The sequence below is a fragment of the Dipodomys merriami genome, unplaced genomic scaffold (assembly GCF_024711535.1).
Source record: "Dipodomys merriami isolate MVZ:Mamm:240054 unplaced genomic scaffold, mDipMer1.0.p SCAF_565, whole genome shotgun sequence".
In the NCBI taxonomy this organism is placed as follows: domain Eukaryota; kingdom Metazoa; phylum Chordata; class Mammalia; order Rodentia; family Heteromyidae; genus Dipodomys; species Dipodomys merriami.
Genome location: NW_027206141.1, coordinates 315108 through 387196, shown reverse-complemented (window position 1 = coordinate 387196; position 72089 = coordinate 315108). Strand labels below are relative to the sequence as shown.

General features: G+C 44.2%; 1 protein-coding gene and 1 non-coding gene across 2 annotated transcripts; both read right to left on the bottom strand.

Annotated features, from left to right (window-relative positions):
* Positions 1-33487: 33487 nt before the first annotated feature.
* On the bottom strand, positions 33488-33594 carry LOC138812352 (U6 spliceosomal RNA). Its single transcript, XR_011367599.1, has one exon. It is a non-coding gene; the product is annotated as a U6 spliceosomal RNA (small nuclear RNA).
* A 22603-nt stretch (positions 33595-56197) lies between these two features.
* On the bottom strand, positions 56198-66333 carry LOC138812348 (arylsulfatase L-like). Its single transcript, XM_070000327.1, has 11 exons — positions 66233-66333; positions 65936-65982; positions 65163-65326; positions 63113-63234; positions 62113-62235; positions 61310-61736; positions 60252-60388; positions 59313-59447; positions 59061-59223; positions 57847-57968; positions 56198-57362 (listed from the first exon to the last, which is right to left on the bottom strand). Exons 2-11 carry the CDS (start codon positions 65939-65941, stop codon positions 56908-56910), a joined length of 1854 nt encoding a protein of 617 aa, XP_069856428.1. The 5' UTR covers positions 65942-65982; positions 66233-66333; the 3' UTR covers positions 56198-56907.
* Between the last annotated feature and the right edge of the window lie 5756 nt (positions 66334-72089).

Sequence of the window (72089 nt, the reverse complement as noted above, 5' to 3'; positions counted from 1 at the left end):
TAAATCCCCAAGATTATTATCTTCAATTTAGTAGAAAAAGCCAGAAGTGGATATGTGGTTTGAGTGGCACAGTGACATCATTGTGGTAAACAATCTAAACTGGAGTTCCAGACCCTCAGTTCAAGCCTGAGTACAGGCCCACTAGCACTCCAAAAGCCACCCCCAAACACCAAACCAAAAATATGTCAGAATATTTTGTAACTTTTGAAGCAAAATCCAATGAGGCAACATAGTTGCTAGTTTGTTGAAGATTTGGTGGGGAAACCCCAAATTCAACATGTGTTAAAATGACATAACAAACAAGCAACCAAATAAAATTTCCCACTAAAGAAACTTCCTTAGTATACACTGGGACCCCTGGCAAAGATATTTTTTCTATGCTTTTTGAAAATCAGTGTTTTTTTCAGTAAGGTAATTAGTATAAATCTTTGCTGTAAGTTATAGGAGTCATTGAAAACTCCAAGTGAAGTGAATGTACAACAAAAAGCACACAATATTTCAAGTTTCTATGTTTCTGTTGAGACACTAGAAACCTGTAATAGCGTGGCCTCTTGGAAAGAGAAGGGGGATGCTCACCATCACTGGTCATAAAAGAAATGTAAATTAAAACCAAAACCATATTTAGATTCCACTCACCCCAATTAGAATGGCCATTATCAAGAGAACAAATAATAACAGATGCTGGGGTGGATATGGCTAAATAGGAACACTACTACACTGATGGTAGGAATGTAAGCTGGTTCAACCACTCTAGAAAGCAGAATGAAGGTTTCTCAAAAGACTAAACATAGAACTTCCCTAAGATCTAACCACCCCACTCCTCAGAATTTATCCAAATGATCTCAAACTGGGGTATAATAAGCTACCAGCACAACTATGTTCATTACAGCATTGTTACACATAGCTAAGATATAGAGACAACCCATTTACCCCTCAATAGATGAATGGATCAAGAAAATGTGGTATATTTACTCAATGGAATTTTATGCTTCTATCAGAAAGAATGACATCGTCCCTTTTGTAAGAAAATGAAAAGACTTGGAAAAAATCATACTATACTAATCAAGCCAGGCCCAAACAAACAGGAGCTCTATGATTTCCCTCATTTGCAATGATTAGCATTAGCCTGTTACTCCTGAAAGTGGATCATAATAGCTGAGGAGTTATGAATATATATATGACCAGAGAAAATGATGCTAACTGAAATGAACACCAAGACATAGAAACAGCAGGTCTTCTTTCGTTTAGTTGTCAAGCTTGATGTAGCCAATGTACTGCAGATAGTTCTTTCTTCTTACTTTATGTCATTTTTCTTTTCCTATTGTTTTTATTGCAATTCCAGTCTTTGATTCTGGTACCCTGTATCCTGTATATGCCTTTATCTGATTGGGGGAAGGGAAGGGAAATAACAAAATGCTGAAAGAAGTACAAATGGTGATCCATTGCAACAATGATACTCACAGGACACTATGGCAGAAATTAACGTTACAATGTAATGGGGGTGGGAAGGAGAGGAGCGAAGGGACAGGGAGAAAAACACTAAGTGGGTAATAATGTTCAATGAGAAATGTAACTTACTCATGTAAATGTAACCCCTCTGTACAGCATCTTTATAATAAAATAGATTTTTAAAAATATAAAAAGTAATTTTTTCCATAAACTCTCAAGCTAATACCAATGGAACTTCTGAGTTTGTGTCAAAGAGTTTTTTAGGACTTTCAAGAGCTAGTGCTGAGTACATACAACCACAATTAAGTGATAATGAGAAAAGTAGTGCTTTTTATTGTATTATATGAAAAAAGGAAAATTTCTTTTCATTTCTGTTAACATAGAATTCGTGTTTGTGATCTTCACTGTTCCCAGGTTAGACTAATCTCTTGTTCTTAGTTTTCTTTGGTATGTATAGCTTGGACATGTAATCTGAGATATTCTTTGTTTAATTTGGAGGCACTCCTCCCTGGGCAAAAAGTTAGTCTGGAGGCCCCCTGAAACTTGCTCTGGTTTCTCTCGCACAGCTCACTGAGGAACTTAGGAGTTTGTGAGAGTGACTGCTAATTAAGTGCCTCTTACTAATAAGAATTATTGGTAGGATATGAAAACATATTTGGATAATAAATATACTAGAAAAAATTTTAGTTTGCTATTTTTTATCACTACATTTCTTTTTGTCTAAGTATAAAAGCCAGATTTACCCTAAGGACCTAGAATAAGCAAAATGGCTTATAGAGCTCAGATCATTTTTTTCCACAGAAGATGACAGCAGCAGAAGAAATACAGGTCCACAACTGGCACAAGGAAGAGAGAGTTTGATTTCTCCTTAATTCTTAGGTTCGAATGTTCAAGGAAGAACTCTCGGGACTTATGACACCTTAAGGACCTAACATTTCCTGTGTAGTTCCATCATAGGAAGCAGTAGGTGCCAAGCCTGACTGGTGACCTTGACTGTGTCCTAAGAACGCCCAGCAGGGCTCTGTCATGGTCACTGGAGAGGCAGGATTGCACTCTAAGAGGACCTACAGGAAGGTGGTAACAAGGCCTGTGTCAGGGTTTTGCCAGATCTAGATGATTTATAACAGGCACTATTGTCTTCTAGCTAAGAATGTGGATATATCATCGGGGTCCTGCAAACAAATATATCACAAGTGTTAGCTTGCACCATTTCCTTATGAAAACCAGCAAAAGGTCATTAATGCCCTCTGGACATATTCTCATCAATATTTAGTAGGTAAAAAGCTATAAAATCAAGTTCATTATGAGGAAAAAACCCAGATGAAAACCAAATTGTAGGAACATTTACAAACAATGTTTTTCTGTACATATCAAATGTGACAAAGTTTTAAAAGTTAATGAAGCTGGGAAAGTTAAATGGATTTCTTTTTAATTATAGTTACAACTGTCTTTTACATTTCAACTACTTAACAAAAAGAAAGTAGACCAAGCATCACCAGTGGCTCACACCTATAACTCTAGCTATTTATAAAGCTGAGATCTGAGGAAAGTGGATTATAGCTAGAACAGGTGGGAAAAATCTGTGAAATTTTGATCTCCAATTAACCATTCAAAATCAAGAAGTGAAAGTTTGGTTCAAGTGATAGACTGTTACCCTTGAGTTAAAAAGCTAAAAATCAGCTCTCTGAGTTCAAGCCCCAGTATGTGCGCGTGCACACACACACACACACATACACACACACACACACACACACACACACACACACATTTTATCTCAAAAAGAACCAGTGACTAGGAAACAGAAACAAGATAATTTTCTTTATTTTATTTCATTTTTGTCATGTTTCATCTTTATCTCTCTTTGCGAGGTTAAAGGGGCATTCAAAAGGAGAGACAAATGATGAACATGTGTATCAGTGATATTCAATTGGTACTATGCTGAAAATGACCTATGCAACTTGTTTGTGGGGAAGGATGGGAAAACTGGAAGAGATGAAGGGAAAGGTTAACATTGTCCAAAAAGAAATGCACTCAGGGAAGTAGAACTGTGGCTCAATATGAGTGCCATTCTTCAGCAAAAGAGCTCAGAGACAGTATTCAGGCCCTGGGTTCAAGCCTTATTACTTACTGAAACAAAAACAAAGACAAAAGAAATGTAGTCATTGCCACAATATATAACTATTCCTTCTAGATCTCGAAGAAGAAGAAGAAGAAGAAGAAGAAGAAGAAGAAGAAGAAGAAGAAGAAGAAGAAGAAGAAGAAGAAGAAGAAGAAGAAGAAGAAGAAGAAAGAAGAAGAAGAAAGAAGAAGAAGAAGAAGAAGAAGAAGAAGAAGAAGAAGAAGAAGAAGAAGAAGAAGAAGAAGAAGAAGAAGAAGAAGAAGAAGAAGAAGAAAGAAGAAGAAAGAAGAAGAAGAAGAAGAAGAAGAAGAAGAAGAAGAAGAAGAAGAAGAAGAAGAAGAAGAAGAAGAAGAAGAAGAAGAAGAAGAAGAAGAAGAAAGAAGAAGGAGGAGGAGGAGGAGGAGGAGGAGGAGGAGGAGGAGGAGGAGGAGGAGGAGGAGGAGGAGAAGGAGAAGGAGGAGGAGGAGGAGGAGGAGGAGGAGGAGGAGGAGGAGGAGGAGGAGGAGGAGGAGGAGGAGGAGCAGGAGCAGGAGCAGGAGGAGGAGGAGGAGGAATTTAATAAAACCAAACCAGTGAGAGAGAAAAATTGAGAGAGCAAGGGAAGGGGTGACATTTTAAAAAAGAAATATATCCAGACCTGACTTATGACTATAACCTCTGTATAACTCACCTTTGTAATAATAATACAAAAAATAAAACAGAAATAGAGTGCTGGAGGCATAACTCAAATGGAAGATCTGACTAATATGTATGTGATATCAAGTTCAAACCCCACTATCAATTTCCCCTTCAAAAATGGCTCTTCTCATCACTTGTGCTTCCCTAGCTTATGAAAGGCGGTGCAAACAGTTAAAGAGAGAGAAAGGTAATCTGTCAGGCACAGAACTGTACTTGCAATGAGCAGTACTTGCTAGAACACATGCTGACTAGAACAGATGATGACTCCGTGTTTTCTGAAATAGACAGATCTAGTTGAGCTTGAATACAGGCTCCACTGTATACTAGATGGGAACTCAAACTTAACCTAACTCTCTGGAGCTCAAATTCTTCATAGGTAAAGTCAGCATAACAATATGTATCTCACGGGATTATGGAGTGGGTTTTATCTTAGGTGTGTATGCAACACTCAAGCACTGCTGGAAGGAGTATAAACTGGCATGTTTACTATATTACTTAACAGTAATACAACAACTACTACAGACTCACGCCTGTAATCTTACTTAGAAAAGAGGTTGAGAAAGAGGATCAAGGTTCTAAGCCTGAACAGAAAACTGGATCAGACTCATCTCCAATGACTTCTAAAAAAGCTTGAGGTGGAGGTTGGTCCAAGTGGTAGAGTGCTAGACTTGAGCATAAACCTCAGGAACAGTGCCCAGGTCCTGAGTTCAAGCCCTAGGTCCAGCACAACCACACACACACACACACACACACACACACACACACACACACATACAAACACACACTACATTTTGTAAGTTCCTCTCACCCCACTTAGCAAAACTTTCCTTCTTCCAAGCTCAACAGTTGTTGTTTTGGTTTAAAAGGGACTTACTGTGTAGCTCAGGCTTCTCTTAAGTTTACAATCCTCCTGGAAACTAGGATTACAGTCATGTCTACCATAATTAGCTTCACTCAGTAATTCTATTTATAACATTTTCTGCAAGAAATTCATTCATGCTCATGAATATATGTGGCTTAAAGCTGTTCACATTAATATTCTACTGTACAAAATGTAAATAATATAGCTGGACATGATACTATGCTACCATATGGTAATGCAATCATTACTCAGGAACCTGACACAGGAGAATTAGGAGTTGAAGAAATCCTGGTCTACACTGCAGAACATTGTCTCCAAAGGAAAGAAATTCTATAAGTATTAATCTACTATGAAACATACAATATGTTAAATTTATAAAATGGAACAAATAGATCATTGTTAATGGAAATAAAATCTTGTCAGAAATTTTAAATACATACATATGCATATATATTTAAATTTGGAGAAATAAAATTTCAAGTGGTATTATCTGCATCTTTCAGTCTGTCACTATCTATTTACTGACACATTGATTTCTGTTTAGTCTTCACAAAACACTGTTCTCTCACATAAGTAACAAAAAAAAGTGAAAAAGAAAAAGTACAAAAATGCATTATCAGACCTTTTCCGCTTGACTCATACATATACTAGATATTGTCAGGAAAATGAACCCTTAAATATGTATTTTAATGTTTTTTTCTTTCATGCATGTGTTTCTAACGCATTTATAAGATTATCTCTTTGTTGCTTTGTATGTCCCTCCCCCACAGTATAACCCCTGCTTTCACTATATTTGATGTCAGTATAACTTGTGGAGGAGATGGGGAAAAACCAGTTGTTTAAGGATACAGGCGGACCTGTTGCAACAATGAGAAGTACAAGTTGTCATGTCCAAAACGAGCTTTACAACGTCTGTGCGGGGGTGGGGGGGAAGGGGGGGAAAGGAGAAGGATTGGGATTGGGGGGAGGGGGGAGGCCGGGAAGGGATGTGAAGGGTAAACCAAAGGAGGAGGCTGCAATGCTTGGTAGGAAATGTACTCATTATCCTGCCCATGTAATTGTAACCCCTCTGTACAGTATGTTCACAAATAAAATTAAATTAAATTAAAAAAAAGAAAAAAAATGCATTATCATAAATACAAATGTAGATTAATCCCTACCATAATAATTTGGAAAGCATGCATTAGGTTAATGACATTGAATATTGCTCAAGAAGGGTTGTCTAGGAGAATGTACAGTGTGTGTATGTGTGTGTGTGTGTGTCTGTGTGTCTGTGTGTGTGTGTCCGTGTGTGTGTGTGTGCGCGCGCGCTCCATGAGTGAGTCTGAAGTAGACCAATTATACTTGGTTAGTCTTTTTGCTCAAAGCTGACACTCTAGCACTTGAGCCACATCTCCGCTTCTGAATTTTGGTTTCTGAATTGGAGAAATATCTCAGATTTTTCTGCCTGGGCTGCTTTAAACCAAGATACTCAGTTTTTGACCTCTAAAGTAGATAGATTTTAAAACATGAACCACTAGTGGACAGCAACTATGTTAACATTTTTGCATGTTTGAATAAATTTTAAAGTAAGACATACATGTTACGTTTGAGAATGGTGGGAAATAGTAATTAATGTTTAACAGAATTTAAAGCATACAAAGCTGAGAATGGCAAGTCTCTGAGAATAGGATGGAATATATCAAACTTACCTATGACAGTTTTCAGTCTGTGCACAGAAATGACTGCATTGTTGGAGGCCAAGGCCATAAGACAGCTGAGCTCTAGCTGGCTGCTATGCTCATGAGGCCAGTTAGTGCTACTCACAAGATTGTGATGTCGTTGGATGGCAGGGATCAGCTTCAAGTTCAGAGGCTGGAATGTTTCTATTCATCTAGAAGGCGAAATATACCAGGACCGAATGACTGGGAATGTGGTTAGTGGTAGAGTGCTGGCCTCGCATGCATGACACACTTGATTTGATTCCTCAGTATGATGTAAGCAGAAAAACTGGAAGTGGTGCTGTGGCTCAATTGGTAATGTGCTAACCTTGAGCAAAATAAACTCAGGGAGAGTGCCCAGGCCCTCATTTCAAGCCCCAGCACTGGAAAAAAAATTTTTTAAGTGCAAAATGCTGTTTGTTGAAATAAATATTCTGAATAATTCTTTTTACTCACTAGAAAATTGTGCTGTTGAGAATTCATAATGAACTTTGTTAGGAAAAAGTAAATTAATGAAATATTATCTGGCATTGGACAGGACATAGTGAGATCTAAAAATGATTGCTGACTATGGTTACTTGATACAACTAACGTTACAGATACACTTGCCAGATTGTAATCGTTTAAGAATAGAATCATGGGATTTTTCTTTTTCAAAATAATTTTACTGCCAGGCCCCAGTGGCTCACACCTGTAATCCTAGCTACTAAGGAGGCTGAGAACTGAAGGTCTCTATTCAAAGCCAGCCTGGGCAATAAAGTCTGTGAGACCCTTATCTCCAACTAAAGGTTCAGAAAATGTAAAGTGGCACTGTTGCTCAAGTAGTAGAGTGCTAGCCTTGAGCTGAAATGCTGAGGGACAATGCCCAGACACAGAATTCAAGCCCCACAACTGACAAAAATAATAATAGTAATGATATTAATTTTGTTACAATTAAGGTATTATAGATAAAGGCTGCCATTACATATTTTGTTTATTTGCTCAAAGAAACACGTATCCATCTTCATTGCCAACAGCCAGGATTTGACCATCTGCTTTCCAGCTGATCTCTGTGTGTAGAGGCAATGCCTAATACAACACAATACAAACCAGTTCTGACTTTAATTTTTCTCTGCACATCTTAAAAATCAATGCTGACAACATAAAATAAAACATCCCTAAGTTTAAAACATTCTTCTAGACAAGTTAATGAAATCCTGAGAACAAGTATTTTAAGAATAATTTCAGAGAACTTGAACTCACAACTTGGGTTCTGTATCTGAAATTTATTGCTCGAGGCTAGTGCTGCCACTTTGAGCCACAATGCCACTTCCAGTTTTCTCATGGTTATTTGAACAGAAAAGTCTCACCAACTCTCCTCTCCAACCTGGCTTTGAACTAGGATCTAGAGACCTCAGCCCTCGGAGTAGCTAGGATTATAGGCATGAACCCCTGGCACCTGGTTAGAATAATTGCTCACCTGAGACAGAAGCTAGTAAGTATTAAATGCCAATCATGTTTAACTTTGTAAAATAAAGTTAACTGAAATGCCTTACACTAGAAATTTTAAGAAATAAAATGTTAGGTGTGTTACAAAGTTCTTACCAAAATCTACATATATTCATTGTCTTTTTATCTTCCAAAATTGTGTGCTTTCCAGAATCATACCTTACCTTTCCTTGCTGATTTCTTTATTTTATTTCATACAGAACCACAGATTCTTCAACTATAACATATTTATGTGAAGAGCTTGCACATATCTATTTTCAGTCCAAACTCCTTGTAAGCATCTCTCATCCATATATTCAACTGCCATAAAAACTTGTGAAACACTAATCATCTCTTTCCATTACTGGATATTAATGTGTAAGTAAAATTTAGGAAAATAAAGAAAAACATCAATAAATATAACATAATTTTGATAGTAATACTAAACATAAATTCAATGTTGAGTATTTTCTGAGCAACTTAATAAAAACCTCAAGGAAAAGAAATCAACTTTTTTGAGTGCTGATGTTTAAACTCAGGACATTACCTTCTCACTTAAGCTTTTTCCCTAAAGGGTGGTGCTCAATAATTGAACCATAGCTCTCCTTCCAACTTTCTCTGGGGGATTATATAGAGATAAGAATCTCATGGAATCATTTGTGTCCCTCTCTTGGGGTTCATGTCACTTAACATCATCTTATATGGTCATATGATACCATGTACTAATGTACTCGTTACTGCAAGTAAGGGAAACTACGGAATCTATGGTTATATAAATATATATACATATATATATATATACATCTCTATATATGTATGTATATACACATATACATATATAAATATATACAATGTGATACACACACACACACAAACACACACACACACACACACACACACACACACACACGACATTTTCTCTTTTTTAGTGGGAAAATACCATACAGAGGGTTTGCAATTACATGGGCAATGTAATGAGTATATTTCTTATCAAGAATTGCCTCCTCCTTTGTTTCCCCTTCCCATCCACCCCCCGCACCTACGCACCCCAATCCAAAGTTGTAAAGTTCCTTTTTCAACATAACGTCTTGTACATCTCGTTGTTGTGATGAGTCCACCTGTACCCCTATTTAAACAATTTGTTTTTTCCCTTCCCTTCTACAAATTATACCAACATCAAATACAGTGAAAACAAGGGTTGTACCGTGTGGGAGGGACATGCAAAGCAACAAAAAAATCATCTTATAAATATGTTAGAAATAATCACAAGAAAGAAAAATCAGTTGAATCCTTATCTTGGGGTTCATTTTGCCAACATCTACTTATCTGACTGTTTCTACCTGTCTCAGACATATACTACTTATTGCAAATATGGGAAACCATGAGACCTATGTTTCTTTGGGCCTGGCTTACTTCACTTAATATAATTTTTCCAAGTCTTTCCATTTCCTAACAAATGGAGCCATGGCATTCTTTCTGTTGAGGTATAGGATTTCATTGTGTATATATACCACATTTTCTTGATCCATTCATCTACTGAGGGGCCTCTGGGTTGGTTCCATATCTTAGCTATGGTAAATAATGCTGCAATAAACATCGTTGTGCTGGTAGCTTAGTATGGTCTTGTTTGTGATGATTTGGTAAATGCCTAAAAGTGGGATTGTTGGGTCATAGGAGAGCTCTAAGTGGAGTCTTGGAAAAAAATTATATTAAGTAAGCCAGATCCAAAGAAACATAGATCCTATGGTTTCCCTTGTCTGCAATAACTAGTATATGTCTGGGACAAGTATAAAAGTTCAAAAGCTATGTATATATGATCAGATAAGATGATGTGAAGTGAAATAACCCTCAAGATAGGGGTTTATCATCTATATTGTGATTTTTTTTGTTTCCTTGTGTGTTCCTCCCACAGAGTATGACCCCTGTTTTCACTGTATTTGATGTCGGTGCCCTGCATCTTGTATACACACTTCTCTAGCTTGGGGAGGGGAAGGGAGAAAACAAAATGTTTAAACAAGGATACAGGCTGACCCATTGTAACAATGAGATACACAAGACACTATGTTGAGAAAGGAAGTTTACAATTTAGGCAGGGAAGTGGGGAAAGGGGGAAGAGGGAGTGTAGTTGTGAAGGTGGGAGGGAAGGGAGGGTAGGGGAAAAACAAAGGAGGAGGTAGCAATGCTTGATAGAAAATGCACTCATTACCTTGCTCATGTAACTATAACCCCTCTATACAGTATTTTTACAATAAAAACCTCTCAAAAAAAGGAAGGTGTCATGTACACCAAGTATAGTAGCCCACATCTGTAATCCTAGCTGATTGAAAAGCAGAAATGTCTGAGGCCAGGCCAGAGAAATAACTGCCAAGACAGCCATCTCAACAAATGATCTGGTCATCCTGGTTCACATCTGTAATCCTACCTAATTATGTGGGAGGCATAGGTAGCAAAGTCTCAGTCAATCTAAGATCAGACCTGGGCAAAAACTTAAAGAACTCAAGCAAATAAAAGGGACTAGAACTATGGCAACAGTAGTTGAGCTGCTTGGTGCTATACAACCAAAGTCCTGAATAAAACCCTAGTAATACTCTTCTCTTCCACCAAAAAGCCTAAGTAATTTTGATTTATTGGAACATCTAATTTCAAGGGCACTGACAGATTAGAGATGATGACACTCTCTTTAAAATTAGGTATTCAAAAGAGACAAAGTTATTTAGGCTTTGAAAGAATTGAAAAGGAAGGAAAATGCATATGATTTTTGTTAGCTCCATAATTCTTGAAATCATAAAATGCATATATCCATGTATGTATGTATATACATGTATGTATATACATGTATATATACGTACAAGTGGTTCATCTCTTTTATGTGTAGCAAATGGTACAAATGAATCTGTACAATCACTACTCAAAGGCATGAATAGACGAAGAGAATGAGCAAAGAACTTATTCAGGAATCTATTCCTAGCCAATTACCCTGACAATATTTTACATCAGTTTGCATGTGTCAGTTACTGCAGTACAGGGACAGTATGGCAACAATGGGATACCAGGCAGAAGAAATGAGAAATGAGATACAAATTGGACAATATTCTTTCTGATGGGTAAGTAGAATTTCCAGTGTGTGTGTGTGTGTGTGTGTGTGTGTGTGTGTGTGTGTGTGTGTGTGTGCGCGCGCGCGCGCGTGCGCGCATGCGCGTGTGTGTGTATTGCATTTTCTTGATTCATTTCTCTCTTGAGGGATAGGTGGGGTGATTCAGTAAGCATGGTTGTGCTGAAACTTTTACTACATCCTAGTTTGTAAATGTTCAGGTAAATGCCTAGGAGTAGAGTTTCTGGATAATATGGAAGTGGGTAGTCAAAAGAGGGGTGAAGAGGGAAAATGAGAAGAATGAAAAGGAGAACAGGGGTGAAGTGCAGAGAGGAATCCAGTAAATATCCTAAAAATTAAAAAGAGTTAAGGAAGAGGTTCATAGAGGAGACATGGATGAGAATGTTGAAAGGGTTGTCATTGATCAAGGTATATTGTATGCATAAACTGCTTTGTTTAATGATAACTCCTTTGTTACTTAAAATAATAATTAAAAATCATGTCCCTAAAATGTTATGCCATTAGAAGCAAAGCATGAGAATCTGCTCAGATCATCTCTAGGGTCTATAAATCTTTTTTCATTTGGATGAGTTTTAGAACAACACTAATGAAGCATATCATCTGAAGAAAAATTAATGATTTCCAGCTATTTAAAAAAATCATTTTTGGAGATATGGCTCAAGTGGCAGAGTGCTACCTAATGAGCAAAGCTATCAGATATTGAATTCAAGTCTTTTTTTAAAGTGAAAATACTGTACAGAAGGGTTACAATTACATGGGCAAGATAATGAGTACATTTTTTATCAACCATTGTAGCCTCCTCCATTGTTTCCCCTTCCCATTCCTTCCCATTCTCCCCCTACCCCTCTAATTTTCCCCACTCCCCGCATGAAAATTGTAAAGTTCATTTTCGACATAATGATTTGTACATCTAATTGTTGCAATGGGTCCAACTGTATCTCTATTTAAACGATTTGTTTTTCCCTTCCCCTAAACAAATTATACCGACATCAAATACAGTGAAAGTAGGGGTTATACTGTGGGGGAGGGACATACAAAGCAACAAAGAAATATCTTACAAATTTGTTAGAAACAATCTCAGGAAAGAAAAAAAAGCATTTGAACACATATCTTAGGGTTCATTTCCCTAACATCACCTTATCTGACCTTTTCTGCTTGACTCAGAAATAATCTAGATATTGGAAATAAGGAAAACCATGGGACCTATGTTTCTTTGGGCCTGGATTACTTCACTTAATATAATTTTTTTCCAAGACTTTCCATTTCCTAACAAATAGGGCAATGTCATTCTTTCTGATGGAGGCATAGAATTCCATTGTGTATATATACCTCATTTTTTTTTGATCCATTCATCTACTGAGGGGCATCTGGGTTGGTTCCATATCTTAGCTATAGTAAATACTGCTGCAATAAACATAGTTGTGCTGGTAGCTTTAGTGTGGTCTTGTTTGCAAACATTTGGGTAAATGCCCAAAAGTGGGATTGCTGGGTCATAGGGGAGCTCTATGTGGAGTCTTTTGAGGAACCTCCATACTACTTTCCAAAGTGGTTGAACAAGTTTACACTCCCACCAACAATGCAATAAGGTTCCCTTCTGTCCACATCCCCTCCAGCATCTGTTGTTATTAAAGTTCTTGATTTTAGTCATTCTAACTGGAGTGAGGTGGTATCTTAATGTTGTTTTGAGTTGCATTTCTTTTATGGCTAGGGAGGTTGAGCATTTCTTCATGTGTCTATTGGCCATCCTTCTTCCCTTTTCAGAGAAGTTTCTCTTTAAGTCTTTAGCCCACTTATTTATTGGGCAGTTGTTTCTTTGGGGATTTGTTATTGGGGGATTTAATTTTGTGAGTTCCAAGTATATTTTAGATATGAGACCCTAGTCCGTTGTATGGTTAGTGAAGATCTTCTCCCAATCCGTGGGCTTTCTATTGATCTTGCTAGCTATGTCCTTTGCCATGCAGAAGCTCTTCAACTTCATGCAATCCCATTTGTCCAACCTTTCTTTGATTTGTTGTGTTTCCGTGTCTCTATTAAGACAATTTCAGCCTGTGCCAAGGAGACCTAGGGTTTCTCCTATTCCATCCTGTAATGTTTTGAGAATGTCAGCTTTGATTCCGAGGTCTTTGATCCATTTGGAGTTGATTCTGGTACAGGGTGATATATAAGGATCTAGCTTTTGTTTTCTACAAGTAGTTAACCAATTTTGCCAGCACCATTTACTAAAGAGACTGTCTTTCTTCCATTCTATTGTTTTAGCTCCCTTATTGAAAATTAGATGGCTATAGGTCTATAGGTTCATTTCTGGGTTTTCAATTCTATTCCATTGGTCCTGAGGTTTGTTCTTGTGCCATTACCAAGTTGTTTTGATTACTATGGCTTTATAGTAGAGTTTGAAATTTGGTATTGATATTCCTCCAGCAGTGTTATTTCTGTTGAGGATCGGTTTTGCTATTCAGAGCCTTTTATTGTTCCATATGAATTTTTGGATTGCCTCTTCTATTTCCTTGAAGATTGAGTGAATTTAACTCTTGATCTGGAACATAAGTGAAAACAGTCAATAAAAGTCAATCACTGTCCTGAGCACTGGTAGCTCATGCCTTTAAACCTAACTTTAATCAGAAGGCAGGGATCTGGGGATCTCAGTTCAATGTCAGCTCAGATAAGAAAGTCTGTGAGATTTTCATCTCCAATTTACTGCCAAAGGAAGCTGGAATTGGATTCGCGGCTCGTAGCCTACAGCAAAAAGCTCAGGAACAGAACCCAAGCCTTGAGTTCAAGCCTTAGAACAGTGCAATACATACACAAGGGAAGTAATTCACTCAAATTCTCAACCTTTAATTTCCCTAATCCTAACTCTAATCCTGGTCACAACCCTAAGAGTAACCTTGATGATAATAGTAACCCAATCCTAAAATTAATGGAAAATTCTGAAGTTTAGATACATCCTTACAGATACTCATTGTCTTTGAAATGATTTGCAGTTTGCTCCAAATCCTACAGATTCCCTGACTTGGAATCTGAAATCTATCTTTTTCTCTATTATGAATCTTTAACCTCAAATCCTAATATCATGAAAAATACCATAGTTTCCAATGATATTAACTTTTACAGAACTCCTGTATCTCCAAAAAGAAGTTGCATGTTTACTTAAAATCTACTCTAGTTCCTAGCCCTTACTATATATCTAAACCTTACTAGAAACCTAACTCTAAATTTAACCCTATTGAGCCCTGCATAGGAAACTTAGAGAAACTCTGTATTTTTTGGTAAGTTTCAAACTTAATTTACTTGAAAGTGTTAGCAGAAAATTCAGTTTTACCTTAAAGCTTAACCTTCCCTAATCCTAAGCCTAACCTGAATTAGAAAAGTAACCCTAACCCTGGAACTAATGGGCTTTGGATTCTAAAAGCCACACAAATACATTAGTTTTTATTAATCCTTTGATTCAACTCATCTTTCTCAAAATGGTTTGTAGTTTTACTCATTATCTTGCCATTATTGTACCCCAAGACCTAACTGAAATATTGAGGTTAACCCTCACACTAATCATAACCTAATCTTAGTATTGTTAACAGTTTCTTATTTCATATTCATCCTAATTCTAACTCGACTTGTTATTCGAAGATTTACTTTCAGTTGGACCCTTATCTTTCCATTTCCCTAATGCTTACACTAACCCCAACTGGAACTGAAACCTTTCACCTTGATAGTCCAATTCTAATATTTAAGAAAAAGACTCTAGATTTAAATCATTCTAATCAACACTCCAGTTTGCACTCTGGAAATTAGTTTCAGTTTGCCCTCATTCCCACAAATTTTCTGATTCTACTTCTGAAGTTATCTTGTTCCCTAACATGAACCATTATATTACTTGTCCTCAAATTCTCATTATCAGGAAAAATATTGTAGTTTCCATTCGTCCTACCTTTTCCAGAAACCCTGTACCCTAAAACAGTTTCAGATTTACTTACCATCTAGTCCATTACTTAATGCTAACTTTCAGCCTAAACCTCTCATTAATCATTATGAGAATGATCACTGAGAAATAAATATAATGATAATGCTCTAGTTACTATTCAATCTCACATTTTTGCTTCTACTTGTAAGTAAAAACTCAAGTTTATACTAAAAACTTTCTTATTCATAACAGTAATCATAATCAGAACAAAATACTGATCTTAATCTTAATCCTAATTATATGACAATACTAACACTAACACAATTACACTAGTTTTCACTCATCCTAACTTGATTCAAATAAGACTTCCAAAATTAGGTTTCATTTATTTTTCGAATATCTTAGTCATTTTCTAATCCTAACATAATCTTAACTGGAACATTGACAATAACCATAAGTCTAACTGTAAGTATATTCTAATATAAATAACAATACTTTAGTTCACATTCATTCTAATTCTTACTAGACTTAGTCTAAATTTACCTTCAATTTGAGCCTCATTTTTTTCTCCTTCACTCTAACCCTAACCATGGCTGGCATCCTAACCATAACCTTGACACTAACAGTATCCCAATTCTAAAATTTATGAAAAATGCTCATTTTCTACAATCCTAACTGAAATTCCACTTGTAATTCTTGAAATAAATTGCAGGTTTTCTGTAAACCCTACAGATTTTCTCACCCTTAATTCTGAATGTATCTTGTTCCATAAGAGGAATCATTATACTCATTGATCGCAAATCCTGATATTATGAAATACATTGTACTTCCATTATCTCAGCATTTCCTGAATTCCTAGAACCTAAGATAAGTTCAGCTTTACTTATCATTTAACACATTTCTTTTTTTTTTCTTTTTGTCGGTAGTGGGACTTGAACTCTGGGCCTGGACACGATCCCTGAGTTCTTTAGCTCAAGGTGGGAGCTTTACCACTTGAGCCACAGCACCACTTTTGGATTTTCTGGTGGTTAATTGGAGATAAAAGTTTCACAGACTTTCCTGCCCAGGTTAGCTTTGAACTGGGATCCTCAGAAATCAGCTTCGTGAGTAGCTAGGAAAATAGGCACAACCCACTAATTTAACCCATTTCTGTACTCTATACTCTACCCCGGTTAACCAGAAACCTAATCCTAATCACAGTCTGATTTAACTCCAAATGGTTAATGTAAGGAAAATTGTCTAGATTCTATTCAATCACACATTTTTTTGCTTCTACTTCTTAGTAGAAAACTAAAAGTTACCCTAAAGCTTATCCTTCCCTAACCCTAATTAGAACAAAAAAGTATCTCACACTTTAAACCAAATTATATCTGAATGTTTAAAGTAATATAAACACTGGTTTTCATTCATTCTAACTTTGATGCCATTCATTCTTCTTAAAATATGTGGCAGTTTTTCACAATATCTTACATCTTTTTCTCATCTTAACCCCAGCTCTAACTGGAACACCTTGCCTAAGCCTAAGCCTACATATAACCGAATCATCATGTTAATAGCAAGCCTCTTTTTTTACATTTATCCTAACTCTTGCTCAGCGTGTACGTCTAATTATTACTTGCATTTTGAACCTAAATTTCTAAGTGTTTTCATATTTCTTAACAGGTTTTATTTTTCATTATTTTTTGAAAATTTTATTTTGTTGTAAGGATGCTTTAAAGAGCGAATAAGTACACATGTAATATAAAGAGTACATTTCTTGTTGAGCATTGTTACCCCCTTCTGTCTTGTTCTCCCACTAACCCATCCCTCCCCACTTCCCTTACTCCTCCCTCCCCATGGTGTAAACTTCATTTACAACATAGTGTCTTTTGAGTATCATTGTTGCAATGGGTCATCCTGTGTTGAAGTTAAATTTTCTATTTCCCTAATTCTAATTCTAATTCTGCCTGGGGTCCTAACCCTAACCATAATAATAATGATAACTCAATTCAGAAGTTAACAAAAAATATTCAAGTTTTTATTCATCTTATTAATGCACTGTACAGCTTGAATTAAGTTGCAGTTTAGCTTAAATCTTCCAAATTAGTTTATATGCACATATACAAAGATGTAATTTTATGTGAAAAACAGAAGATCTTTAGAGAAAGGAGTAATGAAAAGGAAATAGAGGGACTATAATCAAATTCTTTAAATATATTATAGAATTGCCACTTCTGACAATTAATAACCATTAAGAAAATAACTAAAAATTAATAAAGAACACACTGCCTTCTAATGTTCTTTAAGAGAGCCATGATATGTCTTGTGAAAGAAATATTGTGTTAGATAAACTTTGTTCATACATAATTTATATTGTTATTGGCCAATTATTTAACTTAATGAATAAAAAAGTCAAATAAGATTCCATGACAAAAAATATAAAACAATTATTTAGCAATTGTTTGAGAAAAACTTATAGTCATGAGTTTTAGGAAACTGAATTTCTACTTCCCAGAAAGCAATGAATTAGATTTACTAATCTAGTATTTGTAGTAAGTATAGAGAACATAATTGGCATGAAAAACAACTAACTGTACATCTTCTTTCTTGAATGAGTGATATTTTAAACATTATATTTTATTCAAATGAATGCTTAGGTTTACATTTCAAAATAAATGTACTTCTATCTCCTTTCAGAACAAGTACTTACCCTGCAATTAAATGTACTAGCATATTCAGGTATTTAAGAGTTAAATTTTCTTTGTTTGAAATGTAGCTTTACATGTTCAGAATGACATGATTTTTTATTCATAAATGTCTAACCTCGGATTTTTGCTTCATCAATATAAATTGTCTCATGAGGGTGTAGTGAGGGCTTCAGTAACCAGAGTGGTCAAAACCATTTCCTGAATTGTAAATTTTAAATCTAATCATTTTTAACCTTTGATTACATCATTTATTGTCTCTTCAGAGCAATTAAGCTAAAATAAATACTACTTTTTAAACATTTCACTCACATTGTAAATAATATTAACATAGGTTAAAAAGACACTAATCATTTCAGACTCATATTTGGTGGTCTTAGTGTGAAGAATGTAGAGAGTAGAAGGACTTTATACTCAATAAATATTTTTGGTTAAATTAAATCATATATCTGGATTTCTAATTTGAAAGTTAATCACATGGAAACAGGGAAACAATAAAAAATAATTACTTTGGGATCATTATTCTTCTTAAAATTATGAAGCAAAAACATCTCTAAGAAATATATTTTTCAGGGGCTGGGAAGGTGACCTCAGCACCACATAAGCAGAAAAAAAAAAGCTGGAAGTGGCACTGTGGCTCAAGTGGTAGAGTGATAGCCTTGAGCTGAAGAGCTGAGAGACAGCACCCAGGCCCAGAGTTCAGGCCCCATGACCAGACCCTCCCCCCCAAAAATATATTTTTTCTCAATAAAATGTTTCAATCCTTAGTAAAGTGCATTATACTTTAATATAAAGTTTTTCTCAAAATAGAAATTTTGCAACTAATCTAATGTATGTATTTATGCACAAAATGCTGTGACTTGTAGCAGTTATGTGATTTTATTTTTACTTTTTAGTTGTGACATGATCCCTACATACTTTTATTACAAACATCTGTAATTATACAAATCAAGCTTATGCACACTAATTTATGTAAGATAATATTCAAACAAAATTATCTTTTTTCCTGTCTCTAACGGGGAAGGATGATGTGCTGAATTGTATTAAATGAAAGTACTCTAATGAAGAGTCTTTATGGAATGGAAATTTGCAACATGAGGATGGGATAATGAGCACTTTCTACTTGGCTGAACAGGAATTCTTGCTTCTACTTTCTTACCTTTTAATCACACAAGGAAAGCCACAAAATTTGAAGTTCATATGAAGGAATTGCATTGCTAAATGATGTGTCAACTCTGCTCAAAAGTATGATCTTATCACTAGTTCTTTGTGCTTGCAGGCTGATCTACTTCTGTATCGTATGTTTCATATTATTAAGCTTATTAGTAATTCAGCCATGAGAACATTGCAAGAGACTCCTGAAAATCACGGCTATTGCTGTGTAATAATCAGAAGAGAGAAAAAAGATTATATTAATCTCCAATTCCTCCTTTTGGCCTTTAATATACCAATTATTTGTCAAAACAATCATGTAAGATGTTAGTTTATTTTTCCCTTTTTATTTAGAGATTAAGCAAGTGCTTTTAGCAGTTAAAAGTGATGACAGTGGTATCAGAATGTGATATGAGCACCTTCTTCATAACAAGTAATGCTCTATGGACTGTAAATATGGAAGATACACTAAAATTTTCTCTCTCTCTCTCTCTCTCTCTCTCTCTCTCTCTCCACACACACACACACACAAACACACACACACACACACACACACACACACACACACACACACACACACACACACACACACACACACACACACAGAGCTGTCACCAGACACATCAGAGATCAGTTCCATTTGTGATAATAGTTGATTGATGTTTGCTCCATTGTTTTATCTCGGCTTCAAGATCTTGCCTGGACCTTTATCTTTCTCTGAGATCAAGTCCCTAGATCTTAGTATATTGTGTGTCTGTGTATTCAAAATATGTTCCTGGCTGCTTCAGGCCAATTCACAATACCCTGAATGCAGTATCCTCAAACTTGACATTCAAAGTAAACTCCATGAATTTATACTACTATTCCAAAATACTAAAATTTATTTGATCTAGAAACGAAATAAAACTCCCACCTTGTTACTTTAGTAGCAATTGACATCATGAAAGTAGAATAATAATGATCAGAAACTGAAGTAAGAGAATCGGAGTATGTCTAAAATGTAGAATACAGGATCTGTATTACAGATACAAAATCTTGTTCAATAGGCTCATGAATTGAAAACCTGTAATCCTATATTGAAAGGAAAATTTACATATACAGTTTTCCAATTATTTTGCTTACCTATCACTTCTGATCACCTATCTTCTTATGAATGTTTATCATATCATTGAATAAATCACGATTTGCATGTACTTATCACCTTAAGGAAAGACAGTCTAATTTTATATCTTTCATTCTATGTAACAAATCCTTATTTTTTGTTTCTCTGTTTGCTGAAAAAAAATGTATCCCTGGAAACAGGATATTGACAGAAAATCTGGGTGTAATTTTCATTTTTTAAATTTCAAAAATAAACTTGGTTTTGATTAGTCGTTTTCTAACAATGAGTGATATTCATGAACACTAATATTTTGGTGCCTTTAAGCAAATTGAGACTTGATGTGGTATGGTAGTTTTTGGGTCTAATTGACTTAATCATTAGACCATTCATGTATAAGCATTTGCATTGAACTTTTTTATTTTTATATATACAATGGTCCCCAAAGTTTTACTTTAAAGTGATAATGGGAGGAAGTGTCTTCATGTTCAAAACTTTATATTTATTTCAATTAAAGTCCTGAAAATACACGATGTTCACTGGAGCAATATGATGAGAAACATGAGAAATATGAGAAAAATATTTCTAGAAAAAGATGAGAACATATTTCTAAAGAGAATGGATATATTGATTAAAACATAGAAAAGAGTTAAATAGGATTCTTGCTTGAGACTGCATAAATTTCATATGAATATAGCTCAAGATGAGACTGAGAGATAAATTCATACTTATATTACTGAGATTTACATCACAATATAAGAAATATAGGTATTTTAAGGAATTGATCTTTCAAAGCTCTAGTTACCTAATGGATGAAGAATGGAATTGAAAATTGCAGATGAAAACAAATCAACATGCAGGTATTATGATTTTATAATATTATATGAAAGCACTGAAGCTTTTGTCTTCTGAAAAAGAATGGTTAGCCTGTAATTGCAATGTAAATGTAATGAGTCTAATATGTTTCCTCCAAGATATCCAAGAGTACTATGCTCATTCTCTAAAGAGTAAATAAGTATTTTTATTAGTTTTGCTTAATATTAATTTACTTGTAGCAAAAGGTTATAATGTCTGCTCTCTTTCTTTCAATGTAATAACATATATTTCATATTATTACTGTCTCTTCATAGAAGCCTGAAATCACTATTTCAAAGTAACACAAACAGAAAAACAAAAATAACCAGATACAACCATCACAAATGCTAAATTATGTGAAAAAATCCACAATATCAAAAATAAACCTGAGGAAGTAGAAAAACAATGGCAGAATAAGAACAGAAAATTACCTTAGCTCTAGCTAATGAAACAGAGATTTAGAGTCCTAGAAGGTATTCCACTATTAGCAGGTCAAACCAAGTCAGGTATAATTATATATAAATATATAATTCAAAGAAGATTTTATACTGTCTTTACAAGAAAACAGAAATCTATGAAAAGTTACCCAGCCAGGCAGGTGACTGCTGTGACTGTGTTGGCCAACATATTCAAAAGCACAGCTGCACTGTGGAAATAAAAGGACCACATGGGAAAAAAGCAGGAACAGAGGAAGCCACATCCAAACACAGACACTATTCATCTTACCACTGGACAGTTCGAATTGTCATTGGAACCACAAGTACTAACATGACAACATCTCACCACAATTGATCTCTAATCCTACACTTAATCGCCTAGACAAAAACCAAATTTCAGAAAAACACATAACAACAGAAGACCAAACCAACACCTGAAAAATCAACCAAGAACATAGAGAGTCACCTATTAAGATCATAGATTCCCCAAATGAAAGCCAAGAAATCCACCAAATGGACAGAACAAATCAGAAAAATACAAGAAAACTGATGCCAAGGTAGTATAATTCACACAGGAACTGACCAGACATTAGAACAGACAATTAAGGAGCTAGAAGAGAGAATTCAAAATACGTTACAAATACTGCTGAAAAATGTGATTAACGAAAAGATACAAAATCCTTACAAGGAAATTTGTCAAAAAAGAAGACACCAATCAAAGATTAGCAAAATAATTCATGAAGACTACAAACAGAAAGATAAATAAAGTCTGAGAAGGCAAAGGAGTCCAAGGAAAAAATAGTTAAGTAGTTAAATAGTTAAAAGGTATGAGAAGACACAGCTAAAAAAACAGCCCCTCCAACTCCCCTAACCAAAGAAAAGATGTAAAGAAAGTCCACACAAGACCTAAAATAAAGCTTTAGTAAAGATAGAAGCCCTAAAAAAATGAGCAATTAGAAGATAGAGAAATCAAAACCAAAGTAGAAAGTCTCCACAGCGAATAGATGACATAGAAGATAATGTTAAGCATCAAAGACAGACTAGGTCTAATAGAAAAGAGGAGCTATCATTTAGAACAAATCCAAGAAATAAGAAACGATCTTGCTGGAAGTTCAAGATTCAGTTAGAAGATCAAAGTTGGGGGAGATAGGTATCAAGAAGGAGAAGAGCAGGAAACAAAATGGATGGGAAACATATTACAGAATTCTAGCAGAGAACATGCCAAACATCCAAACAGATAGGCTCATTCAGAGAAGAGAAGCCTTTAGAACACCAAACGGAGAATAACAGAACAGAACAACCCACTACCACATCATAATCCATTAGAGGATCATTAGAGATCAAGGAAAGGATTCTTTTTTTTTTTTAATTGTATTTTATTTTATTTGAGAACATACTGTACAGAGGGGCTACAATTACATGGGCAGGATAATGCATACATTTCTTACCAAGCATTGCAGCCTCCTCCTTTGTTTACCCTTCACTTCCCTTCCCCGCCTCCCCCCTCCCCCCACCCAATTTTACCCCCCTCCCCCCACCCAATTATACCCCCCTCCCCCCCCCCACACCGACATTGTAAAGCTGGTTTTGACATGACATTTTGTACTTCTCATTGTTGCAACAGGTCCACCTGAATCCTTAAACGACTTGTTTGTCCCCATCTCCTCCATATGTTATACTGACATCAAATATAGTGAAAGCGGGGGTTACACTGTGGAGGAGGGACATACAAAGCAACAAAGAAATAATCTTATAAATGCATTGGAAACACATGCATGAAAGAAACGAAAACATTAAAATACATATTTAAGGGTTCATTTTCCTAACATCACATTATCTGACCTTTTCCGCTTGACTCATACCTATACTAGATATTGCAAATAAGGGAAACCATGGGACCTATGCTTCTTTGGGCCTGGCTTACTTCACTTAATATAATTAAGGAAAGGATTCTTAAGCTGTCAGGAGAAAAGACTGATTATTTATAAAGGATATACAGTCAGAATAAATAATGATTTCTTAGCTGATGTGGTAAAAAGGAGAGCCTGGCATGATATATGGCAAACATTAAAGACAAACAATTACCAACTGTGAATACTCTCCCAAGCCAAACTCTCCTTTATATTTAAAGGATATATAAAAATATTTCATGACAAAGAGAACTTGAAAATTTTATATCCACCAAATCAACAAAATAGAAATTAATCAAATATATCCTACATAGAGAAGGTCAAGAAGAACAGGAACAGACCCTTACCAAATCTGACTAAAAAGAGAACTTATATAGATAGAAAGACAAGTAGAAAACTAACAGAGTGGGAGAAGGTCTTTATTACCTCTGGAACATACAATGGCCTCATATCTCAAATATTCTTAGAGCCCCAAAATTAACTCCCCCGAAAAAACAAATCCTCATAGAAACAATAACCCTCATAATATAATTGAGCTTAAGATTTAAGGAGAGACCTCTCTGAAGAAGAAATATGAATGGCCAATAGACACATGAAGAAATAAGCAACATTTCTGGTCATAAAAGAAATGCAAATCAAAGCAAAATTGAGATTCCACCTAACCCCAATTTGAATGAAGAAAACTAATAATAACAGATGCTGGGCTGGTGGGGATGTGGCCAAAAAGGAACATTACTACACTACTGGTGGAAATGTAAACTTGTTCAAATACTCTGTAAAGAAGTATAGAGGTTCCTCACTAGAGCTCCCCTATGACCCAGCAATGATGGATCAAGAAAATGTCGTATATATTCACAACAAAATTCTATGCTTCCATCAGAATGATTGACATTGTCCATTTGTAAGGAAATGGAATCATTTGGAAACATAATAATTCAAACAAGCCAGACCCAAAGAATCAGAGGCTACATGTTTTCACTCATTTGGAAAAACTAGAATATGTCTAGGATATTCACAGTAGCTCAATAGCAATATGCATATCACCATATAAAATGATGCATATCGAAATGAGCTCCAAGAAATGGATACAAGATGATTGTATAGTGAATTGTTTTTAGTTATTTCTATTTAGTTTTTCCCCTTTGGTTTATTTCCTGTACTCACTGTTTTTTATTTCTGTACCCTTTGTCTTATACATGTTAATCTGATTTAGGGAAAGGAAGGAAAATCACAGAAATGGTGGGACAAAGATTAACCAAAGCAACAGTGATATTCACTAGACACTATGTTAGAAATAAACGTTACAACTTTGTGGGAGTGGGATGTCAGGGTTGGGGGAAGCAGAAAAAAATGAGGAAGGGGTAACACTGTTAAAAATGTACTCATTTGGGCTGGGAAGGTGGCTCAATGGTAGAGTGCTTGCCTTACATACATGAGGCCCTGGGTTCGATTCCTCAACACCACATAAGCAAAAAGAAAAAATCCGGAAGTGGCACTGTGGCTCAAGTGGTAGAGAGCTAGCCTTGAGCTGAAGAGCTGAGGGACAGCGCCCAGGCCGAGTTCAGGCCCCATGACCAGACCAAAAAAAAAAAAATGTACTCATTACTTATGTAACTGTAACCCACTTCTCTGTATATCACCTTCATAATAAAAAACAAAACAATACAAAATATTTAGAGAACTCATACAAATACAGAAAATTAGAGACAAAAATGAGACAACACAACAGATATAAGCAAAATTAAGAATGTTATAAGAGAGTACTTTGAAAATCTTATGCCAATCACCTGAAGAATCCTGGGGAAATTCATGTTTTCCTATACTGGATCTGAAGCAAGAAGTAACACATAAGAAGAAATGAAAATGAAATGTCAATAAACCACTTCCCATTCCAGAAAAATCTATGACTCAATGAATTTACCATGAAATTAAGGCCTGCAAAGAACTTACAACACACAGTTATAACTCTTCAATGGAATAGAACGGGAAATGGAATTATCAATCACATTCTATGAAGCTAGAATTAGACTCTTCTCCAAATCACATAGGGACTCACCAAAGAAAGAGAACTATGAACCCAACTCTTTGATAAGTGATGATGCAGAACTTCTGAATAAAATTCTCACCAACTAATTTCAGCAACTAACAAAAAAAAATATTGTATGATCAAATAGGATTCATCCTAGGATACAATTGGATTCAATATTCTTGTCAATAATCATAATACAAACCATCAGCAGAAGCAGGGACAAGAAACACATGATCGTCTATAGGGATGAAGTAATAGGTGTTAACAAGCTCCAATACCCCTTTATGATTGTCTGAGAAGCTAGGAATGCATGGAACATTCCTCAATATATTACAGAGTATATATATGACAGATAATTAGCATTTATCTAACAGTGGAAGCATGAAGACATTAAAATCAGGAATGAGACAAGGATGTCCATTCTCTTTACTACTCTTCAATAAGGCAGTGGACTTTCTAGCAAGAGCAATAAGCAAGAGAAAAACATAAAGGGGATCCAAATAGGGAAGATGTAAAACTATCCCTTTTTACAGATGAAATGATCCTGTATTTAAAGGACCCTATAGCTTCCTCCTTCAAGTTACTAAAGGTGATGCTAACCTTCAGCAATGTAGCAGGGTATAAAAACCACAAGAATCAGTAGTTTTTCTGTGTTACCATCAATGGGAAGATCCATGCTGAAATCCAAAAAACAACCTCATATATATTAGCCTTAAAACCAAATCAAATCTAAACTAAACAAAACAACAACAACAAAATTAGGAATTAATTAAAGTAAAATGTGAAGGACCTCTATTGTAAAAACCTTAAAAATCTAAAAAGGGAAATTAAGGAGACTCAAGGAAATGGAAAATCTTTCAATGCTCCTGGTTGGAAGAATTTACATGATGAAACTGCAATGCGGCCCCCCAAAAATTGACAATGCAATAGTCATCAAAATCCCAACTATATTGTTCAATAAAGTAGAGAAAGCAATCCAAATTTAATATGGAATTACTAAATTATAGATGAAACAGAAGGCTTAGAAATGAATTCATGGGCCTATCATGATTTAACACACACACACACACACATACACACACACACACACACACACACACCACACACACACACACACACACACACACACACACACACACACACACACACACACACACACACACACACACAGTGGAATTCTACTCACCCATCAGAAATGACTTTTCACCAGTCTTAAGGAAAATGAAAGGCTTGGTAAAATTATACTAAGAGAAAGAGAACAGAATGCAGACTCAGAGCAATATAAGTTTCATGGATTCATTCATTTATGTTAGCTAGAAGGTGCCCACAAATCTACAAGTAAACAAGACTGATTCTACCTCGTCCCAGTTAGAATGGCCATTATCAAGAAAACTAACAATAGCAAATGCTGACATGGATGTAGCCAATTGGGAACTCTATTACACTGTTGGTGGGAAATTAAACTTGTTCATCCACCGTGGAATGCAGTACGGAGTTTATTGAAAAGACTAAATATAGATCTTCCTTAAGACCCAGTAATTCCCCTCATCAGCAGTAATTCAATAAATAACAAGCAAGCTCACATGAAAGCTATCAGCATAACCATGTTCAGGGCCCAGGCCCAGTGTTCAAGGACTGGAATAAAAGTTACCACTTCTGGTATTTGTTTTTAAAAATATGAACTTTTGACATAAGAAACCAAATCATTCTATTTGCAGTAGCTAGGCTAGGACTTAAATGTTGTGGGTGATAAAATGGCTTCTTTGTTGAATGTTAGGAAAAGATGTAGGCAGTCCAAGAAAAGGGAGATTTCTTTTGTTGTTGGTCGAGGGGCTTGGAGTCTGGGCTTGGGCACTGTCCCTGAGCTCTTCAACTCAAGGTGATTTCTCTACCTCTTGAGCCACAGTGCAACTTCTGGTTTTCCTGTGGTTAAATGGAGATAAGAGTCTCTGGGACTTTCCTGTCCAGGGGGCTTGGAACTGCTGTCCTTAGATCTCAGCTTCCTGAGTAGCTAGGATTACAGTTGTGAGCCACTGGCACCAGACTAAAAATGGGGGGATTTTAGAAAAGAAAGTCCACCTCTTTACCTGTGTCTAAACCTCAGTTATCACTATTAGAACACTTCATCCTCAACTCATTTCACCAGACATTTGTAAATTTTCTCTTACTCTTTATGTAGGAATACTGCAGTCAATATCAACTCAGCTGTGGGACTGGATCAATTGTATGTTAATTGCTAGCACCTAAATCAAGAACTGTTACATCAAAACAAATGAACCACTCACTTGGAATAATTGTATTCTTTTTATTACAAATCTGTGGTTTATCAATTCCTAATGTGATATTGGACATCCTAACAGGGTGATGACATTTTCTTTCTCTTCAGCAATTGTCCTTCTCCCACATGTGTTCAAATATTTAAGATTTCAAAGATTTCTATTGATAATTCATTAAGCTGACCTCTAAGATAATGTGCATTTCTGGAATTTGGTCTGCTGTCTTGTTCTTACATGCACAGGCTTTCTATGATTTATTTGTTCTACAAGGAATTCTACTTTCCAATCTTTGTGTGATCAATTTTAGTCCCTTTCATCAGTCTTTCTGACTCTCTCTCAGGAGTCTCATTTGAGTCTGTCTCATAAAAAAATATATTAGTTATCAGCTAAATGACTCTCAATTTCTGTTTCGGGCCTGACTTCATGTAGGCTGTGATAGCAACCCTGACTGGCTGTGCTTACTGCAGTGTTTTTTGTTTGTTTTGTTTCTGGTTTTGTTTTGTTTTGTTTTAGAGGTCTAGGATTACTATTCAAGGTAGTAGCTTTTCTGGGCCCCTGTGATCCCCTGGCCTAGAGTCAATGAGTTAAGATGATTGCTAATTGTAGAATACACTTTGAATTATTACATTAATTCACAGAATTAAAACAGTAATAATATATTATTTGTTTAAATTCTGCTTCTCAATTTTACAATTCATGATATATATTAGTAAAATTAGATTCACTTTCTTCTTTTCTACAGCTGCTAAAAGTAAAATTACATATTAAACATTCAGCATTAAGAAATCAATAATAAGTAATCTATTATTAAAATGATATAGTACTAAACTGTGATTTGAATTATAGTTCTAACAAATTGTGATGTAAACAACAATTAATAGAATTATGGGTAATATTTTTTAAACTTACCAGCTTTTTATTTGTTTCCTAATTGTCTCATTTGTAATTTTTGGTCCAAGCTGTCTCTTCATCCTTATTGTTTAGTTTTCTATTTTATCTCTACTGGTTTGTATGTTGTTTTCCCTTTTTAGTGACTGACATGAGGCTGAAAATCTGTATGCTAGTTAATTACTTCCTATGCTAAAGTAAAATTATTATTCTCCACAGCTGTTCTACTCTTTGTATAGTATTTTCCCCAGTCCCATATCCTGTATTGCTGCTCTCATATATTTTATTGTATTTTTATTGTGAAAATACCATACAGAGGGGTTACAATTACATGGGCAAAATAATGAATACATTTCTTATTAAGCATTGTTGCCTCCTCCTTTGTTTCCCCTTCCCATCCCTTCTTTATTTTACTTTTTATTTAAATTTTACTGTCAAGGTAATGTACAGAGGGGTTATAGTTACATAAGTAAGGTAATGAATTTATTTCTTTTCTAATTTGTTATCCCTTCCCCCATTTTTCTCCCTCTTCCCTCCCAACAGCCCCTCCAGATTATTTCCAACATATTGTCTTCTGTGTATCACTGTTGCATAGGTTCCCCCTTTGTCCTTTGCCTCATCATTTTTTCCCTTTCCCTTCCCTAGTTCAGATTAACATATTTACAATAACCAGGGTATCAAAATCAAATACAGTGACTACAGGGGATACACCATAGGTGGGGAAAACACAAAAGGATAAAAAGAAATCACGCAATACATTAAGAACAAAAACATCAAAGAACATGTCTTGGGGTTCATTTCACTTAGAATCACCTTATACAATCATATGTACAGAGCTATAGGGCTATTCTGCTCATTTACTAAGATTATCCTTGATGTACACAATAATGCTCCCCTATTACTTAGTAATCCCACTGCTGGGCATTTAACCAGGTGGCCACAAGCAAGGCCACATTAAAGCTACCAGCAAAATTATGTTTATCACAGTATTATTTACCATAGCTAAGATATGGAATCCATCCAGATGCCCCTCAGTAGATAAATGGATCAAGAAAATGAGACACGCGCGCACACACACACACACACACACACACACACACACACACAGACACACACACACATGCGGAATACTATGCTTTCATCAGAAAGAATGATACCACCTCATTTGTAAGGAAATGGAAGTTCTTGGAAAAAATTATATTAAGTGAAGTAAGCCAGACTTAAAGAAACATAGGTCCCACGGTTTCCCTTATTTGTAATAATTAGTTTACACCAAGGATAATCTCATGTCCTATGTTGAGCATACAACATTATTGCTATATTGTTTGTTATTATTTCTGCAAACAGGCAGGTATATTTAAAGAATTATGTTCATCTTATCCATTACTGGAGGAAGAGCATCCAAAAGAGCAACCCTTACTAGGAAGAACAACTCCTACTTATTTAGCTTCATTCCTATGTAAGGCCAGTGTTGTCCCCTGTATCCTCATGCTGTACATTACAACTCTATACCGGTTCATCCTGTATATCTACTATCTTCTACATTGTGACCTAAATGCCCCAGCAATTCCACTTTGCTTTACTTTTCAAAAAATTTCACTCTTAATGTTTGAGGTTGATGTGTGTGTGTGTGTGTGTGTGTGTGTGTGTGTGTGTGTGTGTGTGTGTGTGTTCACAAAAATCAGAAGACAACATTTTTCCTCATTTACAATACATCTTTCAGGTCATTATAAGTTGTGGCTAATGGGAGAAGTCTCTTGCTATTTTAAGGATGAAACAGAAAAATATATTTGTGCATGCACCACAGTTGTTTATTAGTCTGTAGTTGAACACTGAACTTCGATTTATATCTTGGCTGTTGTTGTGAATAATGCGAATAACAATGAACTACAGATATATTTATGAGTTACCCAGAGAGAAATAATCACATGATTGGTGGGTCAGATGATATTTCAACTTTGGATTTCTTTAGAAAACTGCATACTACTTTCTACAAGGAGAGTATTAACCTGTATTTTGACCAAGAGTGTAGAAAATTTCCTTTTCTCCACACTCTCACCAGCCAACATTATTACCTTTTGAGTTTTTTTAAAGGGCAGGTATTTACTGTGTGCAATACCCAAGATGACCTCAGACCCAAATCCTTTTACTCCAACCTCCTAAAAGCTTCGAATTACAAGCCTTTACCACCACACCTGGTTCCTTTGATTTTTTTGATAAGAGTTATAATAGTTATGAAGTAGTATCATAGTAATTTTGAATTGCATTTCTCTAATGATTTTTGTTTACAAAACATTAAGCCAGCATAGAAGTTTTATTAAACACAACTTTGTAAACCCACTGGCAATTTTCAGAGCTTTTTGGTAAACATGTCTATTCAGAAATTTTGACAATTTTTAATCAAGTTTCTTGTTAATCTCATCTTTAATCTCTGTACAAAATCAATAATTAATTCAAGGTAGTAGAAAGGAAAAAATAAAGCAACTCCTAACATTTTTCAGTTTTCAATAACATGATATTGCTTAAATCATTTTCTGTTAATGCTTGAGACTATATAACTCAATTTAGTTAGACCTTATACAAGGCTATGTATTTTATTTTACATTGATTTTTCTTTCCAAACCCTGCATGACTAATTTCCCTTGGTTTCTTTCTGTCTCATGTAGTTCAGATTTCAAACTGAAGAATAAATGGAAGGAAGCAAACAAAAAAAAATACAGTTCCTCTCATCTGATGATGCCTCTACAAGAATGAGGAAAGACCTATGATAGAATATCAAAAAGACAATTCATTCTTCTAGGTCTTCCTTATCTTTGTGATGTAACTTAAATGATGTAACTTAAATGGAAGGAAGCAAACCAAAAACTTAGTTCCTCAAATCTGATGATGCCTCTACAAGAATGAGGAAAGACCTATGATAGAATATCAAAAAGACAATTCATTCTTCTAGGTCTGCCTTATCTTTGAGATGTAACTTAAATGATGTAAAACACAATATACTGCTCAGATACTTTTGTTTTATCAGTTTTGTACATTTTCTTTTGGACTTCATCTCAGTCTACAACATTCCTTCATTATTATGTGCCTGATATTTTTACACTAACAAGACTTAAAATAACCAGTTTGATTTACAGCATGAGAAGTTATCTACCCGGCTTCCTTGGAAGTAGAGCATGATTAATAGATAACATTGCTCACTACATGTAATGGTTTCTGTAATACTTATGACATTCTATTTAGTATTTAAAAAAAACTTCTGGCTAAACTCAAAGCTCATTCATAGAAGTTTATGTTAAGTATTTTACAAGTTTTATTTCTCTTAATTCTTAAGATAACATTTGCTATAATGCTAATGTTATTAGTATTTTAGTGTTGGGAAAAATTATAATTAAAGGCACTAAGTGCATGGCCCAAAGACACACAGTGAGGAAGGAAACGAGTCAAAGTTTCCAAAAATCTTTCAGCAATACACAAAAGGTAGGTAAATTCTTTCCATTCTCTTACACTCTCAATTCAATATTCATATTGTCCAAGAAATTATAGCATAGCAAATATTGCCCATGCTGATTGTTTTCTATCACATTTTGTCTCCAACAGAGACTATGTTGGTGACATTGGGTTATCATGCACAGAGCTGAGCTTCTAAATTGAGGTCCAAAGAGAGACAAATTTCTTCTGTCCCACAGTTCCAGTTTCCTTTTTTAAAAAGTACCAAAACTTTTAAATATCATCACTTACTGTCTTTTAAGAATCCAAAAATGAAATAAATTCACACTTAATCAATCCAAAATGCTTTAAAAGTAGGAGATAATAAAACAGGCCCCCATGAAGTAAATTTTCTTCTACTTTTAAAATTATTCTGAAAGCCTTGTATTGGCTAGTCACATCTGTAATCCTATCTACTCAGGATAGCTACTCAGGAACCTGGGATTTGTGGATAACCATTGGAAGTCAATCAGGGCCAAAAAAAAAAAAATTCATGAAATTATTTTTCATACTTTTTAATGAACTAGCAAAGACCCAGGAAAGAAGATGTAGCTCATATAGTACCTCACCAACCTAGAGAGGAAAGGCCTAGCAAGACCTTTAAGCCCTGATTTCAAACTCTGAGCATACCATCACACATACATGCACATGCGTTCATGCGCACTCATTTTTTCCCTTCTCCTCCCCAAATTAGAGAAGCGTACATAAAAGAGGCAGATGCACCAACTTCAAATACAGAGAAAACAAGGGTTATAGAGTGGGGGAGGAATATACAAAGAAACAACAATTCACATCGCACATTATAAGTACGTTAGAAACAATAGCAAGAAACAAAAAACTACTTGTTTCCCTATCGTGGGGTTCAATTCCCTTAACGTTATCATATCTGTTCATATGCACATAGCTTTTGACCTTGTCTGCTTACCCCAGACATATATTCGTTATTGAAAATAAGGGAAACCATGGGACCTGTTTCTTTAGACTTGGCTTACTTCACTTAATAAATTTTTTTCCAAATCTTTCCATTTCCTAACAAATGGGGCAATGTCATTCTTTCTGATGGAGGCATATAATTCCTTTGTGTATATACACCACATTTTCTTGATCCATTCATGTAGTGGGGACAGCTGGTTGGTTCCATATCTTAGCTATGGTAAAAAAATGCTGCAATAAACATAGTTTTGCTGGTAGTTTTAGTATGGTCTTGTTTGTGATCATTTAGATAAATCCCCAAAAGTGGGATTGCTGGGTCAAAGGGGAGCTTTATGTGGAATCTTTTGAGGAACATCCATAATGTCTTCCAAAGTGGTTGAACAAGTTTACACTCCCACCAAGAATGTTGTATGGTTCCCTTGTGGCCACATCCCCTCCAGCATCTGTTGTTGTAAAAATATGGAACGCCCCACGAATTTGCATATCGTCCTTGCACAGGTGCCATGCTAAACTTCTCTGTATCGTTCCAATGTTAGTGTATGTGTGGCTGAATTGAGCACAGAATATTTTTTATATCAGAAGTGCAATTGTGGGGGCTGAGAAGGTGGCTCAGTGGTAGAGCGCTTGCCTTACATGCATGAGGCCCTGGGTTCGATTCCTCAGCACCACATAAGCAAAAAGAAAAAAGCTGGAAGTGGTGCTGTGGCTCAAGTGGTAGAGCATTAGCCTTGAGCTGAAGAGCTGAGGGACAGCGCCCAAGCCCAGAGTTCAGGCCCCACGAATGGATCCCCCCCAAAAAAGTGCAGTTGGATTTTATTAAACTAGACAATTCAACAAAAAATAAGTTCAAAAGAATTGTCATGAAATTTTAGAACCATAAATTTCTTACATAAGCACAAATTTAAGAATAAAGTCAAGATTGACATGTCAAAAACAAAATAATCCCAGATATTTGTTGTTCAAGAAATGTGTAGGAGGAGGATTCAATTATTCTATACAAGGCACCTGTCATAATGAACACTCCACCAAGCGTTAAGGTTTGTTAAAATTTTTAATGTATTAAATATATTTAATTTTGGGAATTTGTTTACATATGCCAAAATTAGGACTGTTTGTCAGATATAAAACTTTTCCATAAAGTATTTAAGATTTATGGTAGCAGACATATACTACTAAGTATGTACATTTCAGAGTTTCGAGAAACTTTATTAATGAGAAGTTGCAAAGTTTTTGTGTAAAGAAGCAGAATGAAGTGTTAACACTTTGTTAACTACACGGTCTGTTAAAACTTTAGGGCTTCCTCAGTTTATAAGTTAATGAGGAAAAATGATGATATAAGCCATAAACAAATAATGAGAAGAGCCATAAATAGTAATCTTAGTGGGTAGCTTTAAAGACTACTCATATTCTATAAAACTCTTCTTGAACATCACAACCTCAGTCAGTGTTAAATGTACAGAATTATGAGCAAATAATAAAATCTAATATGTAGTACACTTCAAATAGGGAAAACAGTGATAATATTTGTTTTTTATTTTATTAATTATTAACATTTAATTATTGTTTTCTTTATTTGTAGCATTGTTTTACTTGTTGAAATATAGTACAACTTTTTTGGAGGGGTTTAGTCGTGGGGCCTGGGCGCTGTCCCTCAGCTCTTCAACTCAAGGCTAGCGCTCTACCATTTGTGAGCCACAGCACCACTTCCGGCTTTTTTCTTTTTGTTTATGTGGTGCTGAGGAATTGAACCCAGGCCCTTATGCATGCAAGGCAAGCGCTCTACCGCTGAGCCACCTTCCCAGCCCTAGTAAAACTATTTGTAAAACATCATTAGGAGGTACTTTGAGAAGGTTACTTGGATGGCCAAACCAATTTTTATAGGTGCATATTAATTTACAAAGAGGAAAATTAAGAACAAAGTATTTATTTAAAAAATTATCAAATAGAGTCTGAGTCAGAAGTGTTGATAAATGTCCACACCTAAATTTATTTTTTTTTTGGTCAGTCGTGGGGCTTGAACTTTGGGGCTGGGCGCTGTCCCTCAGCTCTTCAACTCAAGGCAAGCACTCTACCACTTGAGCTACAGCGCCACTGCCAGTTTTCTGGTGGTTTTATTGGAGATAGGAGTCTTACGGTCTCTCCTGCCTGGGCTGGCTTTGAACCGCGATCCTCAGATCTCAGCCTCCTGAGTAGCTAGGATTACAGGAGTGAGCCACCAGTGCCTGGCTTACACCTAAAATTTTATCCCTAGGCTGAAGCAGTGGTATTACAGAGTTGAGGCCAAAACAGTGATAGACTGTGTTTTGTTCTTTATTTTGATTTTGTTGGTCATGAGGCATGAACTCTGGGGCATGGGTGCTGTCCCTCAGCTCAAGGCTAGCGCTACCACTTGAACCACTGCACCACTTCCATGTTGTTTTGCTTATGTGGTGCTGAGGAATCAAACCCTGGGGCTGATGCATGCAAGGCAAGCACTCTACCACTGAGCCACCTTCCCAGCACCTGAGAAACTGTTTTAAAATATCATCTAAACAACATTTGCTTTCTGCTTTGGGTTATATAATGAAAGATATAAATATATTTTTATATTTTTGTGAATTGTACTTCTAAATTTATACTAACTTCAGCCACTTTATCCTTTTCAAAGTCATAAATATCTCTGAGAGTTTGCTTCTGTGAAGATTGTTTTTGCATTTATAATTTCATCTGAGTTATTTTTATTTTTATCAAAATAACTTTATATTTCATGTTGATTTGTTGTCATATATCAAATACCTTCAAATGTACACATAGAGTCTAAAGATAGCAGTATGAATATTCTCATACAGCTCTTGTTTGTCTGTTATGCACTTCTAGTATTGTGATATTTCTCTCTCTCTTTCACTCTCTCCCATTTCCTCTCTTTCTCTTTCATGCTCCATGTCTGGTACTTAGAATTTTGGCTGGTCTACTATTATCCTTCAGGATCCACTAGTTTTGTGGGAACATGATAGCGACCATCAGTTACCCTTGCATTATTTAAGAGTTATAAGAGTGACTTGATATTATTCTTTGCCATAATAAATGGCAAAACAGCATATCTAGGAATTCCTTTTCACTTTTACTATTATAAATTTTATCTCATAGGAATCATTGGGATGGATAAGATACTTTTAACCTGTGACCTAAAAGTTCTTTTTCTTTTACAAACAACCTTTTTCTTTTATTATCAATTAGTAAATACATATAATGAAAACAAAGCTATCCTATGGAAAGTGGACCGAAGTTGCTCACAGGGATGAAAAACAAAGGAATGTGGGAAGTGAGTACAAAGAATGCCCATCATAGAGTACAGATCCTAGGAGCAATTTATCATGTACACTTTGTGAGAATGACAATGTGCTGTGAACTATAGATTAAATCACTGAACAACTGATATATATATATATGCACATATATTTGTATAAGTATATTTATTTATATATGCACACATATGTGTATATGCCCTTATATATGTACACATGTATGTTACTGTACACACAAATACACACGTACATGTACACATGTATACATGCACACATGGAGAAAGACACATAGAAACAGCCAACACAAAGTTTCACTAGTTGTTGAATATGCCTTAAATGGAATGCTTGGAACAAAGTATGTTCAAGATGTATTTGTCTCTAAGCATTTCTTTTACCACTCTCTTATCTCTTAAAACTTGTACATTTAGAGAGATTCCACTTGCAAAATGCAGTACAAGGGATAGCAAATCACACAGAAATCTCAGTAAGTAAAGTTCATATGGTGTTTCCTTGCTCCCCACAGAATGCTTGCTCTTGTAGAAACTCTCAACAATCAAAGTAGCAGGAGAATGCCCTGGTAAAGAATAAAGTTATAAGGCTTTAAATGGCATCCTTGCTTGAGCTTTTTCCAGGGACTGGATTCTACACATACATTTAACTAACCCATGTGAAAAGTCTTATGTGAGAAATGCTGACTGAGGTCTTGCTGATTTCCTGGCCAAGAAAATAAGAAAAAAAGAAAATATTTTTAATGTTTTAAAGTTTGAGAATAATTTGTAACCTGTCAATAAATGTGTAGAACACAATTATACGAAGTAACAAAAAATGATGGCATTTCATTTATGTGCTCTTGGCCTTGATGAGTGATTTTAGGTGTGTCTACACAAGTAGAATCAGCATAAATCAAGCTAGCACTTCTTCATTTAAGATATAAGGAAAGGATACAGGTTGACCCATTTTAACAATGAGATGTACAAGACAGTCTATCAAGGGGTGGGGGGGGGTGAATGGGGAAGTTGAGGAGGTGTGAAGGAATGGTATGGTAGAGGACAAACAAATGAGGGGGTAACAATGTTAAATAAGAAATGTACTCATTACCTACTTAGGTAACTGTAACCCCTCTGTACAGTATATTTACAATAAAAATATATATTAAAAAGATACAAGGAAAACTTCTGTACTTATAGGAAGTTGTATTTATCACTCAATATCAGTAAGGTATTGGTTTTAGGAACCCAGGTATATGAAAACTTGGGATACTCAAATTCTCTACATAAACACAGTATATTATTTACTTTAGAATCTTCCCACAAGCTAGTGCAGAGTAATTGCTATGAAAATTGTTACTATATTCTAGGTTTGTAATGAAACATAAAAATACATGCACTATCAACAGATACAAATTTTTTCAGATAAATTTTGTTTGCAGTTTGTGGACGGAATTGGGAGAGCAATTTTGAAAAGCACAAATGTCATCACCAAGACCGGTCTGCAAATTTTAACAAGAAGCTAATACAGCATCATTGAATAGTATGGAACTCCAAGGAGAAATACTTGAATTGAGACATTATCAGAAAAGGTAACCACAAGGGCAGGGAAGGTGGCTCAGTGCTAGAGTGCTTGCCTTGCAATGCATGAGGCCCTGGGTTCGATTCCTCAGCACCACATAAGCAAAAAAAAAGCCAGAAGTGGCACTATGGCTCAAGTGGTAGAGCGCTAGCCATGAGCTGAAGAGCTGAGGGACAGCACCCAGGCCCAGAGTTCAGGCCCCACAACCGGACTCAAAAAAAAAGAAAGAAAAAGAAAGAAAGAAAGAAAGAAAGAAAGAAAGAAAGAAAGAAAGAAAGAAAGAAAGAAAGAAAGAAAGAAAGAAAGAAAGAAAGAAAGAAAGAAAGAAAGAAAGAAAATGTAACCACTCAAGGACTTTTTAGAAATGCAGCTGCTAGATTTTCATGGAGAGCTTTCATAACACTTTGTGAAGCACAAATCAGAACTTCACTGAAGTGTAAATGGATTTCCCTCTCCTTCCTGTCATGGTTAGTCATTATCAATCAACATATAGCTAATCTTGAATAATCCTCTAATAACAAAATATTGATGGAGTGTTTATATGCAGAAAACCTGGGAAGGCTAACCTTTTCCAATTAGGACATTCTGGATTCTATGACCCAGCAGAGAGAAAACTAGGTAAGCATCCATTTACGACCTTCTGAATAATTCTGATTCTGCCCACATCAGTTATCTACCCATACCTGTGCCCGAGCGAGAGGATTTTAAAAGAATTTAGTGATTTACAATTTAAACTTAAACATGGAATGAAATTAGTTCCAATGCATTACATTAAGATATTTAGAAACAACTGGGAAACCTAAAGGTCTATAAGATTTATTTTTATTGAAAATTAAGGAATATTGGAATTTGGTTCTCTACAGTTTAAGAAATTTGCAGCAGACTTGATACTTATTTAATTTTGTATATTGAAAGGAACACAAGCCTCAACAATATGTCAATACTATCCTCTTATTTATCTCTAAAGGTTTATGCTTCTGGTCTCTTAATATTAAAACTTCAAAAAATTATCTTTAGCAAGTTGTGCAAAGGGGTTTCAGTCCATCATGTCAGTGTTGAATAGAGTGTATGTGCATTTCAATGTTCAGTGCATCTGGATCATTGTCAAACTTTCCATTTTTCTTCCTTCCCTTACCCCAACCCCACCTATCCCTTCAAGTTTCCTAATATATTCTCACATATGTACATTGAGTGTTATGACTGTATTAGTACACCATTTCCCTCTCCATCCTTCTGCCCTACTTCCTTTAAGCCTAGATCCCCTTTTAAGACTTGTTTCAACTTCATGGTATTTTATTAAGTATCTCTACCTTTGGCATTTGGCTATGGGCTTGCCACATCCTCTCTTCCATGTTTGACCACATAAATGAATATATTTCTCCACATTTCTAATCTCTGAATGACTGACATAGGTCTCTTTTACTATTCACTTTCTGTCCTAAATTTAGAATTGCACCTTCAGGGCCATCCTAGAGACCTTTATTGTTCTCTACACACTGAAGATGGAAAGGAAATAATTTCCATGGTCTCAGCATTATGCAATCCATCATGAATTTCCATCACTTATCACTTCAGCAGTCTATGTTTAGGGACAATCTTCAATTTCTGATGATAGGAGCACGAGTCAGTTTTAATTATGCAGATTCCACTATGTAGTGAGCCCTGTAGTCTTCTAAATTTTCAATAAATTTCGAGTAACTTATTAATAATTTAAAAAGTTTTATTTCAGTATTTGAAATGCTGCCCCAATTATTTAAAAAGTTTCACAATAAGCTAGACTGAACTTTTCCCCCCATTTTCCCCACTAGTTCAGGTTAAGTCTCCTTTGGCTTTATTGTTTGAGAGGCCAAAGGAAGAGGGTAAACAGAGAGATGATATTACTCAGATATCTCCTTCCTCTTCTGTTTCTGCTATTCTTGTTGAGAGGAAGACTGGAGCAGGGAACAAGAGTGATGCTTGACTTCACCATACAAGGGAGCATTCCTGGCATGCCAATTATTGTTTCTCAGAATAACTTAAACAGCTTACTCTTGCCTTCTATGTAACAGTAACCTAACTATGGCTTCCTTGGTGCAGGAGGAAGCACACTAACAGGTTACTACCTGTAAACTGGTATTTTATATCTCAGCTTACTAACAAAAATATAAAGCTTTGGCTACATAAATGCAAAGGTACTGATTGTCCAACAATACCTTAGTGAGCAGTAGACAATTCTACTCAACTACCCTCTGCTCTCATATCCTCCCTTTCACTCCCCTCCACTCATTTACCCACCCCTTTTTCTTTGTCTCTCTCCTCCATATTAATCTCTATCTTCTCTCTTTTTCTTTTCCAGTAGCAAGTGATTTGGTTTATCAGACAACACATACACAATTGAACAAATATTTATTTCTCCTCTTTTTGTGATTATTTATTCTTAAGAAGTGAGTTCTAGCACAGCACCAGTGGCTTACACCTAGATACTCAGTAGGTTCAAATTTGACAATTGCAATTCCAAGCTATTTTAAGTAGATAAACCTAAGAGATTCTTTTCTGCACTTGTGGTAAAAGGAAGACGTGAAGGTATGGCTCAGGTGGTATAGAGCAAACATTGAGAATTAAAGCCCAGATAGAGCTCAAGGCCAGGAGTTCAAACCCCAGTACCAGCACAATATAAAAAAAAAAACTGAGTCCTTTGTCTTAGAAGGGATATTTCTCCAAAAATTCATACCCAGGGCAATTTCCAAGGTCCAAGACTATTTGTAAGGCTCTTTCACATCTTAAACCGATTCCTCTGCTTGATTCACATTATGGAAAATAGGAGTCACACTTCGCATTAAAAAGTATGTGCATTACTGAACAGTTCTTCCCATTTTTAATGTAAAGGAAGCATGACAGAGGAATTCACCTCACTTGGGTGAGTTAGGTTTGACTCACTGACAGACTTTTGCAAGTAAATGAGGGTCTGTTTACATGTAAAGAAGTCTATACAGATGGTTTTCTAGGAGAGAGAACAAGGTAGCTGTTGTCCAAGTTTGAATCAGAGTAAGTTTATTCCTATGATATGGTAAAGAGAAGCTCATCTCATAGAACACTATGCAGACAGTAATTTCAAAAGTATTAAAAAACCCATGTCTATGTTGTGAACAGCCAAGTTTTCACAAACAAAAAACAGTTTCGTGAGCCATGAAAATATAAGTTAGAGCAAAGGGAACTATGTTAAATATAGTTAATGGCTAAGTGACATGTGTAAAAGAGTTCTGTAATCACAACTAAACTATAAATTTTTCATCATGTCCCTAACAAGAATCGCTAAGATAGGCCTGCCTAAATCTGTCATAGAGGACTGGGTTCATGCAATTATCAGTTTTGTTTAGGGTCTATTATCTTCTACAGTTGCTTGGGTTGCAATCCGCTCACACCACATGCAGTGTCTGGAAAAACGTGCTGTCTTGTTAGGCACCTAAGGGATTTTTGTGCCACTGAGAATATTAATCGTTTTTTAATTATGCCTGTCAGTGTGAAGTTGTTTCATGATAAGAATAATAGTTTCTGTACCCTTTGTTCCACTAACAAATCTCAGATGTAAATATAGCCTGGAGCCTGTGGCTCATGCCTATAATCCTAGCTACACAGGAGGCTGAGATCTGAGGGTCACAGTTCAATACCAGCCCAGGCAGGAAATTCCAAAGATTCTTATGTCCAATAAACCACCAGAAAACTGTAAGTGGCACTATGTCTCAAGTGGTAGAGCTCTTACCTTGAGCAGAAGAGCACAGGGACAGCACTCAAGCCCAGAGTTCAAGCCCCAAGACTGACCAAAAAAAAAAGTATGCATATATATATGTATAAATGATGAGATGAATTACATTTAAATATAAGTCAATATTTATGGTACACATTTAAAATATAACTATATATGATATATTTATAATACATACATATATTTATGTATAAGATCATATTGGCTTAGGGGTGTTTGTGTGTTCATATGTGTATGTGTGTGTGTGTGTGTGTGTGTGTGTGTATAAGTGTCCGGGATACCTACCCTCATCTCTGTGGTGCCTCATCCTCCCAGCAGGGAGAGCATCCAGGAGCCTGACCCCAAGGAAGGTGGATGGGGGAGGGTAACTAAGGTTACATCCAGGGGGATGATCCGAATTCAGTCCTGCAACCTAAGCCTGGACAGATAAAGGAGAGGAGAGGTTTAGGGGAACATCAAGGGAAGCCCCTTATCTTTGGCTACAAGTACCAGCAGATAACTATATCCATCTTTCTTAGTAGTCAGATAAAAGGTGTACACTGTTCATTTATTTTATGATTGTGTTAGTCTTAGGACTTGGATTCAGGGTCTGGGTGTTATCCCTGAGCTTCTTTTGTTCAAGGCTGAGGCTCTACCACTTGAGCCACAGCACATCTGGCTTGTGTGTGGATTTGGAGAGGGAGGTGATTTATGGGAGATAAGAATCTCCTGGACTTTCCTGCCCGGCCTGGCTCTGAGTCATGACCATCAGACCTCAGCCTCCCAAAGAGCCAGGATGATGGATGGGAGCCATGAGCCTCTGACCGCCACCATCCATTTATAATGGGGTGGGCCACCCACATTACACCTCCTTGTTGGGAGTAGGAAGCAGACATGAGTGGGTTTGATACTTCGACAGCCTACTTATCTTTGAGCATTGTTCTGGGTCAGTCTGATGTGGCTTCCTCCTTATCCACAGCAATGACATGGCTCTGTCACAAGAACAAATGTCCAACGGAAGGTGTCAGGTCTTGGGTCTTTCGTCTGCACCCCACCCGCCTAACCAAAACTACACTCCCCAGCAAAAGGTATTAGACATGGACTGTTTTCATTGTCTTATAGCCAGGCCCTGACCAGATAGGTGGGGGTATGGGTCAGAGTCCCAGGATTGTGCTGGGCAGCAGGACAAGGCAACATCTCCTCATCCACTTTCCTTCAACGGTGCAGCAGAGGGATGTGAGGAAGGACTCAAGGGATGGACAAGGAATAACCATCACAGTCTAGCCGGGGCACAGAGGGGCTTACCTCATGAAGCTAGTTCAATAGGCTGAGCAAAACAGCTCCTGACCCTCAGCCCACCTCCAGAATGTGAGGGCCACCTTCCGTTCCAGCCACATGGGGATGCTGGGGCACCTCCTCCAGCACCTATTCAACCAGTTCCTGAGAGAGAAAGAGAGAGAGATAGAGAGAGAAGGAAAGAGGGGCGAGAGAGAAAGAGAGGGAGAGAGGAGAGAGGGGGGAGAGAGAGAGAGAGAAAGAGGAAGAGAGGGCCAGAATTACACTTAAGCCAGGTGCTGGCGGCTCAGGCTTATAATCCTAACTACACAGGAGGCTGAGATGTGAAAATCATGATTCACAGCTAGCCCAGGCAGGAATGTCTGTGAAACTCTTATACTCAAAGAACCAACAGAAAACCGGAAGTGATGCTGTGGCTCATGCGGTAGATCGCTAGCCTTGATCTAAGGAGCTCAGGCACAGCATCCAGGCCTCAAATTCAAGGCTCACACATGACAAAAGTGGATCTCCCACCACAAGAAGTGGGCTGAATAACACTCACTGTCCTAGGAAGCATGGCAGAGAAGTCAGGCCGAGCTTCCTGTCAGCTGGAGGTCATGAGTAGGTCACCTGGCTTGTCAATGCCTCATTTTCCCCAGTTGCAAGACTGAATACAGTGAAGGATCACCTTCCTCATGGGGATAGATTAATGATGAAAGACAGCCATGTTTTGTTTCATAATCCTATACCTGTTGCAGGATTAATAACAGACCCCATCTGAGCCATTTCTAGGTAACTTCCTGTCATATGCTCACAGAATTTTTGAGAACCATATCTGACAGCTGCTCCCTCTGTGCCTGGCCCAGCTCTAGAGAGCCCTCTGTATTAGTCCCTTGTTTCCTCACAACTGTCCCGTGAGGAGACTGAGGTCCGATGGTCGACATCTAACCCAGAGCTTCACCTGTGGTCAAGAATCGGCTGCCGTGGACTAAGAGATTTGGACAATCCATCTAAAAGGATAACTGAGTGGGGCGCTAAATGTCTACCACCCCCACCCCACACACACACAAACACACCTCCACCATCCTTTGCAGGCAAAGATGTTTTACTTTCTTTCTTTTTGTTGGTTGTGGGGCTTGAACTCTGGGCCTGGGTGCTATCCCTGAGCTCTTCAGCTCAAGTCCAGCACTCTACTACTTGTGCCACAGCACCACTTCCAGGTTTCTGTTGCTTTATTGGAGAGAAGAATCTGAGGGTCTTTCCTGCCCAAGCTGGCTGTGAACCATGATCCTAAGATCTCAGCTCCTGAGTATTTAGGATGACAGCCATGAGCCATTGGCACCCAGCCAAAGAGGCTTTTTCATGCCTGTCATCCTATCCCCTCAGGAGACTGAGATCTGAGGACTGCAGTTGGATGCACCCTTGGCAGCAAAGTCATTGAGAACTCTTATCTCCAATTAAACACCCCAAAACGTTGCAAGTGGAGCTGAGGCTCAAATGGTAAAGTGCTAGCTTTGAGCATAAAACAAGTGATGGGACACAGGCCTTAGTTTTAAGCTTTTTCTAGCATAGACGCACCCAAGGAAAGGAAGCAGGTGAGCACATGGGAGCTCAAAACGCACACATAATACTCAAGACTCACAGAATAGACCCCATCCTGCTCTGACTCTCTAGCTTCTATGTCCTAGATCATGGCAGTCTTAGATGGGACTGACCATGCACCAAGTCAGGACATTCAAGTACAATCTCATACTGAGGATCCCGTGACCTCATCAAGGACTCAAGATCTCTCACTGTCCTGCCTCGACACTGGGCAGTCAGGTGAGGTCTAGTTATACAACTACAGGATATGGGAATGAAAGGATTTCTCAGCCAAGGGATGCAGACTGGAGGGCTCTAGGTCCCTCTCTCTCAGGGAGGAGAAAAGGGCTCATCCATCCCAGGAATGTTCCTGGGTTGTGAGTATCCTCAAAGAAACAACCCTGCTCCGAGCCCACTGCCTCTGGTTTTCCCACTAGCCTCAACCTTCAATCGGCCCTCTCTGAATCCCAATCTGCCATCTAGATTAATGGCTGAGCCAGCAAAGAGACCCACCTCTACCTCTGAGGATGGCAGTCACGGGGCCCTAGAGTCCCCTAAAGGAAGTCTGAGGGCAACACGGGTCTGACTCTCGCCCTCATTCCCTGGGTGTACTGTTCCAGTGGCCCGCTTACCTCTGTCTCTGGTCGAGGAATGAACACTGGGGGTGTCATCTTCAGATTGAGCCAGCAAAAGTCCCAGTCCCCAAGGATGTACTTCACAGGCATCCTGCAGCAGATGACAGCCAAATCGTCAATGGTGAACCCAGAGTGCCAGGACTTTTCATAGGCATGTGGCTGGGTTGAAGGCTCTATCACTGATGTCTAGGTTGTCAGGTGAGGTCATGGCTTCAATGGCCTGACACACCTGATCTGGGATCATCCTCCCTCTTCATCTTCCTGCTTATCCCTTGCCACCCCCCTCTTGACACTCCCTCACACTATACCTCCCTAGCCCTTGGACAGTTTCTTCTTATCTGACCAGAAAATAAACTTGGTGAACCAGGGGAGATTGAAACTCTGTGACCCACCCTGAGCCCTAGGGTCTACCCGAGGCTATTTCCCTCTGCAGTCAGCGACCACTCAGATCTTGGATGTCATGAAGTTGCTGATGTCATGAACGGGGGCTTGGTCCTACACACTAGCTTTAGGCTCTGAAACTGTCCCCACAGAGATTGTGAATGGTTGGCTCCCTTGATCCAGGGACTCCAAACCAAGGCTTGCATGCTCCCTTCTTCCTTCCTTTCCTCCTTTTCTCCCTCCATCCTTCCCTCCTCTCTTTCTTTTTCCTTTCTTTGTGTCACTCCTGGGCTTCAACTCAGAGCCTGGGTGCTGTCCCTGAGCCTTTGTACTCAAGGCCAACAGTCTACAGCTTGAGCCTACTTCTGGCATTTTCTTTTTGGTAGTTAGTTGGAGATAAGAGTCTTACAGGCTTTTCTGCCTGAACTTTAAGCTTCAATCCTCCTATTTCAGCCTCCTAAGTAGCTAGGATGACAGGTGTGGGGCACCAGCATCCAGCTCAAACCAAGATTTCTTCATGTGCTGTGGAACCAGCACTGGAACCTTTCATCGTGTATGATCCCCTCCCCTTCCCCCTCCCCCCAGGACCTGGCGTACACTGTAACGGTTTGTTGGTGAATGAGCATCTGTCTATGACAATACGACAGAAAAGTCCCATCCAATTCAGGTAAGCATCCTGGGTGGGGGTAAATCCTGATGTAGTTCTCCCACAGTTCTCCCTCCTCCCTCTTCCCACCCTCCTGGTGCCACCACACTTAACTGTTTTGGTTCTAAGGACGTGAGCCATGATGTACTCACTGGATTCCAGGGCCTCTGGGAGGCCGATCTTCTCAAGGATCTCTCTCCAGCGGCTGACCAGCTGTGTGGCACTCACTTTCCCACTCAGCTGTGAACAAGCTTGCCCTGAGGTGAAAGCCTGGCTCAAGGGGCCTCCTCTCCACTCCCTGGGGCCAGACAGGATGGTCCACCATATCCGGCCCCCAAGTTTCATGTTCCAGAGGTAGGATCCCTGAGGCATCCTGGGTCTCTGAATCTCCCAGAGTCCAGTACAGGTCCTGGGAATTGTCTCTACTCACAGCTAGTAGGCTGCAGATGGTGAAATCACAATCTCTGCTCCCCACAACATCCTCAACTGAGGTGGTCACCCTAGAGAGAGTTGGAGAAGAATCGGCAGCTGCCGGAGAAAGGCAGTCAAGGCACGATGTTCATAGCAGGAGACCATCTGCCTAGGGAACTCTGCTTGTGCTGCTTTGAACGTCATTGTTTGGTGGCTGAAATGGTCCATCTAATTTGAACCAGAATCCCAAGCATTAGTCAGAAATTGCCAGCTTCAAGGAAAAACCCTGGAAAAGCTGGCATTTCACATGTTCCAATCAAACTTAAAGGGTTCCAAAGTTAGTGGTCCCCTTTTCCTTCAAGACAGCCTACAGGGGGTTATAGAAAATGGCATTCAGAGAGCCCTAGCTAACTGCCATGTCCTGATCCCAAGCAGGCTCCAGCAGAGGGAACATACTTGCCTACAATTGCGCAGCTGGAAACAGTCCAGGAGGGACACAGATTGGAGTCTGCAGGACTCCAGGGAGGACTACCCACCAGTGCACTGCCCCTGGAGGGAATCCATGCCACCATTGGGGGCCTGGAGCCCCATGCCAAGATGCCCATGTACACCGTCAATACCCTGGGTAAGATTCCCCTCTCATCCTCGGTCGTGGTGAACCATCTGCCATGTCACACCGATCGTCACTTCCCAGACTCTCCTAGCTTCACAACCCCTGCCCTACTACCTCCCATCTCGTTCCCTATTTATATTTGGCAGACTCCTTCCCAACCTTGAATTAGCTCCAACTATACACACCAGAGCAGACTGGCTGGAAGAGTGCTGCTGTGGTCACAGTAGTCTAATGAGCCTTCTGGCTGAAGACAGAAGAGCAGGTGTCCACACTGGTCTGTGGTTCACACAGGCCTCCTAGGGGAGACCCACACAGGCCCAGCAGTTACCGTGGGCTGCAGGAAAGGGGAAGAAAGAGGTGGAAAGGAACATCTACTGAAACCTTCCCTAAAGGAGCCATGAAACGGTGAAAGAGAAAACAAAAATTGTGGCTGGTCTCCTAGTGGACATTAATGAAAAATGAACAACAAATAAAATGCTTTTGCTTTTTTTAGACATGGTGACTTAAATATATTTTCATTGTTCTCATCCTCCCTGCTCTCCCAACAAACAAACACACACACACACACACACACACACACACACACACACACACACACACAGACTCAGAGCAGTGCCTCTCCGGAGTTTCTTTCTCATCTGGGCAATGTACCAGCTTAAGCACAGGGTTTCCCTTGTCAGAACCAGGGGCAACCACCCAAAGGGAACAATGCTCTAATAATGCAGAACCACACTGCCTCCCCGTTTCTCCAGGGCCAGACCCTTCCCTTTGGGAACAACCAGCTTTGACTCTTCATTCACCAAATCTCTAGGCCAGGACGCTGGGTGAAGGAGTCCTGAGACACGTGGCTCTTCAGAGCCTGGACAGAAAACAAAGCAGGGGGTCATGGTGCCTCCAGAGAGGTGTCTGACCTGGGGTGGGGGCGTTGTTGGGGACTTTGATGGGGTTCTAAAGGCTATATACATGGATAGACTCTTGGGGAGGACTAGGAGACCAGATGGACTGGGAGCACTAGCAGAAGCTGGCAGAGCTGGGAAATGTGATCAAAAAGAGCTCAGGACAATGGCCAGGCCCTGAGTTCAAACCCCAGGGCTGGAAGAACAAAGCTTTGTTGAAGGCTTTTTATTTTGCTTTGAAAACACTTTATTCTTTGTGATAAGCATAACATGGGCCTCTTTCCTGGCCACCAATGGGCCATTAGATATCCCTTGAGTTTGGGTCGCCTCCCTGCAGCCTCTGCCTTACCCGACCCCCAGTTTAACCTTCCCATCATCCGGCTGATGGAGGCCTGAGAGAAACCCACCTGGCCACTTAATTCTGGTGGCTGCCAAGGCTTTTGAGAGTCAGTATGTCACATAGAGAGTCATCATCCGCATCAGTCTACAAGAGAAAGTGAGGGAGCACTCTTCCCCTGAGCCTGGGAGCTGTGGGCGGATCTGGATGTGGGGCATCTGGCGCAGGACGTGCTCCTTGGGGGAGTCCACTATGGGGTCAGGAACCCTGACCTCTCCTCTGGCAGTTTCCATGCTGTCTTCAAGTGGCAATTCTTCAAAACCTTTCTGATCCTCCCTCATTTCACCCACCACACGTCCTGAGGCATCTGAAGCAGTGTTGGTGGTGGGGTGGGGGGGTTCAGCCTGTGCTGGCATCTGGAGACTGCTGTCTGTGCCTTCCCTTGCTAGGAGTGACAGCAGCTCCCGCAGCACTCTCCTCTTTTCCATCTTTTCCTGCTACAGCCAGTGCATGCACTGGGCTTTCTTCCAGCACAGCTCATTCAGGACCAACATCTGCTCTTTACACACCATGAGGGACTCCTCGATGGTTTGGATGTGTGCCAACAGCTGGCTGCATCAATGGTGGAGCTCACCTGCTGGACTCTGGAAGTCCACCTCATCAGGCAGGTCATGGACGAAGCAGATTTTCTTCTCAGATGCCCATGTGTCCTGCTTCCCATCCCCATGCATGCTGTGGTGGCAGCTCATGGGGCAGAGGGCCTGTGGCTCCAGCTCAGTCTGGCACTGAGCTGCTGGGTTAGCCAGAGTGTGCCTGCAGCTGGCACACACTCCTGTGGCAGGATTTTCCCCCTGTGGATCTCAGCCTCCGAGTGTGCTAACAGAGCCTAGTCCATCTACCAGGCAACATGGAATGTGGGCATGGCCACCATTCTTGTATCCCTTTGGTCACAAAGAACCATGAAATAATGGTGTGCCCAGAATCCTGTGATGCAGGCAGAATGGACAGAGTGAAGATGACAGTGGCTCCCCCAGCCCCTTTCCCAGGGAACTCTGTCCAATTCAGTTGGGGACAAGAGGGTGACCTTCTTTAGCTGGATGGCTGCACAGATTGTTGTGTATGTGTGTTTGTTGCCAGTCCCAGACCTTGAACTCAGGATCTGGGCACAGTCCATGAACTGCTTTTGCTCAAGGCTAGCCCTCTACCACTGGAGCCACACGGCTCTACTTCTGGCTTTGTTGGCAGTGAAGTTGGACAGGGGTTTCAAGGACTTTCCTGCTTAAGGTGACTTTGACCATAGCCTTGTAAGTTTCAAGGAGGACCTGCGCTGCTGCTGCTGCTGCTGGCACCCTGCTCTGAGGCCTGGGCCCAGGAGGCTGGGGTGAGGCCTTGGTGGTTTCTAGTTCCCCCACCCTCTTTGGTGGTTTCTAGTTCTCCCCCCTTGGTGATTTCTAGCTCTCCCCTTGGTGGTTTCTAGTTCTCTCCTCTTTGGTGGCTTCTAGCTCCCCCACCTTGGTGGTTTCTAGTTCCCCCCAGTTTGGTGGTTTCTAGTTGTCCCTCTTTGGTGGTTTCTAGTCCTCCCCTTGGTGGTTTCTAGTTCCCCCTCTTTGGTGGTTTCTAGTTCCCCCAACTTGGTGGTTTCTACTTCCCCCCCAGTTTGGTGGTTTCTAGTTCCCCCTCTTTGGTGATTTCTAGTTCTCCCCCCCCCTTTTTGGTGGTTTCTAGTTCTCCCCTCTTTGGTGGTTTCTAGTTCTCTCCCCAGTTTGGTGGTTTGTAGTTCTCCCCTGTTTGGTGGTTTCTAGTGTCCCCCCCTCCTCTCCTGGTGGTTTCGGGTTCCCCCCTTCAGGGCCCGGGGCTGGTCTGGGGTTGTGGGGTGGGGAGGTGGTGGTGGATTTTCAGGTTGGGCCGGGTTGTTGGAGGCCGGGGCCTGGTCCTGTTGGCCTGTCTGTCTCTGTGTCTGTCTGTCTGTCTGTCTGTCCATCTGTCAGTCTGTCTGTTTGTGTCCCTGTCTGTCTGTCTGTCTGTCTCTGGGTCTGTCTGTCCATCTGTCCATCTGTCCGTCAGTCAGTTAGTCTGTCTGTGTCAGTCTGTCTCTCTCTGGGTCTGTCTGTCTGTCCGTCTCCTCTTGGTCTGTCTATGTCTGTCTGCCTGCCTCTCGGTCTGTCTGTCTCCTCTCCATCTGTCTTCCTTTCTGTCTGTCTGTCCATCTGCATCTCAGTCTGTCTGTGTCTCTGTCCATCTGCTTCTGTCGGTCTGTCCATCTCCTCTCAGTCTGTCTGTCTGTCTGTCTCCTCGCAGTCTGTTTGTCTTCCTCTTGGTCTGTCTGTCCACCTGGATGTCCATCTGCTTCTCCTGTCTGTCTGTCCATCCGGTCTTGGTCATCCATCCATCCCTTGTCTGTCTGTCTGTCTGTCCCTCAGTCTCTGCATCTGTCTGTCTCTGTCTGTCTGCAGGTCTGTCTGTGTCTGGGCCCCTGTCTGTCCGTGTGTCTGTCCGTGTGTGTGTGTCCATGTTTCTGTCTGTCCGTCTCCTCTCTGTCTGTCTCATTGTCTGTCTGTCTGTCCATCTGTCTCTGGATCTGTCTATCTGTCCATGTGTCATCTTCTCGGTCTGTCTGTCTGTCCGTCTCTGTGTCTGTCTGTCTGTCCGTCTCTGTGTCTGTCTGTCTGTCCGTCTGCCTCTCAGTCTCTCTGTCTGGGTCTGTCTGTCCTGTGTCTGTCTGTCTGTCTCCTCTCTGTCCATCTGTCTTCCTCTCTGTCTGTCTGCCTGTTGGTCTGTCTGTCCACCTGGCTGTCCATCTGCTTCTTCTGTCTGTCCATCTGTCTGTCCTGTCTTGATCATCTGTCCATCCCTTGTCTGTCTGTCTGTCCGTGTGTCATCCTCTCAGTCTGTTTGTTTCTGTGTCTATCTGTCTCCCCATCCATCCGTCTGTCCCCAACACCCGTCCTCTTCCCCCCTCAGGCCAGGCCGACTTTGACCTCGCCAACGGCCTGGATGACCCCGGTGAGTCCTGACCTCTCACCTTCCCCCCCCCCCATGGCTTCACCCTGGCCGCTAGGCCTCACGTGGGGCCTTGATCCAGCTGTGGGCCTGAATCCCATGTGACCCTTTGCCACCCCCTGAGGCCTTGGGGTCAGGGGTTGGGGGGGTCAGGGGAGGTCAGGGGTCACCACCCTCTCTCTTTTCCCCCGCAGATCCCTCCCCGAAGCCCATCTCGGATGAGTGGGGTCCTCCCACACACACACCAGGCCCACCCAGGGTGGGGAAACTGAGGTACGGCCCGCTCCTGGCACACAGGGCTGTACCTGCAGCTGCCTGACCTGCCCAGGCCGTGACCCCCGGGTCGGGATGGAGGTGAGCAGGGTCAGGAGGGGTCAGGGGGAATCAGGGGTCAGGGGAGGGAGGGGGTAAGGGGAGGTGGGGAGGCTGGCCTCCATCCTCCCTCACTCTCTCTCTCCCCGCAGACGTCTACCTCCCGCCCTGACGCCGGCCTCCACCCCAGCCCCAACCACCGCCAGGCACAGGAGGTGAGGACATGGAAGGGGGGAGGCCTGGATGTGGAGGCTGGGGATGGAGAGGCCCGGATGGAGAGGCCCGGATATAGGGAACCCAGTGTGGAGGCCCGGATTTATGGACTCGAATGTAAGGACCAGACATGGGAACCTGGATGTAGGGACCTGGATGTGGAGACCCCAGTGTGGAGACCCGGATGTAGAGACTCGGATGTGGAGACTCGGATGTGGAGACCCGGATGTGGAGACCCCAGTGTGGAGACCCGGATGTAGAGTCCCGGATGTAGGGACCCCAGTGTGGAGACCCAGATGAGGAGACCCCAGTGTGGAGACCCAGATGTAGAGACCCGGATGTGGAGACCCCAGTGTGGAGACCCGGATGTAGAGACCCGGATGTAGGGACCCAGACATGGGAACTTGGATGTAGGGACCCAGATGTGGAAGCCTGGATGTAGAGACCCAGATGTAGGGACCCCAGTGTGGAGACCCAGATGAGGAGACCCCAGTGTGGAGACCCGGATGTAGAGACCCGGATGTAGGGACCCAGACATGGGATCATGGATGTAGGGACCTGTATGTGGGTACCCCGATGTAGGGACCCGGATGTGGAGGCCGAGCTCCCAGGGCTGCGTCTCTCCTCCCCCTCCACCCCAGGTGCTGGCGACGAACACGTGATCCACAGAGACCCTCCAGGGTAAGTCCCGCCCCCTCGGCCACTCCACTTCCGGTCCCCTCATGATCTGGGCCCAGGCGTGTATTGGGACTTCCGGTCGGCATGAGAACTTCCGCTCCTGACAGTATGTGAACTTCTGGTCCAGAGTATTGGAACTTCCGGACCTGATTGGCAACTTCTGGTCCCTAGTATATAACAACTTCTGGTCCCGACTGGGTATTTCCGGTCCCTAGTGTATAGGAACTTCCGGTCCTGGTGATGGGGACTTACGGTCCCTAGTGTATAGGAACTTCCAGTCTTGATTTGAAGGGCATTTCCGGTCCCTAGTATATAGGAACTTCCGGTCTTGACTGGGCACTTCCGGTCCGTACTATATAGTAACTTCCAGTCCTGACTATGGGCACTTCCGGTCCCTAGTGTATAGGAACTTCCGGTCCTGACTATGGGGACTTCTGGTCCCTAGTGTGTAAGAACTTCCGGTCTTCACTGTGGAGACTTCCAGTCCCTAGTATATAACAACTTCTGGTCTTGACTATGGGGACTTCTGGTCCAAGTGTACAGAAACTTCTGGTCCTGATTGGAAGGGCACTTCCGGTCCCTAGGGGAGAGGAACTTCCGGTCCTGATTGGAAAGGCACTTCCAGTCCCTAGTGTACAGGAACTTCCGGTCCTGATTGGAAGGGCACTTCTAGTCCCTAGTGTAGAGGAACTTCCGGTATCTAGTGTATAAGAACTTCTGGTATTGACTATGGGGACTTCCGGTCCCTAGTGTATAGGAACTTCCGATTTTGACTGTGGAGATTTCCAGTCCCAAGTCTATAGGAACTTCTGGTCCTGACTGGGACTTCCCGTCCCTAGTATATAGAAACTTCCGGTCCTGATGGGAAGGGCACTTCCGGTCCTGATTGGAAGGGCATTTCCGGTCCCTAGTGTGTAGGAACTTCTGGTCTTGACTGTAGAGACTTCCGGTCCCTAGTATATAACAACTTCTGGTCTTGACTATGGGGACTTCCGGTCCCTAGTACACAAGAACTTCTGGTCTTGACTATGGAGACTTCCTGTCCCTAGTACACAAGAACTTCCGGTCTTGACACACTAGGGCACTTCCTGTCCCTGTTCATGGACACTTCCTGTCACGGCTGTGATAGCACTTCCGGTCAGGCACCCTTGTCCCGCCCCCTTCGCCTTGGCTCGCTTCCTGTTTTCCGGACACTTCCCGACCAGAAGATGCAGGAAGACGCCCCACACCCCCTTCCTGGATGTGTTCCCCCCCATTTCCAGGTCCGGTCCCGCCCCCTCCAGGCAGCGCGCTGGCCCATGTCGTGTCCCCCATTGTGTCCGTGGTGGTTGTGGCCCTGGTGGGTGCCGCCATCACCTACTTCTAGTCTGTAGGTCCAGACGCTGCTTCCGGGGCACGGGCCGGGATGCAGGTGGGAACCACCCCCTCCCAAGGTGCCCGGATGAGGGGGACGCGGGGCGGAGCCTCCCATGATCCCCCGCGGGTGCTGTAGCCTGTGCCTCCCCTCCCCCTCAGGCCTCGCCCCAGTGTGAGGCTGGATTCGAACCCAGGGCCTCCAGCAGCAGGCAGAAGTGGAAGCATAAGAAGGAGCCTGGGGGAGAGGGACGAATAAAATCAACGTAAAGTGCACATGCGCGCTGTCAGGCCTGTCTGCCCCGCCCATCTTTCCATGGCACATGCGCAGGCTCCGCCTCTTTGGAACCACTCCCTGCACATGCGTGGTGCGCGAGCCCAGGTAGCCTTTCCCTTCCCCTCTGGCCCCTGCTCAGTGTGGAGACAGGCACAGGGCGGGACAGGATGGTGATGGACAGCTAGAGTGTCCAGTCAGTCACTTGTGGGCGGGGCTTCGGCTTGACAGGACCTAAGACCGAGTAGGAGGCGGGGCCTGGAGGTAAATGAAAGCTTGTGTGGCCACCCAATTGCAAGGGGCGTGGCCTGAAGTTGACAGGACACTTGATAATACAAGGGGGCATGGCCTGAAGGTGACAGACAGGACACATGATTATACAAGAGGGCGTGGTCTGAAGGTGACAGACAGGACAAATGTCCACACAACAGCCAGGGGGCGGGACCTGGAGGAGACAGACAGCCCCTGTGGCCTTTCAACAGCCATTGGGCGGGGCCTGGAGGTGACAGACAGCCTCTATGGCCTTCCAACAGACAGGGGGCGGGACCTGGAAGAGACAGACAGCCCCTGTGGCCTTCCAACAGCCAGGAGGCGGGACCTGGAAGTGAAGGACAGTCCCTGTGCCCATATATTCACTAGTGGGCGGGACCTCTGGGTGATGGGCACCCACAGCGTCCATAGAGCTAGCCACGAAGAGGCGTGGCTTCACACATATCGACTCTCCAGCTATTGGCTTAGCAGGGGGCGTGGCCCAGGGATGATTGACAACACACCCTGCCTTTCAATATCACCCAAGGAAGAGGCGGGACTGGACCCCCAGCTTCCCTGGGCCGGGCCAAAGGATGGAGAGACAGGCGTGTCAGCCAATAAGAGCGGGGGCGTGGCTAGAGGAGTCCCCGGGGAAGCCAATGGGTCCCTCCCTCCAGAGAAGACCCGGATGTCGTGCAGGTTCAATGCATCCTAGGCCTAGGGAGACACAGACCTCCGACCTCGACTTATCCTACCAGGATAAGGAGCTATAGGCCCATCTGGGTCAATCTCTGGAGAGGTCATTGGGGTCCCCTGGGACAGGCACAGAAGGGGAAGAGGTCGCAGGCCTGGTCATCCACCCATCCATCCACCCAACCACCCCCACCTCCCTTAGAGTGGTTCAACATCTGGGTACCCCACATCTCCAATCCCACTGGGCCAATCTGAATCCGAGTTCAGGTAGTTAGGGGCGGGACTGTAGTGTGAGGTCCAATCAGCAGCGAGTTGGATTTGTGGGGGGGGGGGCTAAGGGACGTTTCTTACAGCTGGACCAATGACAAGTGAATTAGGAAAGTGAGGACGGGGCTTTCATGGAATAGGCCAATCAGGTGTGAATCTAGGTGGTGGGACGTCCTGGAGGAGGGCGAGACCAAGCCTGTATCATAGCAATCCACCGGAAATGGTCTGAAATGGAAGGCGGGACTAGTCCAATACCCTAGCAACCACTGGAAATGGCCTGAAATGGAAGGTGGGATCAGCCCTGTATTCTAGCAATGACCGGAAATGGTCTGAAATGGAAGGCGGGACCAGTCCTATACCCTAGCAATGACTAGAAGTGGCCTGAAATGGAAAGTGGGACTAGTCCTATACCTTAGCAATGACCAGAAATGACCTGAAATGGAAGGTGGGACTAGTCTTATACCCTAGCAATGACCGGAAGTGGCCTGAAATGGAAGGCGGGACCAGTCCTATACCCTCTGAACGGCCTGAAGTGGCCTGAAATGGAAGGTGGGAGTAGTCCTATACCCTAGCAATGACCGGAAATGACCTGAAATGGAAGGTGGGACTAGTCCTATACCCTAGCAATAACCAGAAGTGGCCAGAAATGGAAGGTGGGACCAGTCCTATACCCTAGCAATGACCAGAAATGGCCTCAAATGGAAGGCAGGACCAGCCCTGTATCCTAGCATCAACCAGAAATGACCTGAAATGGAAAGCAGGATCAGTGCCCGGCCTCTGACCCCCGTGACCCCTAACCCTGCCGTGGGGTGCGGTGCTCACGAGGTTTTATTGTGTGAGAAGTTAGAGGACATAGGCCCGGATGTGACAGGGCCCCAGATGGGAGGCTGGGGAAAGGCCACGGATGGGAGGCCCAAGGTGGAGGTCCAGGATGAGAGGCTCAGGATGTGAGAGTCCCCGGATGTGGGAATCCCTGGGTCTGAGAATCCCCAGATGTGAGACTCTCTGAATGTGAAAATCCCCGGATGTGGGAATCCCCGGATGTAAGACTTCCCCAGATGTGAGAATCCCTGGATGCGAGAATCCCCAGATGTGAGAATCCCCGGATGTGAGAGTCTCTGGATGTGAGATTTCCCCAGATGTGGGAATTCCCTGGTCTGAGAATCCCTGGATGTGGGAATGCCTGGATATGAGAATCCCTGGATGTGGGAATCTCTGGATATGAGAATCTCTGGATGTGAGAATCTGTTTGTAGGAATCCCCAGATGTGAGAGTCTCTGGTTGTGAGAATCCCCGGGTATAAAAGTCCCCGGATGTGGGATTCCCCGGATGTGTGAATTCATCCCTGGGAATCCCCGGATGTGTCAGCAGAAGTGAGAATCCCCGGATGTGAGAATCCCTGGATGTAGGAATCCCCGGATGTGAGAGTCTGTATGTGGGAATCCCCGGATGTGGGAACCTCTGTATTTGAGTATACCCGAATGTTTAATACCCGGATGTGAGTCCCCGGATGTGAAAGTCGCAGGCCAGGATCTGCCGTAGCCCCGGGCAGTTGGGGGTTGGGGGTCGGGTCGGGGTCAGAGGTCGGGGATCAGGCGGTCGCAGGCGCAGAGTGGTCCGGGCGCGCAGCAGGGCTGCAGGCGCGGGTTCCAGGTGTTGTGTGCAGGGGCGAGGGGCGGGGCCGCGCGGGGGCGGGGCCACGCGGGGGCGGCGCGTGCGCAGCATCCAGGCCACCGTGGCCTCCACGCGCCTGCGCGTCGCCATCGGGCCCCGCAGCGGGCGGGTCTCCCCCGGGTCCACCGTCAGGTCAAAGAGCAGTGGCCGCCGGTGGCGGGTCATGCGCTCCCCGGAGCAGGCGCAGGCAGGGAAACCGATGCAGGTGCCCGAGCCCGGCGGGTCGAAGCGCGGAGTGGCGAAGTGCAGCTTCCACACCGTGCGGCCTGCGGTGGGGGTGGGGGGAGTAACATCCAGGGCCTCACATCCGGGGATTCCCATCCGGGAATTCACATCCAGGACATCACATCCGGGGATTCACATCAGGGCATTCACACGCAAGACCTTACATCCGGGGATTCCCATCAAGGACCTCACATCTGGGTATTCACATCTGGGTAGTCCCATCTAGGACTTCACATCCAGGGATTCACATTCAGGACCTCACATCCGGGACCTCACATCCGGGGATTCCCATCCAGTACCTCACATCTGGAGCCTCACATCTGGGAATTCCCATCGGGGACTTCACATCCGGGACTTTACATCCGGGGATTCCCATCTCATGCCTTCCATCCAGGTCCTCACATCCCGGGATTCCCACATCCGGGGATTCCCACATCCACCCCCAGGCCTTGCATCCGGGTCTCTGCGTGCATGCATGCAGCTCCCTTTCCCACCCCGGGGCCCGGCGGAGGTGGAGGCACTCACTTGGGCGGTCGAACCAGCGCACAGCGTGCAGCCGGGCCTCGCAGTAGTGCAGCAGGAAGTCGTGGCCTGCGGCCTGCGCCATCCCCAGCAGCGCGGACATCAGGTTCCGGCCATCCACCTCCCTGCAGGACCCGGATGTGCAGGCTTCTGAGCACTCAGAGACCCGGATGTCCAGGCCAGAGCCCCCAGAGACCCGGATGTGCAGGCCAGAGATCCCAGAGACCTGGATGTCAAGGCTTGAGCATTTAGAGACCCGGATGTGCAGGCTTCTGAGCCCTCAGAGACCTGAATGTGCAGGCTTCTGAGACCTTCATGACCCAGATGTCCAAGCTCCTGAACACTCAGAGACCAGGATGTGCAGGCTTCTGAGCGCTCAGAGACCCGGATGTGCAGGCCAGAGATCCCAGAGACCCGGATGTCCAGGTTTCTGAGCCCTCAGAGACCCAGATGTGCAGGCCAGAGCCCCCAGAGACCCGGATGTGCAGGTCCAAGACCTAGGCCTCTGGTCTTACAGACCTGGATGTGCAGGCCTGAGGCCTCAGATACCCGGATATCCAAGCTTCTGAGCGCTCAGAGACCCGGATGTGCAGGCCAGAGATCCCAGAGACCTGGATGTGAAGGCTTGAGCATTTAGAGACCCGGATGTGCAGGCTTCTGAGCCCTCAGAGACCTGGACGTGCAGGCTTCTGAGACCTTCAAGACCCAGATGTCCAGGCTCTTGAACACTCAGAGACCCGGATATCCATGCTTCTGAGCACCCAGAGACCTGGATGTGCAGGCCTGAGATCCCAGGATGTGCAGGCTTCTGAGCCCTCAGAGACCCAGATGTGCAGCCCTGAGCCCTCAGAGACCCGGATGTCCAGGCCTGAGTCCTCAGAGACCCAGATGTACAGGCTTCTGAGTTCTCAGAGGCCCGGATTTGCAGGCCTGAGCCCTTAGTTACCCGGATGTAAAGGCTTCTGAGCCCCCAGAGACCCAGATGTCAAGGCCTGAGCCCCGGGTCTTGGGTCTCAGAGACCTGGATGTGCAGGCTCCTGAGCCCCCAGAGACCCAGATACGCAGATCTGAGCCCTCAGAGACCTGGATGTGCAGGCTTCTGAGCCCCCAGAGACCCGGATGTGCAGGCCTCAGCCTCCCCCCCTTGGGATCCCCGAGGCCCAGGATGACCCCCCTTCCCCCCCACCCCGTGGGGACCCAGGCCGGCGAACTCCTACCTGTCCGCTGGAACCCAGCCCCCGGCCAGGCGCACCACAGTGGGGAACAGGTCCATGAGGCTGGTGGGCTCAGGCACCAGGCGCCCTGCGGGCAGCATCCCAGGCCAGCGCACCAGCCCAGGGACCCGGATGCCGCCCTCCCAGCCGCCCATGCCTTTGCCACCTGCAAGGGGGGGGCAAAGGGCAAAGGTCAAGGGGCGGGGGCGGGCCGCGTGGGAGGCCCCGCCCACCCTGCCTCAGTTTCCCCCTCGCCTCGGTGCACGCTGTTGGAACCCCCGAGGCGGGTGCCCCCAGCCCGGGCCTCAAGCGAGGCACCGTGGTCCGACGTGAAGTAGACGAGGGTGCGACGCCCCAGCCCCGCACCGTCCAGCGCCACCAGCAGTCGCCCTGCAGGGGGAGGAAAATGGGTCCATGCCTCAGTTTACCCCCAGCGTCCACCGTGCCTCGGTTTACCCCCAACATGCACCATGCCTCACTTTACCCCCAATGTGCACTGTGCCTTAGTTTACCCAAATGCACTTTGCCTCAGTTTACCCAAGTGCACCGTGCCTCAGTTTACCCCAACCCGCTGACCCCGTCCCAGTGCCTCAGTTTACCCCCATCCCGGTGCCTCAGTTTACTCAACCCACTCACCTCATCCCCGTGCCTCAGTTTACCCAACATGCCCAGTGACTCAGTTCACCCAAATACACCGTGCCTCAGTTTATTCCAATACCCAGTGACTCAGTTTACCCAACATGCACCGTGCCTCAGTTTACCCCTATACGCGGGCCTCAGTTTACACACATCCACCGTACCTCAGTTTACCCAAATGCACCGTGCATGAGTTCACCCTGAACATGCACCGTGCTTTAGTTTACCCAACATGCACCGTGCCTCAGTTTACCCAAGTGCACCGTGCCTCAGTTTACCCCCAACATGCCCAGTGACTCAGTTTACCCAAGTGCACCGTGCCTCAGTTTACCCCAACCCATTGACCCCGTTCCCATGCCTCAGTTTCCCCCATCCCACTCACCCCATCTCCGCGCCTCAGTTTCCCCCAACCCACTCACCCCACCCCCGTGCCTGTTTCCCCATCCCGCTCATCCCGTCCCTGTGCCTCAGTTTCCCCATCCCACTCACCCCACCCCCGTGCCTCAGTTTCCCCCATCCCACGCACAGTGCCTCAGTTCTTCCCCTCCCTGCACTCACCCACCATCCAGTCGAGCTCCTCCACATTGTCGCCGTAGGCGCCGTGCGCGCTGCGGCCCCGGAAGGCAGGTGAGGTGACCAGCAGGACGTGGACGTGGAGGAAGGAGACGAGGAGAAGGAAGGGGCGGGCCTGGATCCTGCGGAACCACGTCAGACCCCGCCTCCATCATCAATAAACTCACTGATAACCGACCTGATCAGGTATTGCCAATAATCGATCAGATGATTGATAATCGATCCTGATCTGATCAGATAATACCAATAATCGATCGTGATGTGATTGATAATACCAATAATCGATCATGATCTGATCGATAATACCAATAATCAATAGAGATCTGATCGAAAATACCAATAATTGATCGTGAACTGATCAATTATTACCGATAATCGTACAGATAAGATCAGTTATTACCAATAATCAAACATCATCTGATCAATATGACCAATAATAGAACATGAGCTAATCAGATATTACTAATAATCGAACAGGATCTGATCAATAATACCAATATTTGATCGTGATGTGATCGATAATGCCAATAATCGAACATCATCTGATCAATAATACCAATAATTGAACATGAGCTGATCAGTTATTACCAATAATCGAACATCATCTGATCAGTTATTACCAATAATCGATCATGATCTGATCAATACTACCAATAATCGATCGTGGTCTGATCTGAGGTCTACCAGATGTCTCTACAGATCTACTAGATGGAACATCCAGGGACCTGAGGTCTACCAGATGTCTATAGAGATATACTAGCTGTAACATTCAAGGATTTGAGGTCTACCAGATGTCTATAGAGATCTATTGATGGAACATCCAGGGATTTGAGATTGACCAGTTGACTTTAGAGATCTACTGGATGTACATCCGGGGATCTGAGGTCTACCAGATGCCTATAGAGATCTCCTAGTGGAACATTCAGGGATTTGAAGTTGACAGTTGACTATAGAGATCTACTGGATGTACATCCGGGGATCTACCAGTTTACTATGGAGATCTAGTAGATGGCATCTGTCCCCCTCCCCAACCCCAGGCTGACCTGTGGATGAAGGCCTCAGCCTCCCGCAAGAAGAGCCCCACACTGGCCTCGAAACTCAGAGGCTGCTGGATGACCTGGTGATCCCTCATCAGGAAGCAGTCGGTGTGGACGATGAAGACACCTAGGAGGTGGGAGGTGCAGGCCAGGAGCAAGGCCCCACATCCGGGGCCCAGCACCCAGGGCATCCAGCGCAGGCCCAGCAGGCCCGTGAGCTTCCCAGCGGCCAGGCAGAGCAGGGAAAGCAGCAGCAGCTGCGCCCCCAGGTCCAGGGGCCCTTGCAGACGCGCTCCCTTCTCCGAGGGCTCCGCTTGCAGGCAGTCCCCCATCAGGGTGAAGGGGACCCCGAAGAAGGAGTCGAACACGTGGTTCAGGGGGTGGTGGCAGTGGTCAGTGGGGGACTCACAGTTGAGGTCCAGGTGCCATTTGCCTGGAGGGGAAGAGATGGATGGATGAGTGAATGGATGGGTGGATGGGTGATTGGATGGGTGGATGGGTGGATGGATGGATGGATGGGTGGATGGATAGATGGATGGATGGATGGATGGGTGGGTGGATGGATGGATGGATGAATAGGGGAATGGGTGGATGGATGGATGCACAGTGGATGGATGGATGGGTGGATGGGTGGATGGATGGATGGATGGATGGTTGGATGGGTGGGTGGATGGATGGATGGATGGATGGGTGGATGGATGGGTGGGTGGGTATATGTATGTATGTATGTATGGATGGATGGGTGGATGGATGGATGGATGGGTGGATTGATGGGGGATGTGTGGGTGGATGGATGACTTCTCTCTTACCTATGAGGCCGGTGGCATATCCCTGCTCCTGCAGGATCTTGGCGAAGGTGATCTCGGAGGTGGGCAGCCCGCCCGACACGGCCGCCCACTGCAGCACGCGTGCCCCGTTGGTGGTCACCATGCCTTCCAAGAGAGAGGAGAAGGACCCTAGGTCAGTGATGATGGCATCCTGGGTCAGGAGGGGGCATCTAGCACCTTCAGGGGGAAGGCCTGCTGTGTCTGGGATAGTCTGGGACCTGCCCACCCGGGGTGGAAAGGACCCCAGCCCTGTGAGCCCCCGGGGGAAACCAATATGGCATCACTTCCGGTTTCCTGGCGGTTCAGGGGGGAAGTCCCAGAGTCTCAGGGATTTGAACTAGAGATCCTCAGAGTAGTCCTCCCCTCCCTCTGGTGGACCACAGTGCCCTAGATGTTGGGCCTCAGTTCCCTGGATGTTGGACCTCAGGTCCCCGGATGATGGAGTTCAGTGCCCTGTATGGTAGATATCAGGACCCCAGATGTTGGACTTCAGTTACCCGGATGTTGTAGCTCAGTTCCCTGGATGTTGGATCTTACTACCCCGATATTGGAGCTCAGATTCGGGTATGTTGGCCCTCAGATCCCCAGATGTTGGAGCTCAGTTCCCCGGATGTTGGGGCTCAGGTTCCTGGATGATGGATCTTAGTACCCCGGATGGTGGATGTCAGGTCCTCAGATGTTGGAGTTCAGTTCCCAGAATGTTAGGCCTCAGATCCCCGGATGTTGGGTCTTAGTACAATGGATGTTAGAGATAAGGTCCCTGGATGTTAGAGCTCAGTGCCCCGGATGGTGGTGCTCAGTTCACCGGATGTTGGGCTTTAGATCCCTGGATGTTGGGTCTCAGATCCCCAGATGTTGGATATCAGGTCCAGGGATGTTGGATCTTAGTACCCCGGATGTTGGCTCTCAGATCCCCGGATGTCCCGCCCCCACCTCCCCCCCACCGCCCCCTCTGTTCCCCGGATGTCCCCCCCATACCGACCCAGGTGCACAGGGTAGCGTCCCGTCAGGAAGGCTGCGCGGCTTGGGCTGCAGACGGACGCTGCCGCCAGGTGCTGGGTCAGCCGCACGCCATCCCGGGCCAGGCCGTCCAGGTGCGGGGTGCTGTGGGGGGGGAGAGGGAAACTGAGTCACAGCCAAGAACATACGGGGACCTGGGGTCTAACATCCGGGGATCTAATGCCCAACATCCCAGGAGCTGAACTCCAACATCCGGGGCCCTGAGATCCCACATCCAGGGATCTAAGATCCAACATTCGGGGACCTGAGATCGCACATCCGGGGTACTAAGATCCAACATCTGGGGACCTGAGGTCCAACATCTGGGGACCTGGCATCCAACATCTGGGAACCTGAGGGCCAACATCTGGAGATCTAAGATCCAACATCTGGGGCCCTGAGATCCCACATCCAGGGTACTAAGATCTATATCTGTGGACTGGGCTCCTACATCCGGGGATCTAAGGCCCAACATCCGGGGACCTGAGGGCCAAACATCCGGGTATCTGATCTCCAACATCCGTGGACCTGACATCCAACATCCGAGGTACTAAGATCCAACATCCGGGGAATTGAATTCCAACATCCAGGGACCTAACATCCAACATCCAGGGATCTGAGGTCCACTAGATGTTTATACAGTTCTCCTGGTGGAACATCCGGGGAACTTAGCTCCAACATCCGGGGATCTAAGGCCCAATATCCGGGGACCTGAGGGCCTACATCCAGGCAACTAAGATCCAACCCCTGGACCTGAGCTCAAAAATCCGGGGACCTGCTCTCCAACATCTGGGACACTAAGATCCAACATCCAGGGATCTGATCTCCAACATCCGGGGGCCTGATCTCCAACATCTGGGGTACTAACATCTAACATCTGGGAACCTGATTTCCCACATCTGGGGTATACTAAGATTTAACATCCGAGGACCTGATCTCCAACATCCGGGGCACTAACATCCCACATCCGGGGATCTGATATCCAACATCCGGGGACCTGATCTTCAACATGCAGGGAACTGAGATCTACATCCTGGGAATTGAACTCCAACATCCGGGGACCTAACATCCAACATCCGGGGACCTGAGGTCCACTAGATGTCTATACAGTTCTCCTGGTGGAACATCCGGGGAACTGAGCTCTAACATCCAGGGTACTAACATGTAACATCCGGGGACCTGATCTCCAACATCCGAGGACCTGACATCTAACATCCGGGGTACTAACATCTAACATCCAGGGACCTGATCTCCAACATCCGGAGCACTAACATCTAACATCCGGGAACCTGATTTCCCACATCCGGGGCATTAAGATCTAACATCCTTGGACCTGTCCTCCAACATCCGGGCCACTAACATCCCAAATCCGGGGATCTGATATCCAACATCTGGGGTACTAATATCTAACATCCGGGGACCTGATATCCAACATCCGGGACACTAAGATCTAACATCCAGGCAACTGGTATCCTACATCTGGAGGAATAAGATCCAACATCCGGGGTCTGAGCTACAAATCCGGGGTACTAATATCTAACATCCGGGGACCTGAGCTCCCACATTCGGGGCACTAACTTCCAACATCTGGGGACCTGAACTCCTACATCCGGGGCACTGAAGTCCAATATCTGGGGACATGATCTCTCACATCCGGGGGTACTAAGATTTAACATCCTTTAACCTGATATCCAACATCCGGGGCACTAACATCCAACATCCGGGGACCTAGTCTCCAACATCCGGGGTACTAATATCCAACATCCGGAGAACTGAAGTCCAACATCCCGGAACCTGATTTCCCACATCCAGGGCATTAAGATTTAACATCCGGGGACCTGATATCCAATATCCGGGGCACTAAGATCCAACATCCGGGGATTTGATATCCAACATCCACGATAGTAACATCCAACATCCGGGGAACTGAGTTACTAGATGTCTATGCAGTTCTCCTGGTGGAACATCCAGGGATCTGAGCTCCCACATCCGGGAAACTAAGGCTCCACATCCGGGCCTCCCCCTCTGCTCACCGCAGGCTGTGGTTCCCGAAGCTGCCCAGGTCGCCCAGGCCAAGGTCATCGGCCAAGAGCAGCAGGAAGTTGGGGCGCAAGGGGTGGGGCCTGCGCAGGGGCCAGGGGGGAGGAGGAGGAGGAGGAGGAAGGCGAGGGGTGGGGCTGCGCAGCCGCTGTGCGACCTGAGGAGGAGACAGAGGAGGAGGAGGGGTGGATGGGTGAATGGAAGGGTGGATGGATGGATGGATGGGTGAATGGATGGGTGGATGGATGGATGGATAGGTGGATGGGTGGATGGATGAGTGGATGAGTGGATGGGTGGATGGGTGGATGGATGGATGGTTGGATGGATGGTTGGATGGATGAGTGGATGGGTGGATGGGTGGATGGGTGGATGGATGGATGGGTGGATGGATGGATGCACAGTGGATGGATGGATGGGTGGATGGATGGATGGATGGGTGGGTGGGTTTATGGATGGATGGGTGGATGGATGAATGGATTGTTGGGTGGACGGATGGATGGGTGGGTGGATGGATGGATTGATGAATAGGTGGATGGGTGGATGGATGGATGGATGGATGGGTGGATGAATAAGTGGATGGGTGGATGGATGGATAGGGATATGAATGGATGCATGGATGCTTGGATGGATGGATGGATGGATGGATGGATGGATGGATGGATGGATGGGTGGGTGGGTGGATGGATGGTTGGGTGGATGGATGGATGGATGGGTGGATGGGAGGAGGGATGGAAGGACTCCCCCTCCCTCCAGGCCCTCTCCTGACCAACATGGCTTCCAGGATCGCGTACTTCCCATGATGCTCCCGGTTTCCTGGAAGAGAAGGCCGGAAGCAGGAAGTGGGGAAGAGCTGAGGAACATCCGGCCACCACAGGGCCAGGCTGCTGTTGCCCCCACCAGTACATCAGCCCCTCACCTCGTCTTTCCTGGCCTGTGGCGGGACCCTGCAGCCCCCACCCCGGGGCATGGTGGGACATCCGGGGGGGGGCTCCAAAAAGCAATCGAAGCCCCCTCACCCCGGGTCCCCACACCTCTCCCCGTGTTCCCCAGAGGACGAACTTACATCCACAGTTCTCTGCCATCAGCTCCTGGGCCTGCTGCTCTCCCTGCCAGCCAGGAAGCTGGCAGGGCTCAAATGTCCACGTCACTCCAGCAGCCAGAACTCACAACCCCCCTCCAAAATAAAAGTCCCCTTGTTCCTTGGAAAGCACCACATCCCCCCTCCAAAATAAAAGTCCCCTTTGTTCCTTAGAAAGGAACAGGATGTGGTGCTGAAGGTGAAGGTGGGGAAGGAAGGGAAAAGCCCGGAGTTGCTGGGCTGAGCGCCAAGAAATTGCCAGGCCTGGCAGAGGCAGGAGGAAGGGGAGGAGGGAAACCTCGAGAACTACATGGAGGGCTGCAATAAGAGTCAGGACCTTCAGGGAGCGTGGCCAGTGCCCAGGGGGTGTGGACTGCACTCAGTAGGGCGTGGCCAGAGCTCAGGAGGGAGTGGCCTGGGCTGGGGAGGAAGTGAGGGACTCAGGAGGGCGTGGCCTGTGCTGGGAATGTAGTGAGGGTCCCAGAAGGGCGTGGCCTGTGCTAGGAGCGGAAATGAGGGCGTGGCTTGTGCTGGGCGGAAGTGAGGGTCTCAGGAGGGCGTGACCTGTGCTTAGGAGGGCGTGGCCTGTGCTGGAACTAAACTGAGGGTCTCAGGAGGGCGTGCCCTGCAATGATGCGGAAGTGGGGGTCTCAGGAGGGTGTGGCCTGCAATGAGGCGGAAGTGAGGGACCTATGTGGGCGTGTCCTGTGTTGGGAAGAAAGTGAGGGTCTCAGGAGGGCGTGTCCTGTGTTGGGAAGAAAGTGAGGGTCTCAGGAGGGCGTGGCCTGTGCTGGGAATGTAGTGAGGGCCCCAGGAGGGCGTGGCCTGTGCTAGGAGCGGAAATGAGAGTGTGGCCTGTGGTGGGCGGAAATGAGGGTCTTAGGAGGGCGTTGCCTGTGCTGGGGCAGAAGTGAGGGTTTCAGGAGGGCGTGGCCTGCGCTGGGGCGGAAGTGAGGAAGAATTCCATCAAGAAGCAGCAGGGCTGCTTTATTGCCTCCGAGTCTAGGAAAGGACCCCAACGGCCCAAAGCGCAGCTGGCGCCCGGGGCCAAGGTGTGGAGCGCCCGCTCCGCCCACATCCGGGTTCCACCTCTCACATCTGGGTCTCAACCCCTCTCATCTGTGTCCCAACCCTCAAATCCGGGTCCAAACCCCACACATCCGGGTCCTGGCGCCTGCCAGTGGACCTGGAGATGTGACATCCTGGTACTCGCCTCCACGTCTGGGTTCCCAGACCTGGAGATCCCTAACATCCGGGTACCCACCCCATATCCGGGTTCACGGACCTGGAGGTCCCTAACATCTGGGTACTCACCCCACACCCAGGTTCATGGACCTAGAGGTCCCTAACATCCGAGTACCCAGCCCACATCCGGGTTCACGGACCTGGAGGTCCCTAACATCCGGTCTAACATCCGCATCTCGGTCCTGGACCCTCAGTGGATGTGGAGGGACCTGACATCCGTGATCCCCATGCCACATCCGGGTCTTAGACCCTGTCAGTGGAAGGAGAGGAGCGTGACATCCGGGACTCCACACGCCACAGCCAGGCCCGTGGATGTGATATCCGGGTCCCGCCCAGCACACATCCGGGTCCCTGCCACAGTCCACATCCGGGTTAATGGACGTGGACTTACATAACATCCGGGTTCCCCATGCAACATCCGGGTCCTGGCCCCTCAGTGGACCTGGAGATAGGTGACATCTGGGTCCCCCAGTCAACATCTGTGTCCTGGCCCCTCAGTAGACCTGGAGATAAGTGACATCCGGGTCCCTGACGCCATATCCAGGTGAGTGGACACGGAGGAGGGTGACATCCGGGTCCCCCAGTCCACATCCGAGTCCTGGCACCTCAGCGGACCTAAGATAAGTGACATCTTGGTCCCTGACGCCACATCCAGGGGAGTGGACACGGAGGATGGTGACATCCGGGTCTGTCCCAGTCCACATCCGGGTCCTGGCCCTTCAGTGGACCTGGAGATAAGTGACATCCGGGTTCCCCAGGCCACATCTGGGTCAGTGGACGCAAATGAGGGTGACATCCGGGTCCCTCCCAGTCCACATCCGTGTACTGGCTCCTCAGTAGACATGAAGGAAGGTGACATCCGGGTCCTGACCCATCAGTGCATCTGGAGGAAAGTGACATCCAGTTCCTCCATGCCACATCCGGGTCAGTGGACATGGAAGAAAGTGACATCCGGGTCCCTTCTAGTCCACATCCGGGTCCTATTCCCTCAGTGGACCCAGAGATAGGTGACATCCGGGTTTCTCCCAGTCCACATCTGGGTCCTGGCCCCTCAGTGGACCCAGAGATAGGTGACATCCGGGTCTTTCCCAGTCCACATCTGGGTCCCTCCCAGTCCACATCCGGGTCCTAGCCCCACAGTGGACCCAGAGATAGGTGACATCCGGGTTTCTCCCAGTCCACATCCGAGTCCTGGCCCCTCAGTGGACCCAGAGATAGGTGACATCCGAGTCTTTCCCAGTCCACATCTGGGTCCCTCCCAGTCCACATCCGGGTCCTAGCCTCTCCGTGGCCTCTGGTCGGACCGCAGCTTCTGTACAGCGCGTGCAGGTTGGGAGCCCCACATCCGGGCATCTTCCAGCTGGGGTCCAGGAGTCTTGCTGGAGCTGGACATCCAGGTCTCACGCGCTTTCCTGGCAACCGAACCCAGCGGCCTAGAGGCAGGAATGAAGACCCACATCCGGGTCTTCTCGGTCTGTTGCCCGGCAACCAAACACAGAGGCATAGACTCTGCGGTGGAGCCCAATGTCCTGGTATCTTCACTTGGTTGCCCGACAACCGAACGCCGCGGCCTAGCGGCGGGAATGAAGGCCCACATCCGGGTCTCCTCAGTCCGTTGCCCTGCCATGGCACCCAGCGGCCTAGTGGCGGGAATGAAGCTGAACATCCTGGTCTCTGGCGCGCAGGGGGTGTGTCCGGGCGGTGCCCCGGGGTGGGCGTGACAGACATAGGCGCCGCGGTCGTGCTTGGAGGCGGCGCGCACCTCCAGGCTGCCGTCGGCGCCCAGCGTGAAGCGGCCTCGCCTCTGCGGCCCATGCAGCACCAGCCCGCTGGGCAGGCGCCAGGACACCGGAAGCGTGGAGGTGGGGCAGCGCAGCCGGAAGCTGCCTCCCAGCGCCAAAAGCAGCGCTGCCCCCGACGCCGCCCCAGGGGGCGGAGTCAGCGCCTCAGAGGGCAGAGTAGGCGCGTCAGGGGGCATAGTCAGTGCCCAAGATAGCGGGGCAGGCGCGTGATGGGGCGGAGCTGGCGCGCCAGTGGGCGGAGTCAACGCCTCAGAGGGCGCAGTCAGCGCCCAATATGGCAGGGCAGGCGGGCCAGGGGGCGGAGCTGCCTCAGAGGGCGGAGCCAGAGCACCAGGGGGTGGAGCCAGCACCCAAGATGGCAGGGCAGGCATGTGATGGGGCAGAGCTGGCGCGCCAGGGGGCGGAGTCAATACCACAGAGGGCAGAGCCGAAGCCGCAGGAGGTAGAGCCCGCGTCCACCATGGCGGCAGCCACACCCATATCCGGGCTTCGCCCGCCAGGTTGTGTGCCACGCATTCCACGGCGTCGCTGCCACTGCTGCGCAGCGCAAGCACATTCATCTTTATCCCAACTATGGGTGGATAGATGGATGGGTGGATGGATGAGTGGATGGATGGGTGGATGGATGAGTGGATGGATGGGTGGATGGATGGATGGGTGGATGGATGGGTAGATGGATGGGTGGATGGATGGGTGGGTGGATGGATGAGTGGATGGGTGGATGGATGGAGGGATGGATGGATGGATGGGTGGATGGATGGATGAGTGGATGGGTGGATGGATGGATGAATGGATGGATGGGTGGATGGATGGATGGAAGGGTGGATGGGTGGGTGGATGGATGGGTAGATGGATGAATGGATGGATGGGTGGATGGATGGATGGGTGGGTGGATGGATGTATGTGTGGATGGGTAGATGCACGGGTGGACGGATGGATGCCCCCCACTTCCCACACTCACCTGCTCCCAGCATCCACCAGGCGCCCATCTGGCAGCCTCCAGAACACACGTGGGGCGGGGTCCCCGCGCGCGTGGCAGTGCAGCGTGAGGTCAGCGCCGTGGGGCACGCGCGTGGCGAGCGGGCCTCGGGGTCGGACGCTGGGGGGGAGACGCGCGTGCGCAGGCGTGACTTCGACGTGCACAGTGCGTTTAGCACTGTTCAGCGTGTTGGCGGCCACGCACTCGTACTCACCTGCATGGCGCGGGGCCTGCAGGCAGCGCAGCACCAGCGTGCCATTGGGGAGGACATAGATGTCGCTGAGTCGAGGGTGCGTGTGCGCATGCACGGGTCTCGCGTGGGTCCCGTCAGGCAGACGCCAGTGTAGGGCCGCAGGGGGCCAGGCCTAGGCTGTGCAGGGCAGGTGCAGGGTGAGGCCCGCGTGGGCCGACACAAACTCCGTGGGCGCCTCACGCAGCACGGGGGGAGTGGGGAAGGCGTGCATGACATTTCCAAGTGTGTCAGCGCCATGCATGCGCGCTTCATGTGTATCAGGTGAGTGTGGAAGGGATGTGATCGTGTCCCTTTCACGAGTGATATTTCCACGTATGAACATTGTGTGAGTGTCAGATTCATGCGTGACATTTACACGCGTGTCAGATCCATGCATGTGCGGTCCAAGAGTATCAGGGCCATGCAGAAGGGACCTGATCGCGTCCATTCCATGCGTGACATTTTCATGCGTGACATTTTCACGCGTGTCAGGTCTATGAATAATGGACCTGATCGTGTCCATTCCACGCCTGTCATGTCCAAGCGTGACATTTTCACGCGTGTCTGATCCACGTAAGTGCATTCTAAGAGTGTCAGGTCCACGCAGAAGGGGTCTGATCATGTCCCTTTCACGCGTGACATTTCCACGTGTGACCATCATCTGAGAGTCAGATCCACGCGTGACATTTCCACTGGTGTTAGGCCTATGAATAACGGACATGATCGTGTCCCTTTCACACATGACATTTACACGTGTGACATTTACACGTGTGACATTTCCACTCATGTCAGATTCAGTTATGTGCGTTTCACGCATGTCCAGTGAGTGTGGAAGGGATCTGATCGTGTCCATGTCACGTGTGACATTTTCACACGTGATCATCAAGTCAGTGGCAGGCCTATGCGTGTCCAGTTTGCTTCTGTGAGGTCCACGCCTGTCCTTTCTACGCATGACCATCGTGTGAGTTTCAGATCCACGCGTGACATTTCCACGCGTGTCCATCATGCCAGTGTCAGATCCACTCGTGTCCATCCCATGCATGTCGGGCGCTGCTGGGGTCAGCTCCACGCCTGGGGATGGACAGACGGATGGAGGGAGGGACAGAGGGACAGGGCGTTGGATAAGGGCCCCTGTGCTGGTCGGAGACAGTGCTCTGTCCCTCTGTCTGTCTGTCCATCCGGCTGTCCATCTCTCTGTCCGTCTGTCTATCCATCTGTCTGTCAGTCTGTCTATGTCTGTCTGTCTGTCCCTCTGTCTGTCTGTCTCTGTCAGTCTGTCTGTTCGTCTGTCTACTTGTCCGTCCGTCTGTCCATCTATCTGTCCGTCCGTTTCTCTGTCCATCTGTCTGTCCCTCTGTCTCTCTGTCCCTCTGTCCATCTGTCTGTCCCTCTGTCTCTCTGTCTGTCCATCTGTCTATCCATCCATCAGTCCATCCATCTATCTGTCCATGTGTCTGTGTCGCTCCATCCACCGATGTATCTGTCTGTCCATTCATCTGTCCATCCATCTATCTACTGTCTGTCTACCTACCTGTGTATCCTTCCTTCTGTCCCTCTCTCTCTCTCTCTCTCTCTCTCTCTCTC

What these genes read in the sequence shown, in the direction of transcription:
- LOC138812348 (XM_070000327.1), bottom strand. An exon ending in TTCCAACAGCGTGCACCGAG is followed by an intron (nt 59,224 to 59,312) that starts GCGAGGGGGAAA and finishes CCCCCCTTGCAG; the next exon opens with GTGGCAAAGGCATGGGCGGC. An exon ending in GGCTGGGTTCCAGCGGACAG is followed by an intron (nt 57,969 to 59,060) that starts GTAGGAGTTCGC and finishes CGGGTCCTGCAG; the next exon opens with GGAGGTGGATGGCCGGAACC.